This window comes from Taurulus bubalis, assembly GCF_910589615.1.
Source record: "Taurulus bubalis genome assembly, chromosome: 2".
Lineage (NCBI taxonomy): Eukaryota > Metazoa > Chordata > Actinopteri > Perciformes > Cottidae > Taurulus > Taurulus bubalis.
Genome location: NC_136590.1, coordinates 29,310,330 through 29,382,418, shown reverse-complemented (window position 1 = coordinate 29,382,418; position 72,089 = coordinate 29,310,330). Strand labels below are relative to the sequence as shown.

General features: G+C 39.4%; 1 protein-coding gene across 1 annotated transcript; it reads right to left on the bottom strand.

The window, feature by feature from the left end:
- Positions 1-11,710: 11,710 nt before the first annotated feature.
- Positions 11,711-62,237, bottom strand: gabrg2 (gamma-aminobutyric acid type A receptor subunit gamma2; the record flags this gene model as incomplete). The annotated part of the gene is made up of 10 exons (XM_079235894.1): positions 61,899-62,237; positions 52,567-52,706; positions 43,669-43,736; positions 40,505-40,725; positions 38,818-38,900; positions 36,834-36,971; positions 18,807-18,959; positions 16,386-16,591; positions 15,030-15,053; positions 11,711-11,989 (listed from the first exon to the last, which is right to left on the bottom strand). Exons 1-10 carry the CDS (start codon positions 62,015-62,017, stop codon positions 11,711-11,713), a joined length of 1,431 nt encoding a protein of 476 aa, XP_079092020.1. The 5' UTR covers positions 62,018-62,237.
- Between the last annotated feature and the right edge of the window lie 9,852 nt (positions 62,238-72,089).

Genomic DNA, 72,089 nt, shown 5'->3' with positions numbered 1-72,089 from the left:
AAACATCTCTACACCTGCAGCTTTCTCTCGCTGCAGGGCCAGCATGCTAAAAAAGGAATAGAGTCGATGCGCTGTGTCCATGGGGCTCTGAGGGGTGGAAGGAAAAAAGTTTAATGGATTTTTATTTTACTAAATGGCTATTCATCTTTTGAAAGTAAGTAAAGACATACATGACTTCTAATGGGACTGTTGAAGGTCATAATGCCATTTTATTACTTATTTAATGTCTATTGTAGTTCTTAATGTCTTTTTAATGTTGTATAATGAATCATGCCAGTCGTGCTGATTAGCTCTGATGTGCTCAAAAATATGTATTTTATTTATATGAAATACAACTCAACTTGCTGACATCACATGATTTCCCTATAATTATTAAGTCTGGTATTAAGCCAAATGTAATGCAAACTCAAACGTTCACTAATACTGACTAATTTAAAACTTTCTAGATGGAAATTGTAGTGTGCAATTGCCAAAGCCACATTACATTACAATTGCATTGTGTAATTAACAATGTGTAAAACAGCTTTATAACATGAAAGAATGTTTAAGCAGCTTAAATGTTGGCTTTGCTGACAACAACATGACATTTTTGTTGGTGTCTTTAAATTTTTTCCAGAATACCACTCTAGGATTTTGATATTTTGTATTATACATAACTTTAAATGACTGATAGCTGACACATAGTGATTAGGAATCTCTAACTTCAAAAGAAAATTATATAGTTTTAAGCCCAACACCTCAAACGCCCTGAATTGGGATTTAGTTCTGTGAAGCCACACATCTTGTCAGTCTGCTAAGCTAGCGGCACCAACAGTACAGTAGCTGCTATCAATGATATAACACCACTTTGAATGTCACGATTATATTTTGCAATCATTAATCTCACTTAATGTGAGCTAAATTGGTAATTGCACATATGGTAAACAAGTGAAGTTTAATTAAAAAACCTGGGAGAACAACAACACGCAATAGAGAGAGTTCCAGAGGGAGGGGGCATGAATGGACAAGGCCCTGTCCCCCTAGGTCCGATGCTTTGACAGAGTATGGGGGGGTAAGGAGGTTGGCGTCTGCAGATCTGAGGTCGAGGGTGGGAGCGTGTCGGTGCAGGAGGTCAGAGAGGTATGGAGGGGCGAGGTTGTGAAGGGCTTTGTATGTAATGAGGATACTTTTGAATTGGATTATTTGCTGTACAGGGAGCCAGTGGAGGTTTTGGAAGACTGGGCTCATGTGATCTCTGGTGCGGGACTGATCATTATAATAATAACAGATAATAATCACAATATGAATAACATTTAGTAAAACAAATATATATATACCACAATCACATATTTTTCTCAAATGTTTCAGCCTTAGTCACTTGACGTCCAAATAAAACCCACCTTCTATTTGGTTGTTTGGGCATTAATTGTCTTCATGTAAGAAATCCAAAGCAACCTGCACCTGCCACTGTGTTATTATTTCTGTAATATAAATAAACATGTATACTATGAAATCCCAATTGAAGCTAACACCCATCTAGCTTTTCACCTATATGGTATTATCTGACATACACATGCACTTTCCTGCCTCCTGCTCTCCAGCCGTTGATAAGACAACACTTAAGGCATTCTTGAAAGAGCTGAGCCCTTAAATAACCTTAATGTATAATGTATGTGAGATGGTGAAGACTTCTGCCCAAGTAACAACCTAACAACTTCACCTCTACCTCAAATTTCAGATACAATAAATGTTTAATGATTTCTAAAGGGAAATATAGCTCACCCACATCAGTAAATAGCAACAGGATACCAAAAAGAAAAGTAGAGTTAAATGGATAGAGACAGGATACCTAGAACGATAGTCTGCTGGAGGGAAGGCTTTTCGGCATAACTTCCTAAAAAGCTTACATTTGGAGAACATATCTAATGCAAAGTAGTTTCTACATACTGTACATTGCTAGCATTCCAACTTTGCTTAGTTTTTTGTGTGAAAAAGTGCATGGTCTTATGACTGCTGGCAAAAGTCTGATGCGGAGTGGTGAAGGGGATAACTTGTGTGTGAGTTGGATATTCGGATCAGGATTCAGCACAGTGTTTGTTTTCATACCTTTTGGTGCATGCAAGATGCCTCATTAACTAACTAGATCCAGTTGTTTTCTACTACTCTGGATACCAAATAAGACCAGCCTTTACAAATTGGTAGAAAACATGTCTTCCTGTGCCAAACAAGAAAGAAAACAATCAGGTATTAAGAAAATCAGGCTGAACAGTAGATGTGCATGCTCTAGGCTTAATAAAATGCCACTCTGCCATATTCATAGTAAGAAAATTGTTTAACGTTCTTATTGCGAATGTTGACGATCTTGTCCTTGAGCGCATGCCAACAAATTTCATAGGATAGTATGAAATAAAATGTCACAAAAAAAGTCATAGGATATAGCAAAATGTCATGCAATTTAACGGTATAGTTTGTCAAAGGATGTCACAGTATAGTCTGGAGACATTTTGTATAAAAAGTAATATTATTTTTAAAAATATCATAAACAACTTAAAGTAAAGTGTTTTTAAAAATCGCAGAAAAAATAAAAAAGGTAACATCCAAAAACTTTCTTTATTTAAAAAAAGTCAGTCTTTAGTGTAGGAAGTCTTCCGTAGGAAGTATGTTGAAACATCATAAAAAAAGTATAGCATATTAAAAAAATCATACTCTACTATGTAAAAAAAAGTAATACTTTGTACGTATGTCGGAAAAGTGATACAAAAGTAATAGTATAGTACATCGAAAATGTCATAAATAAGTCATAGTATTGCATATTGTGTCAAGCCAGGGGGAAGAGCTGAGCAGACACCACAGGGGCGGATCCCCAAGCTCAGGTTAGGGGTGGTGATAGAGGAGGTGCATCCCAAGTCTCTAAATGGCATCCCCGTTTCCCTCACTTTCGTCCTTTCCTTGTGTCTTAGTCCCTCCCACCAGAGATACATGGAGAGACGCAAGGAAACCAAGCGAGGAGAGAAGACGCGAGGAAATACGTTTTAAGAGACATGAGACATCCTTTCCTCTGAAGCGTCACGTGAAGTGACGTCGGTTTCTGATGACTGCGGCACTGATCACAGCTGGCCGTCAGTTGGCTTTAACAGCTGGAGAGACTTATGACGGAGTTTGTGTTCGTAAACATCATCAGTGTAACGGAGTTGTTTTCTGTTGATGGTGTTAAACTACTACTTAAATTAATAAATACATCAGTGTCAGAGTGGAGATGTTTTCTCTGTAGTCTGTTACCCGTTAAACAAACTGCATTGAGTATTTTTCACATGTGTTCTGTGTCCCTTTTTTTATTCTGATTGTGACATCATTATAAAATAACCCACAATAAGATTATGGTTTCTCTTCTAAAAAAATTTCACAGTATAATTTTGTACCACTGATTCAAAATTCCATTGCAAAAGTATTCACCCGTTTTGTTGTTTTTGCTATTTTGTTGCATTACAACCTGGAATTAGAAAACATTTATTTTTGGGATTTTATGTAATGAACCGACACAAAATTGCCAAAATTTGTGAAATTCACCTCCTTTGCTCTAAAGCCCCAACACAAGATGTTGTCTTGCTAATTACCTTCAAAAGTCAAATAATTAGTTAAATTAAGGCACCTGTGTGTACTCTAAGTGTCACATGATCTGGCACATGATCTAACTGAGTAACATCGTATATATTATTACAAAATGGAAAACATATGGCACCACAACAAAACTGTATGCAGTACTCATGACAGGCAAAGAGAGCATTAATCAGAGAGTCAACAAAGAGACCAAACACAACCCTGATTGGAGTATCTGTCCATGGGACCATGTTAAGCCATACTCTCCAGACCAGGGCTTTATGGAAGAGTAGCCTGAATAAAACCATTGCTTAAAGAAAAGAAAATAAGAAAACGTCTTTATGTTCTCCCACACAATCCAAACATGCTGCTTCGGAGAAGTGAAATATTCTTAAGTTTTGCACAATCACAACAATTTCAAGGTGGGCACCAAGATTAGTGTCACCTATTCGTATGCATCCAAATGTAAAATATGTTTCTGCATTAGAAAATTGTTTTTGCAAGACATTATGATGTTACAGTAAATTTGACCTTCAACCTTTTCGATAACATGTTATCACTTGAGTTTTGTGTGATCACAGTGACTTTTGACCATGACATTCGTATTAGTTCAAGAAATTCCTTCAAGACGTTCCGTAGATATTGCATTCATGAGTATGGAACAGATGGATGGACAACCCTAAAACATCACAGAAGTGGAGTGATTAAAATATGATGCAGTGTATTCATATTCTGGATGAAAGCATAAGGGTGAAGTCCTAAAAAGTGAGCCATGTGCCGACTTCATAATTCATGCAGGACTCCCTGCGATCCCAGCTCTGTACTCGCTGAAGAGCCTGTACCTCAGCTGATGAAAGGGCTGTAGCAGCCCTGTGCTGTGGTACATTGCAGAGGGTTGTGTAATAATCAAAGGGATGCACATGGCTGTCCTTTGCAGCTGCCACACTGCCCAGTGGAGGGAGAGGTGCCAGCACAGGGGTCCATCAGCCAACTGCTGCTCTGGTCCGTGTGCACTTTCCTGGAAGGAAGTGAGTCACTGGACAACACGAGAACAGACTGGGCTATTCCTACAGTACATACAAACAGTCCTGTTAAATTAAAACATTCTTCCGGTAAAATTCATTCCGATAGAAAGTCATGCCAAACAAATGTGCTTAGCTGTTTCCATGAATGATGATGTTTTTAAATTATGCTACACAAGTACACAAAAGCCTGATTATTACATCGTAGGTTCCAACACATAGAACATCTGGTGGCTGTTTGAATGATGGTTACCTCAGCCATAGAAAACAGTTTCAATGTTAAATGCTAATCAACACGAGTGACAAGTGCTAAAGTGTAAATATGGCCAACTGAGGAAGAGGAGGGCAGGACTATAACATGTGTTTTGCTCCAACAAGGGGACCATAATGATCAATATATCATAGACAATTTGCAGACATCTTGAATGAATGAATATATACTTTATTAATCCCCAAGGGGAAATTTAGTGTCGCGTAGCAGCCATTTACACAGAAAATAAGATAAGATAAGATATAAAAACAACAGGGATGAAAGATATATGCAATAATAATACTAATAGAATAAAGATAAAAATAACAACAACAATAAAATAGCTGTATGAAAGAAAGAATAACAGAGTATTAATTTAGGAAGTAAATTAAATTAACTTAAACAGTAGAAGTGCAAGAGTGCAAGTATGTATGTGCATATTAAGGTGTAAATAAAATAAAAATAAAATAAAATAAAAATAACAACAACAACAACAACAAAAAACAATAGGAGAGTGCAAAAATGCAATACATGTATATAATATGATATGTTAAGTGTTAAGTGTAGGTAACTATGAACATGTACAGTGTTTACAGTGTTTAATTCACAGAGGAACTAGCAAGCGGTGACTTGTTATAAAGCCGTATTGCTGTCGGCAGGAATGTTCTCCTGTAGCTGTCCTTGGTGCAGCGGAGCGTGAGGAATCTCTTAGAGAAAGTGCTCCTGTGGCCCTGCAGCAGGTGGTAGAGAGAGTGGTCCAGGTTGTCCAGTATGGACAAAAGTTTCTTCAGCGTCCTCCTCTCCACCACCTGCCCCAGAAACTCCTGCTTGCAGCCGATGATGGAGCCGGCCTTCTTAACTAGCTTGTTAAGTCTATTGGTGTCACCGGCTCCAATGCTGCTCCCCCAGCAGACAATGGCAAAGTACAGGGCGCTGGCCACAACCGACTTGTAGAACATCTCCGGCATCTTGCTGCACACATTGAAGGATCGAAGCTTCCTCAGGAAAAAGAGTTGACTCATCCCCTTCTTGTAGACAGCGTTGACGTTGGCCTTCCAGTTCAGTCGGCTGTCGATGGAAACACCCAGGTACCTGTACTCCTCCACTATGTCCACATCCTCTTCCAGAACACTCAGAGGACTCGGAGCTGTTGTTTTCCTCCTGAAGTCGTCCCTCATCTCTCTGGTCTTGGCCACGTTCAGAAGCAGGTGATTCTCACCGGCCCACTTCACAAAGTCACTCACCACTGCCCTGTACTCCTCCTCCCGTCCATCCCTAATACACCCGACCACCGCAGAGTCATCAGAGTATTTCTGCAGATGGCATGACTCCGTGTTGTACTGGAAGTCAGTGGTGTACAGGGTGAACAGGAAGGGAGACAGAACAGTTCCCTGTGGGGCTCCATCATCACTGACCACCGTCCCAGACAGCACACGGCCCATTCTGACAAACTGTGGTCTGCCTGTGAGGTAGTCAGTGATACAGGAAATGGTGGACGAGTCTACCCCCACCACCTGCAGCTTCTCACTCAGTAGCAGTGGTTGGATGGTGTTAAATGCACTGGAGACGTCAAAGAAAGTGACTCTCAGAGACACCTGTTCCATCCAGGTGCGACTGAACTCGTTGCAGCAGGTAGATCATGGCGTCGTCCACACCCACATGAGGCTGGTAAGCAAATTGCAGAGGGTCCAGCGACGATTTTACCTGCGGTCGGAGATGGGCCAAGACCAGCCTCTCCAGCACCTTCATAATTTCAAACATGTAACTAAAGTGGCATTTTATCAAAAGACAATGACATTGAATAAATGTGTTTATCATAGTCTACTTTAATTACAGCTTGTTCAACAACTCACTGCCTGAAAACGGGTTCCAGTATGTTTGTAACTGGTCAGTTGGTCTGGGTGTAAATTCTCTATTCTGCTATATTTATTAATCTTAATATCCATGCCAGGACATTGCTTGGTACATATTGTATGTTTGACCTGCCTGGATACAATTAAGTAATTGATCTGTAGAGTGCTGACTGTTGAGGATTGTTGGCCTTTTGGAAGCAAGTGAATACTTTAATTTACTATTTATTACGACATTGTTACGACAATTAGCTCTTAAAATGATAGCCTCTTTATTAAAACATATTGGTCTTTTTTCTATGTATCTTCTATTAACATAAACCACTAATTTTCCCACACTGCATTGCTTGACTCTGATCAACCTCAGTCTGTAGCTTGAAACTCCTGAATTACTGGTCAAACCAATTTAGGAAGGTGCACGCAGAGTGCAGATATCTGCCAAGAGCACTGCTGTATTGTGTGATTTAATGAATACAACAATAATTGTCTAACCCTTGACACCAATGTGCTGTAAGGCGTCGTAAAACACACTTTATTCAAACTAAAAAAATAAGCAGCAATGTATGTACGAAACATTGTATAATAAACGCCATATAGTCTAGCCAAAAATGAAACTCATCAAACTGTGATCAAGGTACAGTTTGTGTAACGGTAGTTCCTTTAGCTTTCAGCGATTAGGCAAACACACCGTCCAAAACTATAAAAGTGAGCCGCAGAGAGGTGCGTTTAATAGTTCTGCTAGCTCTGAGACACACACACTGTCCATACCATTAGCTGTTGTACACTTCCAACTGTTATTCCCTATTGTGGGCGCAGAGTAGCAGATGGGGGATCGGAGAGGCACTCAGCTGCACTATCACTAGCGGCCGGTTAAGAGTAGTGAGTGACGAGTCAGCAGGCAGTGAATAGCAGTATAAAAAACACAATATGACAATAGGAGTCACGACAACCACGAGAGGTCCTTGAACATGCAGCCATGACTGGCACCCAAAGTTTAATGTAGTTTGCTGCAGCAGTATGCAAGATCAGCTGTGGACAGACACAGAGGTGCTCACTCACTCACGCACACACATGACCTAATCGGAGATAATGCTAAACTCGTTAATTTTAAGACTGTCTATTAGACTAGACTATTTTCCCCCATTAGTTGCAATGTAAAGTCACAATGCTTCACAACCAGCAGGTTTTCCTGACAAACGACAAATGACTAATGTTTTTAGTCAAATTGTGCCGGAACTATCTTGAGAAGTTGAGCAGTCACCCTCTAAACTTCTTATATTGTTTTATTTAAACACCTGTGCTAGGCCCCAAAAGAAAAAAATTATACAATATTTCTCAAAAATAGAAAATCTCTCCTTGCCTACCACATTAATCATCTCATGACTACAATACTGTCACATATATGTAAAAAACATAGCATACCACTGCAATATTACTACCACAATAACTTATAATAGTACACATACAGTAATACATAATGATGAACCTGTGCCAGTGATAAATGCAACCATTTTATTGTAAAATTCCACAGCTATGTGCCATTCCCTTATGAAAAGGATTTTTTCCAGTACATATATAGTATATAATGCAGACCCTAACAGAATTGATCAGTGCCCCTTTTTTTTTTTTTTTTAACAATAGTCAATATACATAGATGACAAACAACTAACATAATGTATGTATGAGGATCATGTGAAATTGATTTTGTTCTTGGATACCTTTGAGATCCGTAATTCCAGAGTGTATTATTTAGTTTTTATCTGTTTGACAAAAAAACATATCAATAGAAAATATCTACATGTGCGGTTCACATATTATGTCTCATTTGTGGGTCCCAAAGTGTAATACAAGTCCATGTCAAAGCAGGCAAGGGACTGAGATCAGATGAAACAGTGCTTGAATTAGTCCCAATTCTGAAAACATATCCAACATGCACACCACTGAGTATAAACTGAATCCCCCAAATGCTTTTACAGCTCTGCATTTATAGTAGAGTGCACACAAACATAATAAACACATCATAAACAAGTTTTTTACCAACATGGAAATAATAAAATGCAATAGAGTATGTTTGTTTTTTGCGCACTGTTATCCAAACACAAGACATGCTTGGTTATTTACAAACCCAGCATGATGAAGTCAGATTCAGTTGGAATCAGAAATGTCTTTGTGTTAGCCATGATTCGTATTTATTGGTCTAGTCTACATTCAAACAATTGTCCTGATGCTTTTGAATCAGTACCATACAAAGAAACATACCAACAAAAAAAAAAAGTTTGAGGAAATATTGTGTCGTCAACTTTTGCTGCATAGCATTAAGGAAACACACACTTTGAGCATATGTTATTTTTCAGGCAGTAAAAGTGGATTCACAAATGATATTATAATTTGATATTCTCTATTGCATGTGTGTCAGTTTGGCACTTTATAAGATGTAATCACTCTTTTACACTTTAAACTACAGAACACTGATGATGACCATTCTCTACATCACTATTGACACAGCTGCATCCCTAAAGATGTCAGAGTTAGAGGATGTGCACACTGAAGACAGACTACAAAGTGGCAGCGTCGGGACACAACAGGGCCACCATTAAATACAAAAGGGAAAGAACTTAAGGAAATATGAGATAATCTGGTAAATGCATATGATAATATCACTGATGCTTTATTAAAGATGGCAAATACTAAGACCAATGGAAACCTTTGCGGAGGTGGAAAAAGTGGATATAATCAATAGTCACATAGACAAGCAAATGTTCTTCTTCTGGTCGCTTGGGAACTGCATTTTGTGTTCCCCTCCTGAAAATAGTCTTCTACTCAGAAGCTGCAAAAAAAGGTAATGTTGCAACTCACTAATTCAACAGATTTAACAGTTTGACAGGCTTTTGTGAGAGTAGTGAACATCGATACAACATATAAAACACAAGATAAATAAGCTCAAGCTCCATTGACACATACAAAAAAAAAGGATCTTTGATATAAATGACAGCATTCCGTGTTTCTTTTCAGGGGCTATATGAACATAAAATATATATTTTTTTCAAGAAAATAAATAAATAAACACCATTAATGAATAAATAAATAAATACCCCAGTACCCCAAAGTATTTTACATGGTCGGTTCAGCATAATACAATAAGCCTAATATACTGTTTGATGATATACTGTAACAATGCTGAAATTACAAAATATATACCCTTTTTCAAAATCCCAAGGGTTGGACGAGTGTTTTCTTCCTTAATTTATGTACATAAACAATGTGATATACACCCACTCCTTTTGAGTTTACAAATTATACTGAAGCACTGTCTCCTTTTGTTGCATACTGGTGTCTATCAAAATTGTAATCTGTAAGCAGTTTTAGTTCATGTGCGTTACATGTTATCATACACAACATTTACAATTCAGATGCTTTCGCTGTGTGCTCCACTCTCTTCACATTATGCATTCAAGCTAATTGTATGGGGAAAATGGCCAAATAAATACAAAAATAATGAAATTCTTTCTAGCCAGTGAATTAATTTCCTCACTATGTAATCAATTACATTCTCAAAGTGTTTCTCCTAAAAGGAGGTGCTTGATAATAAAGTTTACACATCTAGTCTCAACTTAAGAAGATGCTTTTTTCCCCTTCGTATTACGCTCTTCAGTTTATTTGATATCAATTAATTTTTTTTTGTTTTTTTGTTGTTGCTCAACTTTGAAGAATGACACATCGAATGAATCCAGTCCCACTGCAGGGATTTCAGAATACCCAACAGCTGTCTGTTTTGACATTCATATTAAAGTGTCGAGAAGTTTGAATTTATCTTTGAAACTCACTCACTTACACTGTTGCGGCTTTCACTCTGGTAAGGAGCAAACAATGTTTTTTTTTAAAGAAAACATTACTTGTTTAGGACAGTTTCTCTTGTAGAAGCTTGCGCAACTAAAATACAACTGCAGTGTGTCATTATGTAAATGCACTCTTTTACTAGAAATGGAGGGGAGGACAATAGGTCAGTGTTGTCTATACTTTAAGCTAATAGCTCTGAGGGAAAAATATTATAATATTATATAATATAATATGGCCTGAACTTCTGGGCTGATCCTTTTACCTGTATGAACAGATGATTCCTCAACTGAAACGGATAAACCGGGCACATTTTTACCATTTCATTTTCCAATTTTCCTAGAAAATAGTTTAATTAAATATTAGATGTTAATCAACAGTGCTAATTTTTTTTTTCATAGGCAACAACAGAAGACCATAAAAGATGTTGATTTTTGGCCTTAAATGTGCATGCAATAAATGTAAACCACTATGTAATAGTAAAATATATACAGTGTCTATACAGTTGAGCAATTTCCATAAACAGCATTGTCTCTCAGTCTCTGACCACACATGAAAAATGCAATGTTTAATTGTGCCAATACTTAAGCTAATTAAATGAAAAATAAATTAGCATCACAGTCAAACATAGCTCTATTAAAGTGCTTCAGATTTTTTTTTTATTTTGTAGTGAAAAACAAAAGTGAAAAGGAATGATAAGACTTTTCTTAAGAATTTAAGATTTTTTTTTTTCAGGCGCTTGAAGTGATATGAATTGCCTTTCATATTAATTGTTTTCTATGGAAGGGATGCATTTGTCTTAAAATAAAGCAATTAGTAGAAGTTCCATTGTGAAGAAATGGAGAGGAAATTCCAAATAAAAAGTCCAAAATCATAATCATAAAAATGAGAAAGAAAACAATTTATAAATCCTCCGAATTGCTTCCACAATCAATCATTTCACAACACATCTACAAACCTCCTCATACCAGATAAATGTAATGCTACAACATTTGCAATGTCTTTTAAAGTTCTAAAATAAAATAACTAAAATGTCAAGAGATTCAAACTAAGGGAAATGCTGTAAATCCAATCAGTGGGTATTTCAGTGGGTCCCCTCCTTCACAATGTCCTTTGCTGGCACGGAGCATATGTAGAATGTAATGAGCTATATGATAAGGCTGGAAACACACCCAGGCCTAGAGATAGAGATAGGAGACCCAGTAGACCAGGTTGAAGAGACCAAATGCAGTGGGGAAGAAGATGCGTGCATATGAGTCTATTTTGGCGACACGAATGTGCAACCTGCCGTGTCGCCAGGCTCCGGAGCGGCAGTCTTCGAAACAGCAGAAGAAGCTGGTGCAGTCCTTCCCATCCAGACACTCGTAACCATACTCTTCGTCTCGCTCCTGCATGTGCGTGGCGTTGTTCATCTGAATGGCTGTGGCCGAGCGTGGACGGATGTCTACCGTGGGTGTCTGCTTTTAACAGGACAAAAATGACACAGTTAGCCATCAGAGCCCCAGATTGCGGTAATTGAGCACTCTCTGACATAACAAGGGACCTAATTTGAGCTGCCATTTGCTGTCTCTCGCTTCAATCTCTGTCATTAGTCAGCAAAATGTAATTTGCACCCTCAATTTGCCAATGGACCCTTTCAATGTCAGAAAATACAAATTGAGCCATAACTACCACCTGTAGTTGTAATTAGTGAGGCATATAGTGGTAAAGGGTCAGTCGTCCACCGTGGAACCAATGATGCAAATTACACCTTTGGGCTGGCAGCTGAAGCAGCCATGCTATTTTTAGTACATATTGCTTTACTTAGCAGCTATACTGAATACAGCTGGGGCTGGACAATGCCCCTGCATTTCTAATTATTTTGTATTATGCTATTGCGCAACATTTTAAAAGGTCAATACAAAATTCAGAGCATATCTATTTCCTATGCATGGTTCTCAACAAACATGGCAATGGCTGAGTCAGCGGCTTGCAGCTAATGGTGGTAAGAGCACTAAAAGTGCTAACAACATCAACAGCGCTGACGGAGCCAACACTGTTAACCTGGGGGAGAACCAGAGGTCGGGCGCTACGCTTCCATGACGGCGTTGTATGAGTAGATCGTAGAGTGACGACGTCCAGTGGGGCACGCTCACATGCACTAACATGCACTAAAAGGCACGGGCAGCCACACTGCTGTGTAAACAGAGTACAGAGTAGACCGGAATGCAAGACACACAGAAGAGTACAACTTCTTTCTTTGCTCAGGTAGACATTACTATAACTTTAGATACGAATAGTTGTTTGATGCTATATTAATGTTCTGAATATCGTATAGAGAACCTTTAAAAAAGCAGTGAAGACGCTGTAGTAAAAAGATGACTGTGAGTCACATGTTCCAAGCACTTCTTTGAAATGCTTTGCATGCCCTGTGACTCAACAAAATGTCATAATTTGGACCTGTGTGGATGTTGTAAGCATTTTTTATGAAATGCGTTCATAAGATAGGTAGTAACTGGCTTATGATACATCATTAAATAAGCTTAGCTTAGGGAGGAGCATGTGTTGGCAGATGTGCCGTACACAGCTCAATATTTATTCAGCCCACTCTTTCTGTCACTAAATGGGTTGAAACAAACCTCCTTTTCAAATTGTGCTCACCACTGGAGGGCATATGCCTTTTATTTGTGAAGATTCCTAAAATAGGACATCAGTGAGTCTGTGGCCCTGTCATTCTAAAGGGAGACAATTAGTATTCAAACAGACTGCTTTCATCAGCTTTTATCTTGAAATACCATGCCACCTTTGCACAAATTGGAATTCTGGCTGTTTGGCAGATTCAATGCCCTCCCTTCCCCACCCCTTTGGCAGAGGTTCCTTGACCTTGCTGATAAACTAGGGTGTCAAATTCATCATTTAAAAATGACACAGTGAGTTGAACAAAGTTCAACTTCTAAGAATTTCACATCACCACTTTCCCTAAAAAAAGCTGTCATTTTGTTCTTTATGTATTTTCTTTATAACATTTGTCTATAAATGAGTGTACTCACACTCCAACTAGGTTTTACAGCATGTATTTATTCTCCGTGTTAATCAGTTATTTTTCATAAATTGCAACACAGATCACAAAACAGTAAATACTCTTTCTCCGTGAATGTTTTGGCCGCATTTTAATGTATCTATAATAACCATGCTTGCTAAAAAAAAAAAACTTGGTTATTGCTGTTTTAGTTTAAAAATAAAATGATCTGTTAGCATGCATTATCAAACATGCTTAAAATACTTAAACTTGATTGAACTATTCATTCCCTACAACTTCTCATCTTGCCCAGCACTAGTGCACAAACCTGTGGTCCCTTTGAAAACGATATATAACCACAAACAAAACAACATACGGGTTAGTTTCACCATTTTTGTCCTCATTAATGGACAACATGTTGAGGGTATGAGGCGATTAGCAGAACAGGTTATGACTCAGTTCTCAAAGGGGATTGGTTGCACTGGAGGATGCGCATTGGAAGCTCAAGCAGAAGGAGCTTTAACAGCATCCTGCCACATGACCTGGTCACACTAGGGTGTGCTGTATTGGTGTTAGCAAAACAATTATTAAAAACGACGACAAAGAAACAACACAGTGGCATTGGCAACTTTAACTGGCTGAAAGTAGACAACCTCTCAAAGAAGACAAAAAGAAACAGTCAGCATCATTGCTGGAGGATTCCTTGGTTATCTGACTTTAATTGAATATTTGATGGTAGTGTTAAAATAAAAGTGGATTCTTCAGCAGTACATTTAGACCCATGTGTAGGCTCAAAATTAAATTGATCTAACCGTAAAATTATTCCTCATAATAAAATATTGATGCGAACCAATATGTGGAAAAGGAGATTATCTTGTCTTGACTTGTGTGTAAAAGCTTAAATTTTGATCTTTGCTGTCTCCCACCCAGTCCGGATGCTTTTGAATGGACCTCCATCTCTAATTAGACTCATTAGCAGTGCCGGGGTTGTCTGTTTCAGTCTGTTAAGGCTCTGCTGACCAGGAAGCATCAGGTTGAGAAGGCCAGCAAACACACAGGTAGATTTACTAGCAGGAGAAGGAAAGGAACAGGAAGCTATTGCGCGGCTGCTAGTTCACTGTGGTTACTACAACGACAACAACAACAACAACAAAGAGTGAAACAGGACAGAGGGAGCCAGAATGAGTCCACGCTGGGTCTGGACTATTACATTCCTCTGGACATGGGATGTGTGGGATGCTTATTGAAAAAATAAAGTAAACTCCATGAGTACGTCTGGCTGGCTGCCCTCCGCACTGTGCACTGCAGAGCTCCCCTTTTTAATATTATCTCTGATATCTATTTATGAACTGATGAGGAGCACAGTAAGAATGCAGGTAGGTACAGAGGGAATAAAGAGAGGCATATCTGCTGTAGAACAGACAGAAAAGCAGTGAGGTGCTGGGGGCTCAAAGAGCCAAAATGCAGCAGACGCATGCAGTCAGACACAGGCAATATACCTTTGAGGAAAAGAGCCGGAGGAGCTTTTGTCCAGACAGGAAACAAAGAATATGTGGAATTGAAAGAGAGTAACAAACAAAAACAAAGAACACATGTAAACAGAGAACAAAAAACATCAGTACAAAGAAAAGTAAACACAAGATAATGTGTGAAATTTACAATCACTTTGCTTTCAAAATGGAAAGAGAAGACCTATACTGTCGAGAGACACACATGTTGCGAACAGACAGAGAGGGAGATGCATGGTGGGATACATGTATTTCACAGGATTCTTATGCCAGCATCACTTTATCTAATCTAGAAGAAACTAAATACACTGAGAGGAGGACATACGATGTTGAAAATCCCTCTGCGTTTTAAGAAGAAGATCACAAGGAACCAAGTAGTAAGATCAACTTTTGAAGTTCTTTATTTATATGTCCTTGATTCCCTATTCTTTCCATGCTTTTAACAATTGATGAATATAAATGGATTTCAGTCAAAGACCTCATTTTCTTGCATACTTTCTCCTTCCTGTATCTTGGCAAGTCATGCAGAGAACCTAGAAAAGCCCCTCTGAGATGGCAAACTGGCATGACACCTTCCACTTCATTAGTCATTCATTCGTCCACGAGACAGTTAGAAACCTTCGTTACAGAGGCTGAAACTAGAGCGCCTCCCTTTCCCAAAGTTCCACTTCAACACGCCTGTTCCCCTAAGCACAGTACACTTACTGCAGAGGTTTAAGATTTAATGTATATAATCAAGTCTTATCCCATCCGCCCCAAAAAACTACATGACTAAAAAGGATGGATTTCAGTTAAAAAAAAAAAAATTCCACTAAGAAGAAGCCTTAAAGTTGTTAAATCTTAATTTCTATTCTGTCTGATTAAGGGCTAGTCTTGTTGAGGGAAAATGTTCTCGGCTCCATGAGTGCTCACATACATGGTGAGAAATCGTGGCACCTTCGAACCAAGCTGCAACGACCTCTTAAAGGAATTAAGTCTCACATCACATGACTTCAATTCCCCTGTCATGTGACATGGGTCTAAATTACAACTGTAACAGATATGCAGCGGATTAGGAGAAGGTTTGAGCTGCACGCCTCGCTCATTGAGTAATTTGTGTGGTGACCGCTGGGAAGAGGCTCCCTTGGGAAAGCAGTGTTTAGCTTGTTTTTCTTCCAAGGCTTAATCCCTGTCGTGTAATACTGTGGGGGAGGGACAGTGAGAGTCAGGATAAATTGACCTTTCACCTCAATAACAGAACACTGTAAACAGTGTGAAGATATTCCACAAAGATATAGTATATAAATAAAAAGTATGTTAGTAGCTAAAAACAAAAACAAAATATAACTTAAATTAGTTTTAGCTCACCGGGTTTTTCTTCTTCTTGTCCTTTTTGGCGCTTGGCTTCCTGTTGCTGACAAAGTAGTGCAGCGTGCCGTACTCTATAAGTGCGGCGAAGACGAAGATGAAGCACACTGACACAAACAAGTCCATGGCAGTCACATAGGAAACTTTTGGAAGGGATTTCCTGGCAATAGTACTCAGCGTGGTCATGGTCAGCACAGTGGTGATGCCTGGCAATGAGATCGGAGGGAACACAGAAAATTAGACCTGCTCTCAATCAAAACAAAATAGAAATGTGTCACTTCAATTATACTGTAGTTTTTTGCTGCCACTTAGAGTTCAATGATATGCATAATTGTTACACTCCTTTTTCATCTAAAAATGCTCTACTATTTTGTTATTTGTAAAACAGTATTTCCCAACACCAATTTTTTTTTAATTATTGTTTCTTATTTGTTGCCGTACTCTATAATATTTTTAAAAAGGCAACACAATGCAAGTTATAATATGAATACAATCACTTTGCTGTACTTAATGTGCTCATAAATGTGTCATGAAGTTGAACTTGATCTGGATGATGCTCCTAGTTTCATTCAGACATGTATTCAGGTGCATAAAGAATAGTTAATAAGTTAGTATTGTATTTGTCACTAAAAGGATAATCTCCGCAAAATAGTTTCACAGTTGGAGAGAATCTGGAGTGGAGGTTTTTAATAATTTTGCAGTGCATTGAAAGACTCAATACATATAGCGAAAGGCTGAGTATGATGTAAATCTCCAATTTAGAAACGCACGTGCCAAAGGAGAGAAAAAGAAAAAAGCTTAAAAAAAAAGCTTCCATATGAGGAAGGTGAGATATTTATTTTCTTGTATTTTCTTTGCAAATATAATGCTGGAGGTTTATTTTGTTCAACAATAACAAACTGTGACCTAGTAGCAATGATCTTTCGAAAAATAATTTATACATACGTACATATATATGAATGAGGATTAGTGTTTGTTGTTTAATAGCAAGCTCTTGCAGATAGACGCCCATAAGGACGGAGTGAGCAGCTGTTTTATTGTCCCCTTGATCCACATACTTTACTGTTTTGTGGTTTAGCTGCTATTGGCCATCACAGTGACTGACGTACAACATTCCTTTATCCACCATCTGATAACCCTCTCCCCCTTTTCGCGTTCTGTCGGTCTCTAATGATTACATAGTGTGGATGGAGGCGGGGTGATGACACATGACGAGGAAATGCGTTTATCAGTACACCGATATAACATTATTACCAATAGCAGCAATACGACCACGATATACTAACAAACAACTACTGCCTTGTATAAAGACGTCATTCTAAGTCAAGAATAACATTGCAGTATTGCAAGTAAATTGATTTATTTCTGGATGGTATTGAAGGATTAGGAATGATGTCATCTGCAATAATCCGCCTCTTAACCACCTAGCTTCCTGTACCTTCTGCATCATATTTCAACGGAAATTAAAATATTTGACTCTTGGTACAATTTTAGCAGGGAATTAAAAATGTTATTATTTAGACTGCAAATCACGGCTGGAGCTGCATAAGCAGGAGAAAAACAAAACAACCTATTTTAAGAGAGATTAATGATGGGCAAAGTAATGCTACTAGTGAGGTAGAATGAGGGTTTCTTCCTGCAGGGATTGTTTCACATTGAGTTATGCTCGCTAATCATCCCATCCCATTGACTTGAGGTCAGGATTTAGAGCCTTAAGGGGCCAAAAGGAAAGCTGACTAAGGAATATGTACCCAGCTCTATCATGAGTGAACTTCTAAAAATGTCCAATGGACGCCAAGGGCAAGTTCAAAAGCTGATACATTTTCTTGAAATCCCCACTCTTGCCCTCTTTTTTCATTCCGTCTCTCCTTATTGCATTCAGTTAGGAGACCACCTGCATCATTTTTGTGCTGAGGCTGCATCTCTGCAACTTCCCTGCTGTATTGCATAATTAATGCCTCATTAAGGCATGTATGAAAACATATGTGCCAGGATAGGCTTTTCTAATCAAGATGGACTAGATTCCTAAACAGCTGCCCTGTCTCAGAGGGGAAAAGAGGAGGAGGAAGTATGGTGAAGGAAAGACAAAAGTAAAGGAGAGAAAGGTAGGAAAGAGGAAGCTGAGGCAGATTGCTTTTCCGTTTGAGGTGGTGTGTGGGTGCCTAATGAACCTCACTGGTAGAACTGAAGCATATAAGTGTTTTGGCCAAGTGCAATGATTATAAAAATGAACTAGAGCAAAGGCACTGTCAAGGCTTCATGAGCAGTTACAGAGTAGATGGATATTGGGTCTCAAGGAAAATCAAAGTAACATACTTATTTTTGCTAACTGACTTTTTTCTTTTTTTTAAACTGATTTCAGCATTAATTGGTAAACATCCTGCAGCAGAATTTACTTCAAAGTTGTCTTTTTCTGTTTACCTAATGATGTCCTTGCAGGTACTGCATCCTTGTTGATCCAGAAGGAGACCCAGGAGAGGACAACAATTAGGGTGCAGGGGATGTAGGTCTGAATGGTAAAGTAGCCCATTCTCCTGCTCAGGTCAAAGAAGACGGTCAGCACCACATAGTCTCCTGGAGAGAGAAAAACAACAGAAGAAGAAAGATAGAGTAAGGGTATGTGGACTTTATGACAAACATAAGGGATATAATTGACTTAATTATTTTAGTAAAAAAAAAAAGAGTGATTTGTCTTGAGTATTGATTTCCAGATCCATCCGAGAAGACAAGGACTAATTAACTAATCGAACAGCGCCCTGCACTGATGTTGAAAAATATGATTTAAGTACGTTTTATCTGACCGTGATAGGCTGTCACCACAGAAACACCAGTCATGGATTAAACAAATTGATACGTCTTGGGCTGATCAATATGCAATGTTGTGTAACCAAAATCTTCACAGCATGTATATGCCCAAGGCAAGTGGAGATCTAAAATGAAACAGAGAGTTTCAGAGAGCTAGAGCCAGACTTGTTTGGACACACACACACACACACACACACACACACACACACACACACACACGCACACACACACACACACACACGTCTCCTGCCAGTAGTTAGCTGGACCATGAACACCAGCATCCAGCTGATGATGAGCCATCCCTGGTCCGGCTGGCTCTCTGACCCCAGCAGATGTTAGGTTTTAAGAGGTTGAGGTTAGCTGAGCCCAGATAGCCCTGACTCTGACAATAAGGATCACCTGGCCTGCCTGTTTAAAATGCATGCTAAGGTCGGATGCACACACACACACACACACACACACACACACACACACACACACACACACACACACACACACACACACACACACACACACACACAGGAATTCTAACATTTGCAAATGAGTGAATCGAACCAGACCAAACAGAAAGGAAGGTTTGAACAAATGCATCACACAAACGTTCCAGTCGCATTCCTGCCAGCCTGACTATGCAGCAATGTTTGCCAATAGCTACTGTCCTCTTGAGTGGCCTAAACGTGTACCTGTCTGTCAGTTTCCCCGGGTTTAATGGCAGTTCACTGCTGGCCTCCAGCTCAGTCAGTTGTCTGCTAATTGATTAACATCGGACTGTTGACGGTGTCGGAAACCTCCCCTGGCTTCTCGCTATGGCTTGTAACATGCAGGGCAAAAAAGTGCTCTCTCTGTCATGTATCTACAGTGTGTATGTGTGTGTGTGTGTGTGTGGTTGTTGTTTTTTAAGCACCCACAGCACATGGAATTCTTTCTGCAGCTGGGGATTGAACAGCTGGCTAATAATTTCCCCCATGCGCACAACACACACTGCAGTTTATTGAAAAACAGCCAACATCTGGGTACTTGTGCGTTAATGAGAAGCAGAGAGGGAAAGAGATGAGACTGTCAGAGTGTATTATGTCAGCGACGATGTGCACTCTGTGTGAGAGTAGGTCCACATAAAGTCTGGACAGTGACCAAGTCTGTGAGATTCATCCCAACATGCGCCTTGGTTCACCCGGCCATTGATGGTATCATTAAATAAACCAAGTGCAATAATCTTGGCAGCACAGCCATAACTGTTCATATCACCATGTGTGTTTTCTGCTGATGCATGCAGGTGCACAGTATATTACAGTGCGCCGCCTTGGTTTGTAGGAGTGCGGGAGACACATGAAGGCTGCTCTCAGGGGTCCCACAGCCCACTATTTTGTTTTTATTAACATTACATTAGCAGAGGCCCAAAACCGAGACCCCTGACAGCTGAAAAACTGCCGGTTAATACACTTATTTCAGCTCGGTCAGCAGCATGAAGCCTCCTCCATATTTCTTCGGACTCTTAATGATAATGGGATTGCCACCACAGGGGTGAGGTCGGCTGGCGAAAGCCCCTCCTGCCTTATGCATCTCTCCGCTAGTTTCATTACGGGGCACGGCACTTGCCAGGAAGACACTTTGAGGAGGTGTTATCGACCAATGCCCTCCATTCTGGCAGGCTGATCTATCTGTATCAGCCTGCCTGCCATTATGACTCTGTAATGCATCAGTTTGTTAATGATTTCCTGATTCCACTCAATGCAAAAGGGTTTTCAGTTCCCTCACTGGTTTAAGTGTCTGGCTGTGATTTCACAACATTACCGAATGGGGAGCAAATAGTGCAGTGCTCCAGATAAACAGTCCCAAAACAATTAGTGGAATATGTGGACATGTTTGATGTTGTTTATTTATATCCAATTGCCCGTTGGAGTAGATCTTAGAGCGTCAAATTCGTATCCGATTCTTCAATCTTTTAAATTATCCTTGATAGCATACGTTTGTGTTTGTAAAACAAGTATACAATCCCGGTTGAAAACGGGTGCAGTCTTTGTGTGGGTTGGGTGGCAGCATGTGTTAATGTGCATTGCTAAGATAGTGTTTCCCATTTTCCCTTGGGTGGTGGGCGACCATGGATGACAGGGGAGGACCAGCACTATGTGAAACAAGAGAGCATTTATATATATATATATATATACAGTATATATATATACAGTATATATTAATAATATTGCCAGACACGTTTAGACACTCTAGATCCAATCAACTTGATCCCCCATTATTGCCAACAGCGTTGCATTTTTTTTCTCCCACACGTGTACATTTTGTTCAAGTTGCACTTTAATGAGCTGCATGGCACGTTAGATGGTGGTTCACACTGCACAACACTCAATGCCTGTGTGTGGGATGAAAGGTCCCTGTTTATTTCTCATACGACTGCAGCTGTGATATCAAAGCACCCGAGACTTCGTGCCTGCATTCATCCTGATGTGAGCCCTCAAACTAACCTTAGCTAGAACTCCCCATCTGTCAACGCCAGCAGATGAGGACGCGTTCACACTCCATCGTCACAGGGTCTATAGAAAGCTCTCTTTGTCAAGGGTGTTACCACTGAGGTCAAATGTAACTATTTAGATCAACGATTAATATAAAGAAGCTTTTAAGCATGCTGCTATGATCTCACAGCCTTTCGCTGTGCATCTAACAACACCCACCTCTCCTGTGATCTACAGGCAGCTGCAGTCCTCAGTCTTTCATAATCAACTTCACGTGCGGATTTCTTCAGTCATAAAAACACACTCAGAGTTCAGATCTCTGTCGAGGCCTTTTCTTTGCTTCTTCATTATCAAAAGTTAAAATTCCTCCAATCCTATCATCTTTCTGCCGCAATTGCATCACAATCAAGTCAATTCGCTGCTTTCTGTTTATATTTCATGAATGACAAATGCTGATGACAGCTGTGTGAAAAATCAACTATGCAGACAAACAGCTCACATCTATTGTTTGTATTAGAAAATGGTTTGAAGTATTTTCATTAGGATCATGCATTTCCTCAGCAAAAGTGATTTACTACAAGCTGATGTAATCTACAAAAAAGCAATAAAAACTTGGCGGGGATGATCATTCATCCAAATTGTGTTGCTTTGTTGTTAAAAGCCGCAGAGACAACACACTCAACAGAATTTAGACACACACGCCCCGGAGGAAAAAAAGAAGAAGATCATTCTTTCAGTATAAGTCTTTTACTGAGGTGGAAATACACATGTTTTATTTTTATTAAAATACAGACATTGTTACATTCTGTATTTGACAGGAGAGTATTGAAGGGAATGTTGATCTAAATGTGGCTGTACATTATTGCAGAACAGCCACAGGGGAATTCATGGGAATGAAACACGGTAATTCAGGATCGCTGACCAGGAGGAGAGAGTAGAAGAAGAAAGAAAAAAAACTGTCACATGAGAATTTCTTTCTGCTGGCAGCCAGGCAGTAAATTGGTGTGAATATGGATGGGCAGGGGAGACCTGAGGCACATGCTGGCCATCCAATGAAGGGAGACGAGCTCGACACATTGCAGGGCTGCTGACAGGCTGTCTCACTGAGCTCCTCTCCTGTCAAGGGTCAACCAAATCAGGGGTGACAGCGGATGTTATTGTGCGTGTGCGTGTGTGTGTTGGTGAGAAAGACAGGAGCTTTGCTAATGACCAGGCTAATGCCATGGCTGTTTGCCAGGGTCACCAATACACACATGTGACATTAACTCACCAGTCCCTGTGACTAAAAGCTATATGCCAGTGAATAACTAGTTACTGTGGTTTTGCATTTTGCCTCCTCAGGCTATTGCAGCTATTCCTGCCCTAAAGCGGGTAGCAAGATGATGTCATGGGAAGGAAAAAAAGAAAAAGCACAGCTTTGCCATGGTGAGTGACTGCGGGAACAGAGCAGCATGATTAAACACCAGACAGGAGACTGCGGTGTTTGATTGCCGTGTTGTTAACATTGTGTTGAATGTGACAAAGACCAATGATTATCCCTCTCACCGACACACTAATAGCTTTCATATTATTGAGAGCACGGCTGTTTATAGGATTTATGACTCGTAGTGAGAATCTGCCAAAACGGTTTTCCTTATTATCATTTGACGTGGAAGATGTTAGGAAAGCATGTTAAAAAATGGAGTATATCTGTGCAGGGGAGGGTAGGGCAGCCCAGATTTGATTGTGATTCAGTGGTGCATATTACCATACAAATGTATAATCAATCTATTTGCCACAACGCATTTACCACACAGACCAGTGGACAGTTCGTCCCTCCGCTCCAGCCACGGCTGCCATCTTTCTGGTGCTACATCTTATTTCAGGTCACAAACAAACATCTTGTCCATTTCTCATCCTCGCCTAAACTGTTTTACCTTCTTGGCAGATATGATGCGACAACTGCATTAGCGAGTTTATTTCCATCACGTCATGTGATAAATAAAAAAAAAAACAGGCCAACACATTCAACTTCTCTCTCAGTCTGTTATCCGTGTTCCAGCTTACCTCGTCTAAAAATGGCTTCATCATTTCTTATTCAGTCACACGCTGAGGAGAGATGCTATTCACATTCATTGCATAAGATCCAACTTCTAAAATGCAACTCTCACTCTCTTTTCTCCCCATGTTTAATATATCACTTTTGTTGTTGTTGTTGTCTTACTTTCTGATTTAACTATTTTGGCCGGGTGACCAGACTTAGCCTCACTGAACAGTCACGACACTGATGGCTAGACCTTCTTGTGCAGATGAGCTGCAGTTCAAACTAAATATTAAGCAAGGGGAGAATAATGTGATGATGTATGTGATGCAGTGAAAGAAAACCAGAGATGAGCACACAAGACCAAAAAGCTGTACCGAGGCCTCTCGGCATGGGGATCCGTTCAGCTATGATGGACAACAAAGATGGCCGAACCGATGACTTTACATATTCAGACAAGCACTCGAGATGGATGGACAATATTTGCCATTGCTCTCAGTCATTTCTTTTTCAGTGGTTTAACACACGAGTGGTTCTCGTGTGTTAAACTCATTTTACATTTGAACCTTTCTTGTTCTACTCTACACACCTGCTGCAGGAGGCTGAACAGAAAAAAAGCTCACTGATTTAAAAAATGACTCGCTATTACAGTATATCTTCCAAGAAAATGTTGTAGTCCTAATGGCACAATGTATTGATCTTTACAATACCAACAATGTGATTGAATTCCAACTTCGACGGATGAGATCAGACAAACGCTGTCTAAGCTAAGACAATCAGTCCCCACTTCATTGGCAATGGCTTCGTGCTATTACAGCTTAGAGTTCTAGACCCCCTGGTTTCAAGCTTTGAAATCGAGTTAATCATATTCAACACACTGAATGAATTGCCCAAAACTACAGCACTGATTTATGCCTCTGCATACTTACACTAAGTAGCATTTTCTTTTAAGTACCTTAATAATCCCAACGCTTTACCAAAACACCACTCCCAGAAAAACAATTGTAAACTTAAATAATTTGATATTTTCAGTGCAATAAGGCTCATATGCAAATGTTCACTTTGTGCTCCTGAATAGTTTCATTGACATTTCTAAATCCAAGCTGAGATGACATGTCACATTTGCCAGACGTACTGGAAACAGGTCTCTGATATAATATAGTATCTGTGACATGTATTAGCATAAAATGCACAGATATAATATAATAATGAATAATAGGTTATATATTTTTTTTCAGTGTCATTATGATTTATGGGAAACTCATTCTGCTGTTATTGCAATTCTGAGATTTATGCTCATATGCCATGTACTAGCCAGCCAGACACAAGATGTTCCATAACTATCTCCTTATTTATTATAGCTAATTACTTTGAATACTTAGATGCAGAATATTACGCAAGGCCAATAAGCTGAGTGAGGCGATCATTGAGGACCGAAGTTTACAACAGTTAATTGAGTGATGGGGTTTTGGCCCAGGAACAATTGCTCCGCAGAGTGGCATTAATTTGAAGGCTTTTTGGCCTCTAATCCAGCTCTGTCTGTGTCAACAGGGTACAGAGAAGAGACTGTTACTGTTATTTTTGTGTGTGCATGCAGATGCGAGCAATACACATATAAACTCCATTTAGGCTGTAGTAAAAGCTGGTGCGATGTAGGATTTTAAAAAGTACCTCATTCTACACATCTCTCAAAAACATTTACCTTCTTATTCCACTTTACAGTCACACTGTTAACAGAAATACTGTGTACTTTCTAAGAGCTACACACTAGCTACTATGTACTCCTGCTGTTCAGGTACTTGTGTATTGTTGTTGCCCTTGAGTATGAGTTATACATCTAGGCTTGTATTATATGTTCAAGTGGTGGAGTTGAACTGAGTACGTACATCAAATACTATATTAAGGACAATTCTAAGGGACTTCACTCTGCACTGCACATTTCACAAGAACATGTTGCATTTTTTACTTATCTAGATTTATTTGAAAGCTACAGTTTCTTGTTACTTTTATTTTACATTACACTTATATGATCAGTTAATAAAATATAATGTATCATTATAAATCATATTTCCAAAAGTATGTAAATTAGTTAAATCCGCTCTGGCTCCATCTTCAACAACAATACAATATTGTTCATACAATAAGCTACAAATAAAACTAAAACAACAACGTACAATATATAATAATACTAATATAACTATAGAAAATCTTCCGTACCTTTCATTATATTGCTTTAATAACATGTTTAAGACAGACTTGTTATTGAAAGCATTCAATATTGTGGTGCACAGTTTAGGGTACGAACAATTATTTCCATCATCAATTAATTTGTCCCTTCATTTTCTCAATTCATTGTTTTGTGCATAACATTTCAGAAAGATGTGAAAAATGACTACCACAATGTTGCAGAGCTCGCTGACACATTTGCATTGCTTGTCTCGTCTGAAAAAAGTTTGAATCTTAGCCTAAAATCAAACAACCTATTATACAAATGGGGTACTACAGATGGAATACTGGAAGTCGTTGTATAACATTATTATCCAAAGTAGTAGCATGAGAAGCAGTGTGAATATATGCAGCAGTTATAGCAGTAGCAGCCAATGTGGTTGCAGTAGCAGCAGGAGAACATTTGTCCAAGCATCCAATAGAACATTTAATCATGAATTACAGTACATGTGTGACTATCTCCCCTCCTGCACCTTCAGGCTTACAGAGTCTCTCCCTCTCCTCTTGTCAGAATCAAAGTCCAACCCCATCAACCCCTTCAGTGCTTCACACTGCGAGCAAGTTTAAAAATGACAGCTGCACCAGCAGAAGTCAAGGATGACACCAACAGCTTTGACCTGTTTTGGTATTGGCTGAACATCCACTCCTTTTCTCTTTGTCTCTTCTCATCTTGGATCTCTCTCCGCCCCATGACCTCCATTTTTGCCAACGGCATTTCAACCGAAAAACAGCAACCAACACAACCTCACTTATTTACGTCCACTTGACGTCCCCGTCCACCCCTCTCTCTCCCTCTCTCTCTCTCTCTCTTTCTCTCTCTCTCTCTTTCTTGCAATTTAGATGACTCATTCTGCAGTCAAAGTATTTCAGCGTCCTAGTTTATCACTTTTAACATGTTGCAACTACCGTTGTGCTGTGGAAGACTTTGGTGTCCTTTAAGTGGATGAAAAAGTATACATAATGAAGACAGTTATATTCACATATTGGTGGAGGGGGTTACAGTACAAAAGAAGTAAGTTGCATGAGTAGAGGACTGAGTTGCCTTTGACACTGAATATTATTCTATTTCCCGACCTTCAATCACCGTCTTTAATCCATATTCCTGTGAGCTTTACGTTATGTCCTAAAAAAAGAACAGACATCTATTAAGAGTACAGAGCACTGGCAATCTAACATACCACAAAGACAAAAACGTAATCTATTTCACTAAATCTGTGCTCCTCTGCTGTGCACCACAGGCCTTCTTTTAAATGCAGGGGGTGGTCGATGGAGAGGAAAACCAAAGCTTTACTTTCCCAAGGCAATCTCTTCTCTTATGGCATATCACTATTCTCTGTTTCCAGGTTTTAATTACGAGCTTATTAGCCTGCCAAATGAGAGCGAGAGAGAGAGCTAGAGAGAGAGAGAGGAGGGGGAAATTGTAAAAAATAGGACACAGGAATACACAGGCAGCTAAATAAAACCCATCTCTTTTGCAAGAGTGAGCAGAGAAGGGAGAAGGAAGATGGTGGGGGTATAGAGCAGAAACTTGTAAATGTGAATACTGTTAGTGTATGGGGCGGGTTAGGAGGATGTGCGTGTGGAAGATAGGAGAAGGAATGGGGAGGAGTTTAAATTGGTATTTAACTTCACAAAAGGAGGATTCTGGCTGAGTCAGAGCGTTTTACCTCCCACTCACGAGAGAGAGAGAGAGAGAGAGAGAGAGAGAGAGAGAGAGCAACAGAGATGCACTGTGGCTAATGGATTGTTTCAGCGCTTCTTAACCTTTTTCCTTGAGCAAAAATGGAGTGACGTGCAACGTTTTATTTGTTTTATTTGTTTTCATATCCAGCATAAAGTCAAAGTATTCTGCACGACCTGCGTCGTCTTTTCATTTTTACGACTGATTTAATAATTTCTCAAAAGTTGTACAGCCCATAGGTGAATTTAATGCTTAAATTGTATCATTCACAATGGAGGATTAGAAACAAATACTTGACATAAACATCAAGGTAGAGTCATATTTTTTTACATTTCCCTGCTTTGTATTCATTTGCATATTCCTCAATCTCATATTGCATCTCCTTTTTCCTAGAATGAAGCGTTACTCATCAAGACAATGTATGACCTGGAAACTGGAATACTTTTGCACAATATGCTGGAGCTTTCACATGTGTTTTATTGGATCAGGGATGTAATGTCTCTGAAACAATACAAAAATAAATCCAAAAAGATTTTATTGCTTTTTGTCTTCCTCCATCATCTCTTGATTAAACCAGGCAGGTGGTGACAAGCATCCTTGCCTCGGTGGCATCATTTCAAGAAATTGTATAACATTTTCCCTTTAATTTGCTTAGAATTCCTGCTATTGAACTCATACTCATACTCAACTCACATGTCCGTTGCCACACCACCGTCGAGGGATTTCGCAAACCTCCTGACACCAAGACAATATTGTCACATGTTTGTTTCACCTCTCTTTTAAGTTGATTTATTTGGCATTGCAATAGCAACGCATAATAACATTGATGAAACCCATTTTATCATTACATACTCCTGCCGACAACACTGACATGTTATCCGCGGATCCAACGTCAATGGTTTTCTTCTTCTGGGGACCATTTATAAAATATATGGACCCACAAAATGTGACATCAAAAAGGAAGTGGAGGACACGGTGTCGCAGCAGAACTGGAACTATTCTAGTTGTGTGTAAGAGTGCGTTTATGTAGCTGAGGAATCAATTAAGGTCTAAGTCCCCATTCGCAGCAGAGAACCTAAAGATGCACTCTGCCATGCTATAAGGGAAATCCTTTGGCGAGTCAGAGAGTGAGTGTGCATACATGAGTGTGTTTATATAAATAAACACACACACACACACACCGTGTGCATGGGTGTCCCTGTGTTTGTTTGGCCGACTGTCTTCCTCTCGCTGGGCCACTTCCGTTCAACCACAATGCCTCCAGATTCGCCCCATCAACGAATCATCTGCAAACTGTGGAGCTCCGTAATCTGGAGAGGGCCACTGATGTATCCCTGGGCGTTCTCCACTCAAACTGAATCACACAGGCGGCCGCACACAGACAACAGGGCAGCACGGCATGGCTTTTGGAAGGTCACTCTAAGAATAGCTTTCAATACGTACAAAAAATAAAAGACTTGTATCCAGTGGAGAGCGCACACTGAAATGTGCATGCAGCCAAATGGACACAGCATTAATTCATGGACACAGGCGCGGACCAAAGCACTCTGAATACTGTCAAACACCCAGATATGTACTGCTGGCTGATGCACATAGCGTACATCTGTGCTCAGCTAAAACAACAACAAATTAAGCACACGTCATGTTTAAACCATCCCACAATTCACTGCAGAGAAAAGTAAGGCTAGTAACAGAACAATAAAGAGAATGGCATTGATTCCCGTTATGCTCAAAAGGAAAAGCTTCTTGGCAATCTAAGCAGTGATTTTTCTAAGCTCATTGGTTCCTCTAATGTGCCGGGAAGATGGTAAACAACCTCAGAGAGGTAGTATTTGATAGTTATTGTAAAAGCACCACACAGGCTACATTAATCAGACATGAGACAAAATGACTAATCACCCATTTCTTGATAAAAACAAATCAGTCATTCATTTTGGTTTGCCCCTCACAATGCATGTCCTTTGACCTCCTCGCTATTAATGTAACCGCACTGCTTTTGTTGGATCCATTGGTGTTCAAGGTGTGATAAAAATATAAACATTAGCTTTGTTAAGCTCTGATTGTGTGTTAGTAAACTCAAGTCACTACATTTATTGTACAGTATATTACCGACCAGCAGTGAACTGCTTATAGTGATCACGGTTACAGTGAAAAACCAATTATATGGCTCAAAAAGCTTGGGCATAGTCTTTCCTAAACAAATGGGGTTTACCAATACAGCTCGATAGACGCCCATGGGGGTCTGCACCTCTTGTTCTCTCGTGTTCAAGTAGTTGTATGAACCCCAAATGAGTTCTAATACTTGTGTTATACTTGAGAAAATGCCTTCTCGAGTGGTCCCCGGGTTTTTCAAACTGTATGGTTCAGGGAATCGGAATCTGCAACGTAAATCACAATACAACAAAGCATTGGTATGTTAGGAAGGAGTTTCAGTCAAAAAACTGTGTTGTTCGGTTAAAAAATGGAAAAATGACTTATTTTATGGCAACACATTGGCCAATTTGGGCATGCTGGGAACTGAAATGTTCATCAGCTTCTGCACTTGCTGTATGACGTGGTTTTAGAAATGTGGGCCGACCAGAAAGGAAGGATTCAGAAGAGTTCGCCGGCAAAAGAAAAAAAAAGACTCCAGCCGTTTGGTGACTTTAAAGGTACTAATTGGGGGGTTATAATAAGGTTGATTGCTTTGTTAGACTCCCACAGGCCTGTAGGGTTACGGAAATGTGTGTTTTATTGAAATCCGACTTTGATGCTTATAAGGATAATCCCAGTAAGATTTTTAGATTTAGAGTCTACTGTAATTCTTTTTTTTTACTCAACTTCAATGACACCTTCCCATCTGCTTCTGGTTGGCTAACTGAGGCGGAGTGTCACTTCCCAAATCATGGTGGGACAAAGAAAATAATTTCCTCGCATAAAGAAATGTAGTTTCCTCAAAGCCTGCCAAAAACAAGCCCCTGAGATGCAGCAAGGAAACTTGGTGTTCCTCAGTGTAGTCTACTGAAACAATGAGAAACAGTTATGGCTGCTCTTGATGGGGACAGAAAAGAATTGCACAAGGGCAAAGCCCCTGAGGATGAAGCTGCCCTCATCAAGTGGTTTGATAATGCCCGGTCAGGTAATGTCTTCTTGAGCAGGCCCTTGGTGAGTAACAATACAGGAACTTAAAAAGCATTCAATAACATTTGGTAAATAGCAACAATGGCTGTTTCATTACTTTATATTCATGAGTACAAGTTTATATACAAGTTGGCTACCCCTGCTCTAGGGTTTCCCGCTAACAACACTCCTTCAGACAAAATGAGAAAATGCAGTAGTCGACACAGCGGCATTAGTCAATTTAACAACAACCACAAAGATGAGTGTTTGTCCTAAAAAAAAACAACAACAATTGTTGCACCGTTCACACTAAGACGAAGATGGAAAATGAGCAAACAAAGCTATATGAAGGTAATTTAAGAAATGTATTTGATAGACAATTCCAGAAGACAAGATACAAGTTTATATAATGTTGCTAGTGTAGTTACTGAGACATAAGCCCCAAAAGTATAACCTCAGATGCAGTAAATCCACACATTTTGAGCCGCACATCTCGACACACTTGACCTCTGTAAACTGGCAAAGTGGATTCTGTTTTTCAATTTTCCTTTGCAGGACCAATAAAATGCCACAACTACCACCCCTTTCCATTTTATTCCTGACACCCCTCTATGATTTGTCCGCTGCTGCTCTTCGCCGGCGTTCTCTTTTTTTTCTCTTCTCTCTGTCCTTGTCTGCACTATGATGTTCATCCCTGAACTCCAGCCTGGCAGATGGGTGAGAACACAGCTCCCAGCACCAAGCTTAACCCGGCCACTGAGGGGTTAACGTACCAGCTACGTTAGCTCTGCATCCAGTGCTTTGGCTGTCTTACCTTCAAAATTGTCTGTATCTCTTTTTCTTCTATTCTGTCCACTGGCATCCTTTCAAGGGTCCTTGCTTGTCACAAGCAGGAGTGAATGTTTTTTCTTTTCTTTTCTTTTCTTCATGCAATTGTGTACGGGCATCCAAATGTGTGCGTTGTGTGTGTGTGAGTGTCTGTGTTTGTAAATGCAGGTATGAGCTTCCAGGTAATACAGGTGGCGCTGATGTGAAGTGACATGTTGAGAGACCAGGCCTTTGGACACTGGCTGAGGAACAAAATAAAAACAGACAGAGCCTTTACAAACAGCTACAACACAACTGGATGAGAGCAGCAAATGGCATGTCACCGCCCCAGCCCATTTTAATTGCAATATCACTCAATCGTTCTTTAATCATGCATCACATTTTATTAAAAAAAAAAGAAGAAAAAAAGATACTCAGAGTACGAGCATAGATTCCTTAATGCGGGAGTAGTCTTTTTGTCCAAGTGGAGCCTGGGAGAGACTGGCTTGTCTCACGGAATGAGAAGGAATCTCTTCCTCTGACTATTTGCTGCAGTCTTCATTGCCGGGATGTGGCCAATTCACACTGCCTGCTTGTCTGCTTAGCTTACCATTATGTGTCCCTCTGTTGCCTCACCTGACCCATTTCAATTCAGTTTCACTGATGATGATTCAGCAGAGTGCTTCGAGTGGAATACTGTGCAAAAGAAGATTATTTTTAAAGAATATCCGTAACTAACTATATCCTTCTGGACAAAGAACCCTTAGCTGAGAGGGATTCAGTGTCTTGCTAGTGGACAACGCAGTATTGTACACACCATCAGATGCTGAATGAGTGCCTAAGCCCAGGGCTGTCTGGTTGAAGGACAGTCTCCCCGACTCCCGACTCTATAGACTCTAGGGCAGGGGTCACCAACCTTTTTGAAACCAAGAGCTACTTCAAGGGTACAACATAATACGAAGGGCTACTTGTTTGATACAAACTTCCTGAATAACAAAGTTGCACAGATCACCTTTTAATAATAATAGTAATAATACATGTAAAGTGACTGTCTGATCACAAATCAATATTAATTATTCCTCACAAAAATTATTAACAATTTCCCCAACAATAATGGTAGGAAACGGATATATCTAAACATGAAACATTTATTTCTGTTAATCTGTTTCAACATTTGAAAGGTATCACATTTGAGGTATCACATCTCTGATAATTTTGTAAATATATTTGACAGTTTTATATGAAGCACATATGAATCATTTTGTTCAAAATCACACTAGTTATATTTCTTTTTACAAATGATCACGTCTAACATTTTTTGGGAAATCAATAACTTTCATATCTAACTACTATCTTTGAAACATTTAACAAATCATGCACTCTGTCTGTACAAATGATCAGTTATGTAAGATTTAAATAAAACAAATCAACTCTTGTGAATCATATTACATTAATACTAATCAACTCTGTAGCATTTTAAACAAATCATAACATCTATTATACTTTTTGAACAAATTAGTCTGTAGACTAGTCACTGACACTATTTTCTAACGGTACCTTTTTCTCCACGAAGAACCTCTTCACTCCGTTGCAGATGTCAATTCCCCTCGTTGTTGTCTTCAGGGGGAGAAGTGTCAGAACTTCTTCTTTTGTGGTGAAATCATCAAACACCATCCTGATAAACATCATCAGCTGAGCTTTACTGGTGCTGTCCACGGACTCGTCACACTGGATTGCTAAACCATCTGCACTCAGGCAGATCCCCGTCCAGTTGCTCCGTCAGGTTTTCGGATAGAGCCGACACTCTTCTAGCCATCGTACTTGCCCCCAGTTGGACATCGGAGAGAGTGGCGATGGCATCGGGACCATTCTTCTCGTCTTTAAAAACAGTGTTTGCAATGATCATCATTGCTTCTTCCAAGAACTCCCCGTCAGAAAAGGCTTTCTTGCTCTTTATAAAAAAATGTGCAGCTCTAAACGAAGCTTCAGTTGCTTTTTTTGATTTTACCACCGGCCTCTTGAAAAAAGACTGTTGTTTTCCCAAAGCTGCCTTTAAGTCACAGGCTTTTTCGGTCCGTAATGCGCTGCCCGGTGGGTAGTTAGCTTTGAAGCTCTTGTGATACGTACCGAAGTGTCTCTCAACATTGTGCCGCTTCGCCGTCGCAACAGTTGCCCCGCAAATGAGAGACACACATTTTCTTTCACTGTTGTAAAAAAGAACTCTTCCTCCCAATCATCGTGAAAATTATAAGATTTCTTTCGCTTTTCTGCCATGTTTTCTTTTGTTTCAAGGGTAAAAAACGCATCTAGCTGACCATCGTAGCTCCGCCCTCTTCCTTCTCTGACTAAGATGGTGGTTTGACATGTGCACAATATTGAACTTTGACTTCAGAAATGGTCAGAGTTCATATATACAGAAAATATATTTGTTTTTAAAATGTTATATTAAATATTGTCATTTTAAAATCTACATTTACTAATGGAAGCGTTATTTTGACGAAGCTCAATAAAAAATGGACAAAAGTAGCTTCTGATGATACAGCATATTATGGAATATTTCTAGATTTCCAGCATACCTTTCGAGGGTGCTACCCACTGCTGGGTGATTATGAGGCCCTAACTGACTGCTTTTTGAGACAGATGTTGTGTTCATGAATCTTGAAGCAGGTCAGATACCCAAACTGACTGCAAAATGAGACAAGAGGTCTCTCAGCCACAGCCAAGGTTCTCTGCTCTGACAAGAGACCAGATGGCTGTTTGTGGAAATAACAAACCAGATAAGAGAGGGAGAGTCAGAGGACGCTGCAAATTCTCCACTACAGCTCAGCCTCCTACACAGATTGCCTTTTCATGTTGTCACTTCAAAATGTTGTGATTGAAACAGAAGGAAAATGTAAGAGCATGTTGTTTATTATTTTTTATATATATATTTTTCAAATCAACTTACACCAGGGTTTTTACAACGCACATGCACTGTGTAAAGGGTATGCTCTAGCATTATGTGTCAGTGACACTTTGTTGAACTGTGGCGAATTACAGAACGATTGGGTGAGTTCAGTTATTCCCATGGCTACTGCGTGTGCGAGGGCATACAAGCATATTTCTGTGTATCTCTGATGGAGCTTGGTTTGTCAGCCCTCGGGAGGCAAATTTAAAGGAATTTCTTTAGTTGTCCGCCTAAATTAAGTATCGGTTGAACAATAATCATTTATGAAATACGTTGGGTGTTTTTCCATTTGAAACACTGACATAAGGCTTCCTCTCTGGAGCAAACGCAAAGAGAAGTGAGGAGGAAATTTGGGGCTGAGGCCCAAACATACTCAATAATGGGTGGACTTTTATTGTGGAGAATTTATTGGAAAATGTGTTTATCAACACATCTTTCTGCAGCCTTGTTGGTGGCTATTGTTCAATAAAACAATTAAACTGATACTGCAGGGAGAAAATTAAAAATTTTACTGGGAAAAAATGTATGGGAAATAAAATGTGTTTATCCACTGTTGTACAGCCATTTTATTAGACAGGGAATAATAACAGGGAATTAAAGTCGCATTGAAAAGACAAGTGTGACCAGGGCCTGCAATTCCACATGTCTGATACAACTATTTTTGTTGACACACTTCAAATAATGAACTACATTGTAGGCCTCTAAAATCTGTTATCGGCAATGCATTATCTTCCTATATCTTTAGAGTGTGTATGTTTCAAAATTGTACTGAGATCAAACTCAAAACTGTTGTTTTTTCACTGATTTTCTACTTTTTCTACTTCTGTGTAGCTAAAGTATGTGTTTCTCACAAGGCAGACTGGGCTTTTATTATGACAGGTAAGCAGTATACTAAATGACTAGCTGATGAGCTGCAAATGAAATGCAAGAATAACAACCTTACTGTCACATGTCTGAAACAAAGACTTTACTTTCTGTAGCCTTCCAGCCTGTAGCACATTCTAAACAGATGGAGTACGGCCAAAACACATCCATTCCTCCTGATCAATTCTCGCTGAATAGAAAGACGATGATAAATTGATCATCTCATAAAAAGGAGATTAAATTGGAGATAAAGAAAGAAAAGCTGTTTCCCTATTATCACCATTGTTTTATTATCATCTCTAAATTTGCAAGTTTACATGAATAAATGCAGAAATGGATTTATTTATTTCCAAGATATTAAACAGTAGGATTCATGAGGGGATGTATTACTTGTACATATATATAATAGACCCGTATTTCCATCACCAGTTCCTCTGGATAATGCAGCTCATCTAATGAACATGAACTCACCTCTGGCCAAAGTTAATCTCTGCAGGGAGGATTTCTTTGAGTCACACCACAGACAAGCCTAATCAATTCCTTGAAGAGCATTACATACATTATTTACCGATACCTCATGAATATAAACAAGCATGCGTGCAAACATAGTGGCCATCTTCAAAAACATCAACACTGCCAGAGAAAAGCAACTGTTTTTCCTCAAGAAAGTCTTCATATTATTGCATTCATTCTGAATTAATTACATTTTTGGTGAAATTAATTGCGTTAGCTAGATAAATTGAATTGAAATGAATAGTTAAAACATTTATAAATATTTTGGAGTAGCGGCCACAAACTGTACTGTCGGTCACATTGCCCTCTGGCTCAGAAATCATTAAATATACACTCTTAATGACAGAAGTGGTAACAAAACTAAGAATATTTTACAGTCCCTAAGGTACAGTATGTAATCAAAAGCCACTGAGAAGATAGACAAGACATGTACAAACGTTACCTTGCACGTTGTATGAAAAGTGCACAGAGGGTATGTATTGTAAGAAAAATACATCCCACTACGCCAGCAGCATCTGTCTGCCCATCCCACAGGGTAGTAATATATGTAGTAGTTTGCCATTATGGATTTTACTTGAAAAAAGTGTGAACTAAAAGTGGATAAATGGCCATGTTGTAACCTCTAGCAACAGACGCAAACCAGATCAGTCTTTGGAACAACAGTGATTGTTTACAGATCAGACTTGGAAGAGGAAGGGCAATTTTGAGAGAGTCAGAGACTTTATTTCACAAAGCGTTTAGAGTCACCGGCATGCATGACTGAGCCTGATAATAATAATGGCTTTCATATTTTCATGAATGAAATTCGACCATATCATCACATTACGGTGACGCTGCCTGCACGCTCCTGCCTCCATCAGATTAAATAAATAATGCCCAACATGAACGTTGTGTCATGCAGCACCCATGGATCAATACATCATTTCTGTCACACAAGCAATGTGTCACTGGCAAATAATGTGTATATTCAGTCAGTCTTTACTGAATGAGTATGATTTTTGTCATACACATTTTATGTTCTTACCTGAGACAGTCCTGACGATCTCAGAGGTGTTTCTCAGGCCCACAAAGGAGAACTGGTAGAGCCTCCAGGAGCGAATGTCCCCAACCTCAACTGAGTTTCTTTTCCACTTGTAAACAATCTCCTCCCTGGGGTAGCCATCTGAACAGGAAAGAACACAGTTCAATGGAGCTGTGTCAGAAGCTTGGTGCCGAAATGACACAATGTAATCCGAAGACTAACATTCCTTCCTTAAGACTTGACTCCTTTGATGAGCTCTCTCTGCATTATAAAACAATGTGTTTGAAAACTGTTCAAAATAAAACAAAAGCACAGAGCACAGTCTGTTCTATTTTAGAGTGTTCCATCCTGACAAAGTCAGTATTCTTGGAGGGGGAAGTGTTTCATGAAAGAATCCTCATATAACAGACTCCTGACAAAATATGCAGTCCATCTGTGGAGTGAAAAATGGAAAGCTGGAACACTCAGCTGACTTAAAAGCAAAAATCACAAAATTGATGCGCGTCTGTCTGTGACTTGGATTACAGTAAATTGTATTACATCAAGAGGGTGCTCTCTGATTGTGAGAATTACAATAACAATCCTACTAATGCTAATTCACTTGGACAATGTAGATTCATTAACATAATCAAATGTTCTTTCTTAGTATTGAATGCATGGCTGGTATCCAAATTTGGATTAAAAACACATTGTTACGCTTATATAAACTAATAGTACATTCAATTTGGAACTGCAGCTCCTTATCATGTGACGGTTGTCGTCAGTCTAGATATGAGCGGTGTGCAGCCGCCAACGGAGTGGCTTGAATAATGCACATGAAGCTTCCCCAGTTCGAACTTTAAATGGCTTCATTACTAAAGTGCTCTCAGGCATCCAGTAATGCTAAACCACAGAGGAGATGGGGATGGAAGAATCTGCCCATTTGCCACATTACAGACAGGCGGACGGACAGTCTGCTCCTTCACTGGCAATGCATCCAGGACCATTATTGATTCAGTGTCCTTTTGGTAAGCTAGAATCATAATGCTCCTGGAGCTCAATACTGTGAATTCACTTTCAGCAAAATTAAATGATATGGAGCATCCTCTGTATCTGTATCCTCTGTATATGTCATCTGCCATCCAAAACCGCTGCAAAAGAGTTTCAGGCACTGGGAAATCTACAATGCTGCGTGGCACGTGTTGAGAAAATATGCCCGCGTGATACGTTGCTGAACACTGCTCAGTGCTCCGCCTGCTGCCTCTGAGATTGAGCTCATGTACTGTACATCAAGCGATTTTCAAAGTTCTGAAAACATCCATGGCTTTCATCAAATTTAAATGAATGCTTCTGTTCCATTTTTAGGCCTGCTACCCCTCTGCTTTCTCTTTCTTGTTGCTCTGGAGCTATTTAGGAAGCATTCTCTCTGGGGAATATCCCATGGTGCATCTCTCTGTAGATCCATAGCAGCCTCATTAGCATAATTTACCCCCCATCCGCTGCTCACTTGGGGAGGGGGGGCTGACTCATTTGGACTTTTTGAAATGTTTTTTAGAACAGTATTGACAAAGTGAAGGGAAATCAATCAGTACTTAGCCCTTGGTCAAGTTGGCAATACATCATAAATTATTCAATCCCCTTGATGAATGCCAGTATATACTATGACTGATTGAATTGAACAATGAGTTCAACAAATGTTTTTCTTCAAACATAATATAGTGTAACACATAACTACATCAGTTATATTACAGACCTCTTTGAAGAGAAAGAACGCAATTTAGCTGGCAAAGACATGCTGTAGATAGTTTACATGCATACATTAATCTGTGAACCGTAAATACACATGGCGAGGCCTAAAATAAATGATTTGCCTGTTGCATAATAATTCCTTAAATTATGTCTTTGTTCGGCTCATATGTTGCTCGTACACGGGCACAGCGTGCGTGTGTTTGAGATGAAACAGAGGAAGAGGTAAAACAGTAGGGGATCAGCATATGGCCAAACTTACAGCTTGAGAACTCCAGGGGACATGAGTGCTCATCCATTGGGAAGTTGTTCAGTTTAAGCTGGCACTCGGCATCGATGGTTAATCTGCAGAAATACAATATTTGGATCCACTGACTCAGAAATGTAAATGTAAAAAAATGAAATATGTATATATACACGTGCATTTTTATAATTACACAAACAAATAGTTTAAATTTAACAGGGTGTTGGGAACATCTGAACTACACCCCTATCCACATATTAACAACAACTATTCACAGCAACACACATGTCTCTTCTTTTTCACACTTGAGGGTGTTTGAAGGCAAAGTCATTAAACTTCCCCTTAATGAGAGAATGACCTTAAATGACTTTACCCATCCATGCACCCACTATTGCCATGTATCATTGTCCTCCCAATCACAGCGGTCATCCTAATTAACCAGTGGTTAAATTCAGAGTTCCTTAACAAATTAATGAAGTGGAGGGGTAGTGTTCGTTCTGCATAGCAGAACATCCATCACAGCTTTATTAAGTCCAGAAAGGTTCACTTTCTCTCTTATTATCACTGATGATATATTGTGGTGTCAGTATAAAGGTCCGCTCTATTTATGATGGCATGCAAAACATGATAATAACCACAATTTATATTTCCCCTTGGATCTATCCTCCTGTTTTACACGTTTCACATGTTCGCTTGTTAGCTTCATGTGTTTTACACTCATAACTAGTATGCAGCCAGTCTGTTATTACTAATATATTAGTCCAGTCAATCGCTCTGCAGGCAAGATCGCACCGTTAAATAATAAAGAAATTCCTATATTTAGCAATATATTTATATTTTCTTTAGAAACTTCCCACAGATTTCTGAAACTCAAACCATAATATGGCAATGTAAAATGTTCAAACCATATACTGTGTAGAAGTGTCAAAAGACTTTTGTTTAGGGTGAAGCAGCAGTTACAGTTTTCCTTTGTCACAAATAACTTCCTGCCTATTCAGTCAGATAGATTTCACTTACGCTGATAAAGAAGTAATGCTGAAATTTAAAATTGCCCAAGGCCTGTTCAGGATAATCACTACAATGAATCAGTGTTGTGTAGAGAGTCTATCAATTGTTGGGTACTTCAGTATATTTTCTAAAGTACACATGTTTCTTATTGTGGATTCCAGGAAGAGCTAGAAGCACCTTGGTGGCAACAAATTGATAATAATCCAGATAAAAAATGAAATGCTGCACAGTTATCGTTAGTTCTTAGTTAAGATAAGCGCTATAAAAGTTTGAGTTATTATTATTATTATTATCAAGCTTTAGTGCTCAAATTGTTGAATCGAGATTAATTACATTTTTTTTCACTTTTATCTATCGTTTTCTGCTTTATTCAACTGAGAGCACTATAACTAATTGTTATTGTAAATAGATTTTGAACTCCCCATTATCTTAGCTATCTTTACAACATAGGAGAAAAATGTCTAACACTAAATCTAAAATTAGAAGCATTTTTTTTAAAATCTCTTGGTTCAGACTAAATATAATTAATTGGATAATGATAATAGACAATTTAAGCTTTCAATGGGATTAAATGGCGTTAACTTGTAAATTAAATAATTCTGCCACACAATCAATCCAACTGCTGGTCTGATAAATGAGCAATACCCAAATCAGTTATATTACTAATATGCTATCTCAGACATCCCTGACATTTTACCTGAGAGTGTAGAGTATCCGACCATCGTTCCAGATACGAAGCATGCGATTGGGTGTGGTGATCCAGTGGGCGTCGGCCTTCTTCGAGTTGCGGAAAAAAGTGTCTGGGATCCAGATCTTCCCAACCATGTTGCTGTTGAGACGTAGGACCTTCATTGTGCTGTTGAATTTTAACCTCCTGTCGTACCACGTCTGAGCAAAAAAGATGTCGATAGTGTATTCCTGAAGACAGACAAAACAAGGTTTTTACCTGAATTGTTATGTTAAAGTTTCAGTTTAAAGGCTGAATATGCTTTATATAAAACACCCAAGATAAAACTCTCCGTTTGTCAAGTAACCCTTGCAAACACTATTGTTTACAACCAGTGATGTCACCAATATCTGGCTCTTAACTGCAATGTGCAATGATATCAAATTGTGTATTGCAAAAGGACTGGTTCTTCTGTCTGAGGGGAACTTTTCTATAGCAGTGGAAACTTACTGCTGGGACACATTTGCAGGCACTTTTCTCTTCAAACATGAGGGTTTCTATTCAGACCAAGAATACCTTTTGTCCATCCTAAAGAGTTCTGTTGAAAAAGACCATCTTGAAGCCCTCAACCTGAAAATTAAATGTTCAACGGAGCAATTCATAATTCCCCTTGTTTGGCTCAAGTGTTATCTAACCTCATAACCTGCTTGGCAGCACTTTGTCCTGAGCCTGACAACACCTTATGTCTCCTATTCAGCCCTTGTGAGAGCCGTGTTAGAATGTAGGTATGAGAGATGAAAAGCGGCATGGGCAGAGTTGAAGAGCTGAGGTGAGATGTGGTCTAATGTGAGAGGGAAGGGAGACACAGTGAGTGAGAGGGATCTATCGGCCTTTCATATTCATTTTGTTATTCAGAATGGTTGGCCCTGAGGTTCAAAGTGAAGTACAGCATGAGAGAAACAAAAAAATCAGGGGATTTGTGTGCAAGAGGGCATAGAGGCATTGACTTCCGGACAAAGCTTAGCCCAATAATAAAGTGTAAATCCATGCCAAAGAGTCCAAAATGAGATTTTAAAAACAGCATTTTCACCAGGCTACATTCCCATCCTTTCAACAAAGGACAGGCAGAGAGTTCAAATCCAATGATGAGAGAAAGATTAAATGCCTTAGGATCTGTGCCCTGCTTAATGTGATGAACATCATTTTTTTTTCTAACCTACATTTTATACTCTGAGATATTTCACAGAATCACACTTCTTTCAACACAAACAGCTGCATTCATCCAAGAACACCTAAGAACTGTTCATAGCTAGTGGCTGCAAAGCGTACATTTATGATTCTGTTTCTTCTTCAAATCTCTTCCTCTCCTTCTAGCTGTTGGTCTGTCCTATCACTTCCCCCTCTCTAACATGAGTTACAAATTGGCCACATTTCAAAAGACTCCTCCTGCATAATTAAAAATAAAAAAATGTGTTAATGCTTGTATACTCTTTAGAAAAATCTACCGACCACATTTGTCATGTCAGTGTGAAACGCTCTGGCCAAACCAGGGTAATTACACATGAATGTGAAGCGATCAGTCATCGTTTCATGTCAGTGAGATGCCCTCGTCACACCCTTATGTGAGCGCAAACACACGTTTTCTAACTGATCCCATCAATGCTTCTCTTTCAACTTCACTGTGACTGCAGTTATTGAGAGTGGGTGTTTTAGCTAAGACTAAGTGAAACGGAACGCCACCACCATGGAGAGCAGACTGCTCTGCAGAATAACAATAGAAGTGGGTTCTCAGCAGGGACGTGCTACAGAAAACAATGACACATAAAACAACGCCTATGTGGGATTTTCAAGAGACTCTGATTTGCTAATCCTTCTTTCTATCCAACGAAATATTTTTCCCTCTCCACCATCAGATGAACTCTTCTCTTAGTCGTCACTGCAGAATGGCAGCTATATGTATTCCATTAATATTCCCCAGTTTTCATTTGTTACTGTGCATTGTTACAACATTAGCAATGCCAATCAATGAAAAAACGTGGAGTAGAATCTTTCTATCTGAAACTGAGAGCTGAAATTCAGTTCAAACATGTCACATTGTTATTTATATTAATAGGACCACACTGGTACGTATCGGTTTTGGAAGCTGGTACTGAAAAAAAAAAGCAGTGCTCCCACTCATATTGGCTGAGGCTGTTGTGCATAAACAAAAGCTACACAGACTTGACTGTGTGGACATAAAAAGCTTCTTGCATCTTGAAGTAATAAAGTGGTGAAAGAAATAACATGATTTTATTCACTTTATTATATTGTTACTTTAGCCGTTGTACTCAGCTGAACAATGAGATAAACTGTAATAGGACCAATACTGGTGTTTCTAAAATGGTTAGCAATATAAGAATTAATAAATGGTTTCCTTTACATACTTTACATGTTTTGTATGCAACCTTTTAATTAAATAATGGTTTCTCAAACACAAACAGCATTGTAGTTGGTGAACACAATTACATTTAGCACAACAAAAACACAACTCAAATGTGTCACTTTCACCATTGAAACAGATCACATGTTCAAAAGCAAAACATGTCTTTAAACCAGATCCAAGGAAAATAACAACCTGGTATATTGATTTGAATACACACAGAGCTCAGGTGACACCTCAGATTGTCGCTGATGCAATGGCAACCACAAAGTGCGAACATCTTAGGTTTTGCCAACAAACAGAGCCATTTGCAAATATGCTGCTTTTGAAATCTGGCCCATGTGTTCAGCAACACAATTGTTCAACTGTTTATCAGCCTTTCTAAATTTGAAATAAGAGGTGTTTAATGCAGCATAGATGCAGGAAATGGATCGCATGCATCCCCTCTGGTGCAAAGGCCAGTGCTGTAGTTAAGTAACTGATTGACACCGGCATTGTGTTGCAACACCACAAGGGCAGTGGGGCAGAATAGTGATTATGTGGACCAACCAATCCACCATGACAGCAAGCATCTGCTCTGCTGAAGTGTGCTTGAGCAAGACAGCGAAACCCTGCCAGCTCCAGAGATATAACCTCTGGATCATTATGCACTCAGCTCCCTGAGGATGGAGGAATTTTTTTTTCATAAATATCCTCCATTAGTTATACATGCCGTTTCAGCCTGGTTATTGATAAAAACATTGCCATACTAACACTATAGTCCAGTATTACTCACCATATTGATGGCATTTACTGGGCCGATGCTGTTGACAAACATGTCTGTCTGGATCACTGTTGGTTTCACTGAAAAGATGAAAAAAAGCACAAGAATGTCAGTTTTATAGATGAGCAATTATTTATCATACACAATACGTTTCAGGACGTTTTCTGATCAGTTATGTCTACATCTTCAGCATCAATGAAGAAAACATGGAAATAACCTCTTTGTTGTGAATGTGTGAACACAAAGCTGCTGGACAGCATCACTGCTCAGTTAGCGTTCAGTGGTATTCCATGTTAGGTTTTATCTGACACCTGATTGACAGGTGCGTATGATGTGCATATGATGAAATCAGGAGAAAGTTTTGAATGATTGCACACGGTCTACACTAAGTTCAGGGAAAATGCAATCAAATGCAAGATCATGGATCTTTATCAGGCATCACATTCACAATATGAAACCACATCTTTATACTGAAGCCACATGCTAAAATCCATCAAATACAATAGAAAAATGAAAATTAGAAATTCAAAAGGTGCATTGCAATAGAACCAATAGAGATGAAAAAACACTATATCTTACTTTCCTTATATAATATGAGAAAAACATATCAAAATATTTTTTCAAGCCAATATGTCAATACATTTCTAGTGAAGACAAATGTAGAAAACAATCTTCTTTCAGATTTGTATTCTTTATCTATTATTGTTGTCACGGTTTGGGGTGTTTGTTTTGGTGTTTGATTTCCTAAACTAAGACAATGTGGATTTCATATTTTTGTAATTGCTGGCTTAATTCATTTTAGGTTTGTGTGAATGATAGTCAGTTCACTCCAGAATATACATTAAATTACATAAATGAAATGATCCCACTTTACTTTTATGACACTGTATTACATTATCGTGATTTAACTAGGTGTAAGATGTGTCAGATGGCGCTAATGAAATGGAAAATCTTGTTCCTTTGTCTGCAAGGACACTACATCAGAGCCTACAGGGACAATTTCTTCAAACAGGCCTTCTGCCAATGTCAGAAAACCCCATGCATTATCGGTATTTACTGACAAGCTCTTGTCCTATTTCCCACAATACCTTTGTGCCCTCTGCAGCATCCCATCCATCCCTTTCCTACACTCCTATGCTTCAGGCCTGTGAGCTCTTCTCTGCAACCAATCCGTTACTGTCTTTTCTCAAAGACCTGCTGAGGCCGGGTGCTCCCACAGTGACGCACATTTCTGTTGGAAGTGCCTCGTAAATATCCTGACTTGACAAGATTTGAGGAAGGATTATAATGCTGAGCCCAATGGAGATGAAAAAACAAGCAGCGGTTAAAAAAAAAAGAGGAAACTATTTAATATTGACATACAAACACTCAACTCTCAACTAGACTTTGAAGACTGGGTGCTGAATCCTTAATGGAGATGATAAAGAGGGGAAGACTAGGATAGCACCCCAATTTGACTTTTTCTAATATTGCCACACGGATGTATGGGGCAAGAATCCCTTATCCAGCGTGTATTGTTTGGAAATTGCCAGAATACACGCTGAATAAGGGTTGTCTTGCCGGAAGTGTCCATGTGGCAATATATAAAAAAGGAAGATTGGAGTGCTGTCCTATAGTCTTTCCTTTGTTAAACTATTGAACGTTGCACTCTTCATGTATAAATGAATTATCTTTGCGTGAGCACTCGCACGTGTACATCTGTCCACCGCCATGCATTACACCTTGGTGTCTGCTGCCTACACTTGGTGAGATGGGCAGACGTCAGAAGCAGTTTGGCTCAGGAAAGTGGAAAGCTTGGTGTCAAACAGACGGCCGGGCTCTGTCAGACCTTCCAAGTCAGCCTGGATCACTGCACTTGCGTGCACTTCTCTACAATGCATATCTTTATGGATGACTGGACGTTATGTCTGAGAACAGAGTCCGGGTTAAGATATGGGCGCAGGAGTGAGTGTGAGCGATAGCTACACACAGTAGAGGGGGTTACACAGGCACACATGCATGTTCATTGCACCCCCGCACCTTTGCACACATATCTTCAAACAAAATCACACACACACAGTTGTTGACTACCACTGACTATGAATACTAGTGCTTATTACTCTTTTAGCATGATTAGAATTTGTGTGAAAAATGTGATGCAGAACATATGTAACCCTAGACTGGATTATTGGTAAAATCCATATAAATACACATACATAAAATACATAAAATAGTAATGAATACAAAACAAGGTGTATTCTTGTATACAGCCAACTGGAAAGTGGATGTCTTTCATAAAAGCACAAATAGATCCCAAGGGAACATTATTCCAAGATGCCAGTAAACATACAGAGGCTGAGCTGAGTTTTCTAACTTGCTGTCTGAGACATCATAATACATGCAACACAGCCACCACAGGCATCTGTCACGACCGGGTGTGGTGGGGCAGACACTCAGAAGCAGAAGAGACGACAGGATTCACGGTTAGGGAAAATCAAAAAGGTATTTTACTAAACAAAGTCACACACAAATATAAGACTGGTACGGGTAACAAACACTAGAAAACTAACAACTGCAGCTTGAAGGCGATGTACATACATGGAAGACAAAGAAGACAATCCTGCAACTGATGAGGTTGACAGCTGACAGTTTTGTCCAGAGAGCTTTTAGCGAACATTCCAATTAAAATGCACTTAAAATATTGATAAAAATGATTGTATGTTTTAATGGTGTTAAACTACTACTTATATTAATAAAGACTAGGGTTGCAAAATTCCGGGAATATTCAAAGTTGGAAACTTTCCACGGGAATTAATGGGAATAAACGGGAATATACAGGAATTAACGGGAATTAATAGGAATAAACTGGACATTTTTGGGTAATTTAACTGTATTTACCTTGTCATAAGCAGACATGCATGCACACATTTATAATACAACTTTTAAAAATTACATTTTTGACTTTTTTGACATTTTGTGAGTAGAACTTTATTCTTTCATCAAACAAGAAAAACATGAACGTTGAATAAAAAAGGTGTATTTCCTATGATCACCGCCCCCCAACCCACATTTTTTTGTTGCGAGCTATAATTGAAATCTCTATCTGTCTGCTATACCGCTCTTGGCCTCTACGCAACTCGGCGCTCGCAACACTGATGACAAAGACGTTCAAAAACAACAGAACGTTTTATGTTTACGTTTATGTTTCTGGCAGACAATGTTCCCAACCAGCTGCATTCAGGGTCCAGCTGAGCTAGGCGTACATAGTCTTTTTCTCAACTACATTTAAGTTCCCTGTTATATGCTTTTGCAAAAAAACGTAGGCACATTTTTATTTTTCAAAATTCCCGTGGAAAATTTCCGCCCCTTTGCAACTCTAATAAAGACAAAGTTATCATGAGTGTCAGAGTGGAGATGTTTTCTCTGTCATCTGCTACCTGTTTAACAAACTGCATTTTATACTGTGATGTGTCCTGCTTATACGGGCAGGATTGATTTCTACCAGCGGAATGCGTCTTATTTATGTATAATTTACGTCGATTTGTTTTGAAATTCTGATTGTGACATCATTATAAAATAACCCACAATATAAAAATAGTTTCTCTTCATTACGTGTTGTAAAAAAGTGTTTCCCCTCTCCAGCTCTCTGATTTTAATTACATACATAATAAAAGTTATTGAGGGAAACAACAGATCAAATCTTTGAAGACAGTTGTTGGAGGTCCTTTTGTTGTTCAGACCTACAATGAACATATTTTAACCAGATGATAAGAAAACAGATCTAATATATAACTTGAGTTTAATCTGTGATTTCTTTACTCTGGTATGAAACTCCAGCGATCAGTCCGCTCAGCTGCAGCGTCCAATCAAATAACAGATGAACAGTGAGGGGGCGTGTCCAGCGTTAAAACACTTCCTGGAAGCTCGCTCTCGGTGCTCCTCGATCATGACTCCTCGATCATGACTCCTCCGATTTCCCTCCTTGCTCCTCGCTCCTCGATCCTCCGAGCAGAATAAGAGCTTTGGGATGGCCGTCAAGATGGCGGCGCAGAACCACTTCCGGTTCAATCAACGATCGAGGCGCAAGGAAACGACAATTTAAAGACTTGGGATGTACCCAGGGTGTTACAGCATCCCAGTGAATGGCTGAACAAATTAGCTCATAGAATAACCAAATACAGCTCGAGCATGAGCAATTATATTGACCAATTAATTAAACTCATTGTACACCCTCATGTTTTCTCCATTGCACTCTATATATGTGAATTAAATCAAACAATATATTTAGTTTTAGAAGGCAATGACTTTCCATTAAAGCTATGGATGTATTATGATTTAAGAACTAAGGATTTTCTCCATTTCTCTATCTCTCTCAATGTCCTATTTGCTTCATTTTTCATATGTACAGTAGACTCCAGGGGCATTAAAATTAAATGAGCATCACAATTGACTTCAAAGGCAGAATGTGGCACATTTAGAAATGAATCTAAATCTACAGCATTTCAGCAATGTAAGGAGTGGAGGAGAATCTTCACTTTGCCTTGGTATGGTTGGTTGATTGGTTGGTGGATCAGATGACAGTATAGCCAGCTAATTATAACCCCTCTGTAGCTGTGTAACTTGGCAGCAGCTGGAATACCACCAGTGAGCAAGATCATAGTGCGTTTGAAGATGATAGTTAAGTCGGTGGCAGCCAGTCGCCCAGCTACCCAGTGGCTCTCTGGGCTGATGCCGCACCTCAAAGCAGATCTGAGCTGCTCTTCAATTTAAAGCACAAGCTCACGTCTAAAGTCTTAAGAATAAAGAGGCTACCCTTCATGAAATGTGTCAAATTATATGCAGCATTGTACACATTGTATATGAAACCATGAAAGCAGACTGACTGTATACATCATGTTAATCAGCTTGAACAATTCATTAGTCATGCTTTAAAGCTGCATCAGGTCAATTCTTGGCAGTGGTACTCCAGCTTAGTCGTTGCCTTTTTCCACCAAAGATAATTGGCCATGTTTGTGGTGGAGATGCCAGTGAGGGATTGTTCTGTTTTTGTCGCAGTAGAGAAGCCTAACGGTGCTCCCTCAAGGAAGGGTTTGAAACCTGGGTGGGATAGCAATAACCTCTCAGTAGCAAGTGTGAGGAAGCAACTGATGAGGTAGCACATATGTTCCCTCCATAGGTCATCAGTGGAGGTAGTAGTGACAAATACCACCGCACATTTTAAATTGGGGGAAAACAGGAAAACATTTTTGCAGCACCGCAGCATCTGAGGGGTTACATCACTGCTATGTAACAGCAACTTCCTGCTAGGAAATTTAATCAAATCTATTCTTACCATTTGCCGCTTTAATACAGCACTAACCTGTTCCCTTACAGTACATGGCGAAGCAATTCACGGCTTGCATATAAAGTGGTATGTCTGTATTATTCTGTAAGAGTATGTGACAGGTTCTGACTTAAATCAATTTCCCGGGAATGCTGACCCATGAATCATCAAGTATTCAAGGGTACTGAATATCTCCCTATTCTGCTCTTGCAGATGTACGCGACAGGCTTTAGGATATACGTGCACTTGTGCAGACAATGGAGCCCTGCCCAGCTGTCTTTCAAAGTGAAGGGAGTAAGCTACTTGTCTCTTTCTCACATCGACAAGACGAGGCTTGCTACCACGAACATAATGCATGTATGTACATTGCCACAAGTAGACATTATTTATAGTCAGCCCGGATGCCCGTCAACACACAAGGACACCGTGTACTACCCAGTATCGAGTAACAATGAACTCTATGCTGTGCATATTAAATCCTTCATGTTCAATTTCTACACCCAGTGAATAGACCATCCAGTGCAATTAAAAAGTAATTATTTCCTATTATTTTTTCCAATTTGCAACAGAGGTAATCAAAGGGTATCAGTTGGCATTACTAACATTATTACTAGCTACCACCAGAGGTGAGGCAAGTCACAAGTCAAGTCAAAGTCCTAAACATTGTGTTTTGAGTTGATTTAAATGTAATGCAGAGTAAAACCGAGTAACAGTAGAGTAGACTTTAAGAAATAATAAATGCTTTTCAAAGCCTGTATTAACTACTTTCAAATAAACATTTAAGAGCCATCTGAGTAGGTGTGCCTTGGCATTTTATTCCTGTGAATAGGGTTGGTGTTTGATAGCATTTTATCAAGTCTAAATCCAGTTGCGGATCCAGAGAACAGCCAAGTTTCCTTTTGTTTTATCCACGCAGCATTATTGTTATTTTAAACTGGCAGGAGCAGCAGACAGCACAGACTAAAAGTGAGAGGCCTGCTAAACATAACTTTGTTTGTTCAATTTGACTGGCTGCTGCCAGATTATTTTCAAAAGTGTATCCGTTGTCAGGAAAAAAAAGTACTTTGTAGAACATGACTTTTAATCTGTGGGCTTTGGTTAGGAAAGCCCAGGTCATCAGGGTAGAGGCCAAGCAAAATGATGAGTCATTGGCATTAAGTTATTTTTTTTGTTTTGTTTTTATTGTAAAGTATGAAGTAAACATATTCCCCTTATTATGTGAGAAGCCCATGGATCTTAATGACTTCTTGACGGAAATCTCTGAACTCTTGGGCATATGAAATCATTTGAAAGCCCCCTGATAAATGACCATGCTATCAACCTAACCACAAGCCGGTCTTTAAAAAAAAAAAGGTGCCCAAATTCCAGTCCAGCTAACCCCCAATTAAAAATAAAATGTATTTTTTCTTTTTGCCTTTAGTGCTATTTAGTAATGTATTGGTGTGAGTTGCTGACTGTTAAATATATCGACCCTAGAAAGGTCTGCCTTCTCTTGGATACAATGGAACTAGATGGCGCTTGGTTTTGGGGTGCTCAAAGCATTGACTGAACACCAATGTCTCCTTCTAGATATCATGACCCAGTTACTGAAGATAAGCCACAGACCTTTAGCCATTTCATGTTGGAACTATCTTCTTTATACCGTACCAAACTTGTCAACCATAGGTAGCACTGTACAGAAGAAAGTGTACATCTATCCTCGATAGTGCTAGCACATCTAGCACCACTGAGCTAGCTGACGTTACAGCTCAGAAAACAATAGCCAATGTCTCCAACACTTGGGGAAAAAAAGTATTATGGAGTTTGTGGTGAACTGTCCATTTTAAGATGCAATTCTACCTAATTATTATCCGCCAGGAAAGTCATCAATCGGTTGTGTGTCTGTGTTCATCTGTCCTTGGCAAACTACTTTGTGGTTCACTTGGTCTTTTGTTTGGTGCATGTTAACCACTGACAGCTAACGGAGCTAACGATACACAGACTGCTGTACATCACCATTCCTACACGGGCAGACAGCCTGATGCGTTTGATGTAGATTGTTTAACATGTCTTGTACGACAATTTCGACCCAAATGCCTGAATTCATCCCCTTACGTTTTCGTGTTTGATTGAAGTTTTGTTTACGATGTGTTTTTTTTTATGTTAGCCATTGTGGGTTGGATTTATTCAATCAAACAATACAGCAGTAGGGATGGGTATCGTTTTCTTTTCTTCTTTTCGATACCGGTGCTAAAACGCTACTTTTAAAACGATACCGGTGCCTAAACGATGCCTGAACCGATACTTTTTTATTGCCATGGCAATTTTTTTTTTCAAATTGAACAATATATTAACTGTTTAGAGTATACTATACATATACATAAATAAATACAAAACACTTGACTTCAAACTACAGCTTCAAACTTTTTAACTTCAAACTATAAACAATATATACAAAAAAAACAGACAAAAAGCATCAGGTGGCCTGATAGGGAACGTGTGCAACAGAACTCCACTCTGAAACTGTTGGATTCTACAAACTCTGCTGCTTTACTGGACTACATGTCATCATTAATATCAACTGGGAGAGCTTTTCTGAACCAGACAGAGCTGCTCTTGAATTCGGCAAACACCAAGGAATCGAGGAAGAAACACGTCTCCTAATAATCTCACTTTGTGTCACGGCTTGGAGCGTTTCTCAGCCGGTGTTCTTGCCGGTCAGCTGCGGTTTCTCTGCTCTGACGTTGACTTCCATCAGCGAAACAGACGTTTCTAGCAGCAAGTGTAGAGTTTAAAGTTCGGGAGTCTTTTCCCTCTCTAGAAACTCTGCAGCTTTCTCGTCCAGATTCCAGCATTTAAAACAGACGTTTCCTCAACAAGGTTTGGTGGAGAAAACGAAGCGTTTCTCTCTCGGAGTTCAGCTCTTCTTCTTTACATACAGTTGTTTTGTTGCATTTGCTGCACGTTGCGTTATTCAAATCTTTTTTTGCAAAATAAAGCCACACTTTTGACCGTTTATCTTTCGGCATTTTTTCTGTTAAAAGGTTGATGGCTAGTTGTAGCTATACAACCCGCTGCCAGGACGGACTCATCAGAGTAGTGTAAACAAAGTATTTAAATCAGCTCAGGCACCAAGAGGAAGCACCGAAATCTGCGTTGCGTTTCGGTCAGGTAGGTACCGGTCGTATAGGCCATAGTGGCACCGGTTTTCAGTACTCAACCATATACAGCAGTGCTCTTTGCAGACAAACTGGGCCGAGAGCCGCAGTATACCAAGTGCACGTTTCTAGTCGCTCCTTGATTCTACAAAAAAGGAGAAAGTCTTCCCTAATTTATTAACTAATTTTATGTATTTCTTAGCGACAATTTTGAGAAAGAGGAGTGTATTTTGGGTTTGGGTTCACACCGCTGCACAATCATGGATTATAGGCGACAAGTGAGAACAAGAAAAGTTTGTAAGTAATCACAGGCGCTACATCTTTTTTCTACAGTTAATGTACAAAGTGCTTGGGTATGGGCCTGTCTGTCAGATAATGAGTGTCCGACATAATCGTGTCCGATTGCAACTTTTGGCCATTTCTTTGCGATTCTGCATCTCAACAAATCGTCTGTGAAAAATCAGTACCAACCTCCAATGTCAGGTCTCAGTTTGTTGTCATATCCATCTAGTAGGCTGTTTAGGATGTGTGTGACGTCACTCTCGAACACTTTGGGAGTCAGCACCCACGTCTTGTTAGCCACCTCATCGTCCTCATCGTTCTGGAAGGAGCTGCAAGAAGGAGAGAGAAAATAAATGCATGCAATTAATAATGTATTTTAAAATAAGAGCAAGCAGTGTTGTTTGTACTGTGCTCTGCGTTCTTTCTAAATACATACTAGTAGCTTAGAGGCAAGGTAAGAAGGGATATTTTCAGGTTTATCTTAATCACGTTATAGCTAATAGAGAAACACTGAAATATCCTTCCCTTTCAAATTTGTTTATGGGATTTCTTGGGAAACAAAGTAGGTTCACCACTGAAAAAATCATTTCGTAGGATTGATATATTAATTATCTACGGTACACAACAGCATGCATTGTTCACACTATAAGGTTATCATTAATCAATGATGTTGGCTTGGTCAACTGCCTGATTTTTTTTCCGCTCGGAGATGTCTGTGTTCTTGCAGCAATGCCATCTTGTGCACACATTCTAATTTGAAAAAAGTCCTTGAAACATGGTTCTTTGATTCAGATTTGTTCATCTACAGCCTGGACAATTTAGTATATGTGTGAAGAACCAACCAGTATTTCAAGAACAATTATTTCATGCATTTAGACCACATCAGATAAGACAAGATAAGCTCTTGGATTTTCAGATCATTTGCATTCCCTCCATCTCCATTTTTTTATTTTTTTATTTCATAATCCTATGGTTCTGAGTTTTGTTCCTGACATAAAACACTTACACATTCAGAAAATACTTAAGCAATCGTAGCCTGAAAATGGCACAATGCTCGTACATACGTGCTAATCTAAAAGGATATATAATATTATCTATATATGATCAATTATCTATATAGTTTATGGCAAATTATGCTTTCTCAGAGGGGACACATGACTAGATCAGGGGTGGCCAACCAGTCAGAGACTAAGAGCCACATTTTTTACTGTGTTACTGCAAAGAGCCACATAGCCACATCATACCCCCCCCCCCCGAGCCAAAAATTTAAATGTCTCTGTTACTACGACATAAATCCATTTAATTTAGGGTTAAGAAACCAACATTACTCTATCAAAGATCAAACTTAAAACAGATCAAAATAACAAAGTCAAAGATTAAACACACGTTATTATATTAACTTTGTTCAAAGCTTTTTTGTCACAGTTGAGAAGGACATAACTCTAAGAACATGCATGTGGTCTGGGGCAGTGGTTTAACTGATCTGGCTGCAGGACCCACCATCACCCTGAATGACAAGCCGCGACCAAAGCGAGGAACATTTTCAACTTCTCAATTTGATTTAATGAAAATATGGCACCTAGGTTTGAACCTGAGATAGTATCACAGTATGCCAAACAGAAATATTCCCTTTCACACTCAATTAAAAACCCAAAAGTGCTTCTTAAGGATACAAGGTAATACAACACACATAATAATGTTATAACTTCAGCCTTTTTGAACATAACAAAAAAAAGGTTGGGAATGAAGCAAACTATCACAAATAGTCCGATGTGTAAACTCACGCAAGTAAAGTGTGTTGTGAACGCAGCATTGAGGAGTGTGTGAATATTCAATTCAATTCAGTTTATTTTATATAGCCCAAAATCACAAATTAAAATGTGCAATCTGTACAAATAACATCCTGTCCCGGGACCTCACATCAGATCAGGAAAAACTCCCCAAATAAAGATAGTAAAAACCATTTCACAGGGAAAACAGGAAGAACCCTTCAGGAGAGCAACAGAGGAGGATCCCTCTCCCCGGATGGACAGAAGCAATAGATGTCATGTGACCAGAATGAACAACGTAACAGAGTTACAACACATGACATCAATATGACTGAAATTGAATAAATTGCACTCTGCCGCATTAAAAAATCCCTTCAAAATAACGGGTCCGCGAATGACTGAAAACGGGTCGCAAATGACTGAAAACGGGTCCGCGAATGACTGAAAACGGGTCCGCAAATGACTGAAAACGGGTCCGCGATTTCATGGCTTTCAAGCCGTCGCGCCTTGATTTCGACACCGGTGGTCTAAAGTATTTGCAAAATCAAAAAAAAGATAAAAAAAAAAAAAAAAAAAACTTCGATATGAACGCAAGAAACGCATGAAACCAGGTAAAGACCCGCATGCGGCTCGGGAGCCGCGGGTTGGCCAGGCCTGGACTAGATGATCTAAAGGAGATAATTCATTAACTGAGTTTTACACTGTTTGGTTTATTTTCCATGGAACATACATCAGGGCATATCAGTGTGCACCACCACGCCAGCTGAGAGACACTATCATTTATGTGACACATCGCTTTCATCATTAAATTGGTTCTCCCGGAAGACACTTTTTCCCATGGAGAGATCTTGCAAATGTTTAATTTAGGTAATGTGGTTAGATAGTCAGCAACTTTGTCTGCATCAGTCATGGAAACTAACCGCAGTTAAGACAGCAGATGTTAGCATTAATGTCAAGTAAATTGGCTGCAACATTAAATGCCCACCTGGACAGATTCATCACAAGGATTCATGGATTTCTTCCTCCTCAAGACTGAAACAAGTTCAGTAATGGCCCCTCTTTCAAAGTGAGATGTTTTGACTTGTGTAGGCTTCCATCCAACTTTCCCCCAACACTTGTGTGACAAAGGACTATTGAGATGAACTGATTGACAAAGAGCTGTGTGCTGTTTACACATAAAAAAGGTGGTAATCTCTTAAAGCAAAGGCACCTTAAGGTGTAATTGTCTGTATAGCTTGACATGCACTCAATTTACTAGGTTTCACTACTGCAAAAAGTAAAAACCATAATCTACCCATTGCTTCTCAAAATTGCCTTCATTTCATAAACGTTACAAAAAAATGTAAAGGAAGTGCATATTACAGTTAGGCCCAGAGTTTGAACGACAACCTCCACAATTATCTTAAAAAAAACAGCAAAATGATTGATCAAATTTGATCAAAGAAATTACCATTGACTCCCAAGCTTTTTATTCTTGGTGTATATCCTATCATACCACTTCTACAAAGCAAAGAGCTCAGATTCATAGATATGTGTATATTACAAGCTAAACGTATAATTGCCCTTAACTGGAGAAGTGTTGATGGCCCAAGAATTGGTATGTGGGTTAAAGAAATGGCCTCAAACATGTCAATGGAAAAGATGGCGTATATTGTTAGACGTAAACAAAATGTTTTTGATAATATCTGGGGACCTTTTTGGTATTTCTTAAGGCATAATACAAATGTTGGTGACTTGCTTCAGCAAGAACAGGCTCAGGGGGAGTAGGACAGCTGTCTGATTATGTACATTGACTAGTAGGAAAAACAACAACAAAAAAACACCCATTATTCAGTTTGTAAAGTATATTTTTATGTTTATGTTTCTTTTTATTATCTGTTTTTAATTTAACTATTATTTAGTTACTTTATTATTATGGGAGGGGGAAAAGGGGGAAAATGTCTGCTGTGTATTGGTTTGTTGATATTCAATTTGATGTGACTTGCAGACTAAAAATCAATAAATACATTGTTTAAAAAAAACAAAAAAAACAGCAAATGCTCTCCTTCAATTTCCAACTTGGTGAAAGAATTCTAATACGGGAAAGTTGGGTAGCTTGACGGCAGAAGTGTTTACCGAAGTGTAAATAGGTTTTTAGGGCCCCACAAGCTTATGTGAGAGCTGGAGAACACAAGCCAATTTTCCTAAGTTTACTTCCTCACCTCAGACATTTCAAACTGAAACGATAATGATGTCTCAAGAGCCCCTTACCACAAATACCACCACGGCTGGGCTGTAAATGTTGTTCCTGCTCTCCCAGACACAAGTAGGATCTCGGTAAATTATATGTCTGAAAAGGTTTGGTCTCCGATGGGATTTTCAAACAACCTCACGGTTTATATCTCCTACTATTTGTGTGATCCTCCCTGTATGCATATGCATTAATGAGATGCCTACTACACTAATTACATGGAGGTTGTGCCTCAGATGACAGAACACACTGATAACTAAAACGCATATGAGAGAGCATAGAGTTTGAAGAATCAGCCAACAGCAAGGAAGAGATTGAACAGCTTTCAGCAAAGTGTAAGAGCAATGAGAGGAAAAAGAGACTTCTGAATGAAATAATAAAGAACCATTAATGATGAAAATGAAAAAAAGACAGTTTCAATGGTAAAGCACAAGGATAGAGGCTCTGATAGCTTTCTCGTGTTCTTAGACTGGGTGCAGGGAATACTGTTTTGACCAGCATTCTTCCTTAGACTGCATTAAGTGCTATCCATCTACACCACCATACCAGTGGCTAAAACATGAAATTTTCATATTTTTTCTCAGGTGTAATCTTTTAGATGTGGGTAACTGGATATCATAAAATATATATGCAGGGAGCATCTGTCCCTGGCACTGACAGATGAGATGTATAGACAGCTCGATAAACAGGGCAGAGAAGGGTGTAAGAACTTGAAAGCTTTTTTGGGGGCTTTTAAGGTTGCTGTATTCCTCTCGCAGAGTAACTTTGTGCATATGGAAACACTCCAAAGACAAACAGATCAAAGGAAGAGCCATGTGTTCTCCACTTCAGGCAGATCTGAGGTTTTGCCTACTAATGCGATACCTGAGGATCCACAGAGAGGTCTGCTGTAGCGCATGTTAGGTGTGCGTGCCGTTAATGCGTTTTTTTTTTCATGCATGTGCATGTTCGCAGCTGCGTATGTAATGATGGAGAGGACTGGAGTCACATGTTGTGTTCACACCAACTCTGTTTGAGGGCAGTCTGATATTTTAATACATTCTACCCCTTCACATGTGGAGCCATCATCAATAAACACTCTCAACAGCTCGATGTGGAGCTGTCAAAACACCTCTCATTTAAAATCACGTCTCAGGTTTCCATGTAAAAGCAGCAGTGAAGCGCCCGAGCATCTGCAGTTTTGTACATTCATGAGCTGGTCTAAGTAGGGTAATGACAGCAATACCAGCTAGAGAAACAACTCTGTGTCGACCATTAGCACACACATGCGGTTCCCTTGAGCTATCATCTTTGCATGTTTTATACTGTACCTAATAAAGGAACCAAATCTAATGAACCCTTGTGCTAATTATCAACCAGCATGAAATTGGTGCTGCACCTATGGCAACAACACAATAAAACACTTGTGCACGTCAGACGTTGCTACAGCACAACCCTCCTCCCACAAGCTCTGCCATTAATAAAACAATACAACACGTTGAGCTGGCCACTTTTTTTTTTCATAATTCACTTTAAAAATGATGTATGTGCTTCTGATTAATAGATCATGCTGTTAATTTGCAAAAGAATAGCATCTGCTTTTTTGGTACTCACATCAAGAATAAAAAAAAAAAACCTGGACCGTCAATCTGCTTGCTTACTTACTTATAACTGACCTCAGGTAGTGAGAATAAGTGTAATTACAGGCTAAACTCAGAATCCCATAAATAAGTGAATGTTGGCATGCAAGGTTGACTTGTTTCTTTCAGCAATCAAGTAAGGCAGATTAGGCCAATTTGTTGGCAAGGTGGTGTATCAAGTTAGAAGGGCCAATCTGTATTACCATAGATAATATAAATGTGAGGTTTGGAAAAGAAAAGATGTCAACAGCAGCAACATTAAATATGAATAAATAATGAAGATCCTGTCTAATGTTGAAATATGAAAAATATATAATGAAATACATGGCAATCATAAAGGAAGTGATGGCAGGGTCCAACTCTGGGTGGGGTGACCTTTCGGTTTGCTTCATATGAGTGAGGATACAGTGAGCCAAATTCTCATACAACATCGACTGGTTAGTAATAAACTCTTCCATGTATACAAATTAGGCCATATACATGACCGTGTAGGGAAACCAAACCTCAGTGTTCTAGTTTGAACACACTCTCTCTCTCTCTCTCTCTCTCTCTCTCTCTCTCTCTCTCTCTCTCTCTCTCTCTCTCTCTCTCTACTCTAGTATCCTTATTCACCTTCTGTGTACCTGGGTCCTTAAAATAGAAACGCACAAACCCTTTCGGAGTAAAAGTAGTAGATCTATATTTATCCACAGGATCTCTTAGAATAAAAGGTAGAACTAGAGAAAGCCATAGTGAAAATGGGTGAATACTTTAAATCGGACACTCAGAAATAACAAAAGGCACGTTGTGTCCCAATATCCATGACTCTTCTTCAGGTTCCATGTGGATCTGTTTACTGGGCTGAGTAAAAGTGAGTAATAACCACTGTTATTAATTCACCAAACTCTATCCCGGGAATCTGAAACCACTCTGACCTTAATGCTCCGAGGCGATTAATACGACTAAATTGTAAACAAGAGGCAGCTATGAGAATAGTCATCTTCCACTGTCCTTTCAAATGGATGGGTAGAAACGGTAAAAGGTACATCAACTAGTCATTATGTTTGTCAACATTATACATCTCAACCCTTTCCAAGTGGTGACAAGAAGCAGATAGTGTGTGAGTGCTTGATCGAGCATAATACAAAGGATGGAAGAGCATTTACTAATAACCAAGTATAACTGGGTTTTGCATAACTGGAATGCTACAAGTGGCAGACTCAGGGTTTAATTCATTAAATTGGCACAAAATGTCTCATGAAATTGGTCACAATGTATAATACACTCAAAAGAATACTTAAAATCTATAGTTATTTTCATCAGTTGAGATTTCCGTGGGCCATCTTCATTTATTTTGTATTATGTCCATAGCATTTTCTTGCTAGCAAACTCATTTTACCATGTAGACCCGGAAATCTCATGTAAAAAAAAAAGAAAACGGAATATTTCATTTTATTTACTTTGTCATTATTTGTTTTATACAATTATGCCAACTATAGATAACTGTGTGGGTGTTTATGTTGCTCGTTAGGTATCTGTTGTTGTTTCTCTTGAGCCAAAACTACATTACATGGAGGTGCTTTTGTTACCTTATTGGATCCCCGCCTTGCTTGCATTGACACAACATGAGCTTTACAACATTTACATCTTAGGTGATGAGGGATAGAGTTAAATTCACAACACAACATGTTCACATCAAAGATATATTGTGAAGTGATGTTATAAAACCCTGACAGATTTAGAGAAGCTATGCCATATTGAGGATTATTCTTCACTTGAAATGGGAAAAAGATATGTTGTTAACGATCAGTATTACTCTGGTGGACCTACTAAGCTTTATATTGTTCCTATATGACAGATTATAAGAACTGTATTATTATTTTTGACAGGCATGAGAGGAAGATGTATACATTATTATTGTGTATATCAAATGTGATGCATTGACAGTTAATGTGACTTCAATGACACTAATAAAAACGAGCATGTCTTATTGGAATTTTGAACGACAACCCTGAAATCTGATTTACTGTAATGTCACATGTGTTTATCCGTGTCCATCTAACCAATATAGGCTTGTATTGATCCATGGAGAATATACATGTATTCAAATAAGTTTGGGTACAGTTATGGTTAGAAAACAGATACAAACAGAAAATACAAAATGTATACAAAAGCAAATTGCAGTGGGTCCAAAATTTTGATCATATGATGAATATCCACTGAAACCTAAATTGCGTTCACCAAACAGTAAACATCACTTGGCATAATGGAAAACAAAACCCTGAGCAGAGCACTTCCTCACTGTGACATCACTTCCTCCTGCGATGGCCATGCTATCAGGTTTTACTAAATCTCCCAGCAGACCCTATGTCTACATCTGGAGCCTAGTTATTGACTGAAGGAACAATACATTTGTTGATACATATCTACTTCTACATGAGGGAGGACTTTGCATTAGGGGTTCACGTATGGCGATGCAATCAGACATCACTGCACATAGTCATTTTCAATGAGTCACAATGAGGCCTTGAGAGACACCTTATGCAAGAGGTCTCATACAATAATCACAAATAGCGTTGCATGCAATTTACCGAGCAATTAGCTGTCTTTACAATGCAGTGGACTTGTATATGGACTATTTGAAAGATAATATATCTTGCTGTGATGGGGGGCGGGAACTAGCTTTAGACACATTTGTTATATCTGTACAGGTGTTCACATATATAGAGTTATCATTTTGCCTTGGTGTGATTATCTAAGAAGCATCAACATGTCACATGCCAGTTCAATTATGTATCGATCACTGATAAAATGTATAACCTGCAGATATATCTCAATTGTTGGAGTCATGCAATTGGGCCTGGTGTAGTGTTTACTCAAGCCTGTCGTGAACATTAACTTGTGCACACAATTAGAAATGCACAGGCCCGATAACAAAGCCTGGGCACCAGGGCCAGGGGCCCTGAGGTTTGCGATCAACATGACGCCGATTGAACGTCGTCCGATTTATCTGCCTCCTTTTCTCAGCCTCGAGCAGCACAAGAAGACGAAAGCATGTGTGTGTGTGTGTGTGTGTGTGTGTGTGTGTGTGTGTGTCTGTGTGTGTGTGTGTGTGTGTGTGTGTCTGTGCGTGCGTGCGTGCGTGTGTTCAAGATAAGGATGACTCCATATGTGTTATCCTTGTCCTTATTGTGCCTTTCTGTGTGTTCTCTGTGTGATTGTCTGCCATTTTGAAATGTTTTTTATTTGTATTTCAAATACGTGAGATGAATCATACCCTCATCTACACTCCATTCCAAACGACTGTTTGCATAAAGATGTTCGAGTTCTGCCACATCCAACACCTGCGTTTAAAACGAGGCTCTCTGGCTCTTAGAATAGACCTGATCCTTCAAAGACAGCTTAGCAGGGACTATATGTAGCCTTAGCTCCCAGCAAATTAGCCTGCCACTATGCTATTTCTAACGCTGGACAGATTGTGAGAGCTACTGGCCTCTTCCAAGACACGTTTAACTGCAGAATGCACGGTATTAAATCATCTGATTTCCACATCCGATTATTTAAGTCAGACTGTAGCTGTTCGTCGCTTTCGTTTTCTGTAAAAAGAAGACACAAATTCTCCCAGTAATGCGATGCATGCGTCGCTATAGGTATCTAAAAAAATGTATATCACACTCCCATGTCGAACCACGATTAAACATGTGATCTATGCGCAACATGCCTCGGTTGTATTCCTCATCAAATTAGATTCCCCTCAGCTACCTAATCGCCCAGGATCGACCACCAAAAGCAGGGTTGTGTCGGCATTAGATGGGATGCAACGCAAACAAAATTACGTGTTGTTAAAATAAGACACACGGAACCCAACAAAGCCGACACAGAATCGCGGATTCGAGAGCAAACATAACGACGTCGACGGCTTACCTTGTAGGAAGATTAACGGCAATAAACACCCAGAGAAACAGCTTCAGGGGGAGGGAAGGCTTCGCCATTGCTGTCGGGCATTTGGAGGCAAAATTCGGCGGAGCCATCATCAGCACCATCTTCGTTTCCTCTTTATTGCAGATGGACGTGTCCGTCTATTTACTGTGTTTCCTCTCTACGATACATTACGCACGTTAGCGGCAGCGGGTCTACAAATCTAGACCCGAGGCGGACGCGCGGTGAAGTGAAAATCAGCCAAAACAATAATCGATGCAAGTAGAAAGCTTGATTTCGCGTCGCTTGTTTCTTTTTTTTTTCTTCTTTTTTTTTTCGTGTCTTTTGGCGAATCTTCAGTCTAGCAGGGCCCTTAAACAAACGGCCACAGACGGCGAACCCCCCTGTAATATGCTATTCTAACATCGAGCAGCCGAAAAAAAAACAGAGGAGCCTCAGTCTGAATGCAGATTAACACTGGGGTCAGAGAGGAACTGATGCACGTTGCTGCAGCACGGATCAACACATGCGTGGTTTCACCAAGCGGAAGCAGGGCTGCACTGACTAGGGTAAAAAAACACTTAGCTTGGTGCTACAGGGGAAAACAATGGTAGTTTTATGTATTACTGCTAGCACACAATTGGTGCATACCATGTAAAGACTCCACATATACAGTATACACACACACATATATATTTATTATTATTATGCTGCATATATGTGACACAATTTGTTAGGTAACATCCTGGGGCCCTTGGTGTGTGTGTGTGTGTGTGTGTGTGTGTGTGTGTGTGTGTGTGTGTGTGTGTGTGTGTGTGTGTGTGTGTATGTGTTTCCCTTTATGCCATACACATCTATTTAAAATCCTAAATGAGCCGCAGCCCTGAGTCCAGTCACGCTTTCAGCACCTTGGATAGCTCTATTAGTTTCCATCTGTATAACAACCCACCATTCAGCACCAAGGACAGCTTCCGTCAGTTTGCTGCTGCTCAAATCAAAGGACACTAAAAAGGAGCTGATTTTACTTTGAGTTTACTGTGATGTTTATTTTTTACTTTAATTGATTGGTTAAGTAGCTTTTGCCATAGTACGTCTATGCATTTCTTTAATGATATATGTGCTTTTCCAAGTCTTTTGATATAAAAAAAAATAAAATCTAGAAAAAGCATTTTTGAGGTTTTCATAGTCCTTTGTAGGGTGCTCTCACCCATTTTAATATCCTTATATAAGTATGCTAATGCTCCTGCTTTGGTGGGGTGTAAATTCTTTCCAAGGACTCCTTGAGGGGATGTTTGAGAAAAAAAAACATGTCTTTATAATCTGAAACACCAAATGATAGCCAATCCCACACTGTCTCATAAATAACTTTGATAGTACTGTTTGCAATCCTCTCTCTCTCTCTCACTCTCTCTCTCTCTCTCTCTCTCTCTCTCTCTCTATATATATATATATATATATATATATATATATATATATATATATATATATATATATATATATATATATATATCCACACATTTCTAGGGTGAGAACAAATAAAAACAGGATAAATAAATGACACATAAAAATGCAAAGATTACATTTGGTGCTTGTTAGGACTGTGTGTGTGATGCAAATGACAAGAGCAAAGCAGATCATGTGTCTTTAGCAGCATTGTTCTGTCTTCTGTTTCGACTGAACCAAGGACACGTCGACCACGTTTCCATTTTCAAGTTTGCTTTCCTCGGAGCTACGCGTCTCCTTTATTGTTATTTTCACTGAAAGATTAGAAGAACAACAACGACATAGGTCACACACAACTTTCCAGAATGATTGTAAACTGTGAAAAATGAGCACCAAGGAAAGCGGCAGGCGCAGTAGAAACAAGCAGTTACAAGCAGAGTCATCGTCTCGTCATGGTGTATTTGCCCAAATTCCCCTCTGAACATTTATTCCATGGGCATACAGGCGTTATACATGCTGCATTCTCACTTTGTTATGGTCTCACGAGGTGACAGCCATGGAAAAACGTTTTTTCATACGCTTGAGCCCCAATGAACTCATTCACTCAGAATGACAACCGGCCATTATCTGGGTTCCGTTTTAAACATTAGTTATTCAAATTCGACTGTGGCAATCAAAGTTGATTGTCGCCGCCTCAGTGTGACACACATGGAAGATGAGCTGTGTCTGATTTGAAATAACCATCATGTGTTTATTTGTGGCAAGTGAGGCTCCGCGTAGGTTAATCATCTTTAGAAAATTGACAGATGCTTCATCCGACATGCAGCACTCCTCAAAAGAGAGTGAACCAGCAGCCACTCCCATAAACAGGATAAATGAAGAGAGGACGTCTTGTCATATTTAATATATTCCTATAACCAGTGTGTAGTGTGCATTAGCTGGCCAAAGTGTACCTCAAAAGATCTCTTACTGCAGGTTTCACAAGCCAAACAAGGAAATCAAGATAGTATTATGGGTCATGTTTTGACATTTTCAATAAATATGACAATAATACTTGAAACACACTTGTTTAATTTAATCTTGTTGGTTTGTCTGTTTTATGATTTGTGTGCACTTCCAGTATGAGCTGTTGCCCTCGCATGCAATTTATTTTCAATTTGACATCCCTGTATAGCAGTGGCACCCACGCCTGCTGTTTAGTTTAACAACTGATCGCGGCGCACCGTAAAGCACTACCAAAAGGTGCATTACCGCCACCTACTGCCGCAGTACCATTGACCAATCACAGCACATGTAATGGTTACACTGAATGACCAGCTAGAAGGCCTCGTCATATAGTTTAACCGGCTCTCGATTCCATAAAGAAGGTGAAATGTGATTGTGAGCAGACCCTTAACAATCAGCAGCCCATGCGTTCTGTTGCTCTGTGCAAAACAATTAAACTATAAAATAGATATATCTTTCAATTATAAAAAAAATAAATTGAAATTGAAATCTAAACTTTGTGATTCTGTTTAGGCCAGTAGAAGAATGCTAATATACCGAGGGGCTAGTAAATTGTTACGATTAATTAATGTGGATGTTCGTGGTAGACCTTCACAGAGTGAGTTATAATTAGATTGGAAGGATCTGTGCGGAGGTAAAGGCTTTTCTATTGATATTACAGCATGTTCCTATATGTTTAATTTGAATCTATATGGCTTATACCCAACATTTATTTTGATGATACAAGGCAGCCAGTTAATATCCTCCGCAGAATCTACCTCACTAATTTACCCTTACACACACACACACACACACACACACACACACACACACACACACACACACACACACACACACACACACACACACACACACACTAACAGAGAGAGAAAGAGGGAGAGAGAATGAGAGATGTCAGGTTAGATCCACTTGGTCCAATAGTCACAGCAGAAATTTGAACCAAATTGGAGCATCCCCATGGATGTAGTTACCTTTACTGGCATTTACCCATATTTTTGTATTAGGCCCTTGGCTTAAATGTGGAATTAGTGTTATACAGACACATACATACACCAACCTGATCCAACTATCTGTAGTAAGTTAAACTGGCTTTAGTGTCATTGTGAAGTGCATGCAATATACAATGGAGCATAATATATATATATATATATATATATATATATATATATATATATATATATATATATATATATATATATATATATATATATGCATGGATGGATGGATGGATGGATGGATGGATGGATATATAAAACCAGCCTGTTATAAAGCACCCATGGTTTTCATCTCGGTAATCAAAATGATTGGGTACATTGTGTGCAGTGACAGTATTGGCATGTGAAGGCTTAGTTTTGTGACATGTCTGCGTCAAAAAAGAAAATAAATAATGAGTTCATCTCTCATGGCTCCTATTCTTTCTGCAGACAGGGTGCATGTGTGAGTCTGGCTATGATGATATGTTGTGTCATCTTTAGATAAGAGCTGGGGGAGGTATAGTCTTCTATAATGGCACCATTGAACACACAGATGCCCAGTTCCACTATCATTCCAGTTCTACAACCCACACATATGCTGTCACAGCCCCACTTGGTTAGCATCAAGCTGTGGGAGCAGAATGATCCACTGTAAGCACTATTGGATATGAGAATATTGGTCTGGCATTCAGACTACTGTGATGTAACATCCAAATAAAAAATAAATAAAAACAGTAGAAGAAAAGCACAACGACTTTTGAAGCTTTTGAAAGATTCTGCTGCAGCGGTGACAAGAAATAAAATAGAAAGCACTGAAGCTGAGGTCAGTTGGTCTGTTTATTAAACACAGCAAATGTGCAAACACATCCCTCCTCACTGAGAGCTTTCGGACATGAACATGAGAAAGCACTCTCTGTGGTCTGATGTTACAACATTTTTTAAATCACATCTGAAATGCTACCAGACTGAATTCCACCTTGCTCATCTTCAGTCCAATTAACACTCTAGCCTTTTATATCCCATGCCTGTTGTATGGCGCGACTTTCTTTAAAAATCTAATTTCACCCCATTTAGAAATTCCTTCTTCATCCAACAACATGCCATGCTGAGTCATTTGATGCTCTCTGCTGATTTAATGAGGGCCTCCATTAAGAGTAACAGCTCTGCATCTCTTGATTTGATGCAGTTTGTTTTTACCTTCAAGCTTACTTTATTATTCATGTCAACTAGAAACACAATATGATTACAGGAATAACCGAGTGGAGTTTACCACCTTGACCCATAATGCTAACTGCATATGAGAGGAACATGTGTTTCATTCACTTTTCCTGTTGGCTGTTCCCAATACACAACTCTGTGGTCACAAACATGGCTTGCTATGCTACTACTAGCCCCCCTCCCCAATACCATTTTTAAGGGCATTTGTTTTCAAATGCTCATGCTTCATTTCAGAGCCTGGAGGTTCGTAGTTGAATAACAACCACGTCATCACCATGGGGGACAATACCGCTAGAATATGCTTGATATGTGATGCCAACAGCCCACTCGCTGTGGAAAGGCAGCTGCAGAGGGTGTGAACTGTTTCAGACTTGTGGGCTCTTACATCTGTCCACCTGAAGGGGGCCAAAACCACCAAATCAATCACCTCTCTGTCAGAATGGCATGACTAAACAAGCGTTTACCCTCACACTGTTTGCATTTAACCTGGTAAACTATGTGGACTGTGTGATGAATGATTGATATTTATAAGACCAAGGGTAATATGCAGTTGGGCAGGATGCCGTAGTAAAAAGCAATGAATTATAGATTGTAGACAATACATTTTCCACAGGAACCTGCCAATGAAATGCAATCTAACTGACAGTCAAACTAATGTAGGCCGATCTATATTTTGAGGGTTTTGAAGCCGTTTTAACAGAAATAGTAATGTTTACAATGGTCTAACACCATGACAGCTTTTTAAAGTTTGTCTCAGGTAACATAAAAATAAATATTTTAGACCATTAAGTCAACATATTTACAGCTGAACAATGCCTCCAACACTGCGCAAATTAATAAATAAATCTAGAACAGTGTTTTCCCAATCAAGGCTACCCCATTTGAATAGGAAAAATGGCCTTGACATCACAATGGGAGTAGAATAATGAAAGTGAGAGTTCATCGGCCAAGTGATGAAATATATATCAAATCTTTGGTTCCATTTGAGTTTTCAATTTTGTTTTCACAGTTGAAAGAAAGTTCAAAAAGCCAAAGTATCTGGCTCTATCTACATTGTTTTGATTCAGTAAACCATCCATTGTATATGGATTGAACTAACCATAAGGATTTGCTCTAAGCCTGTAACAATCAAGCTCAGTTGTCTGATTTCCATGAGGCATGCACACATGCCCCTGCACTGTGGCTTGGAGGTGCCTGCCAGCATCTAACCTCTCCACTGTGATGAGGGGTGGGAATTTAGCTGGCTGATTTCACGGCCTCTTTATATTGTATTTGGTCTGCTTGACGTTAAGCAGGTATAATCTCCACTCCCAAAGGTAGATCACAGGGAGTTTCTGCTTTCAGCTCTGGTATTATTTCTGAGGCTTTTGTGTTCTCTTCAGGGTCACGGCTTTATCAAGCACAAACCACAATTGAGCCCGAAGTCACTGATGCAGATACTACAGATTACATATGATGGAGAAAATGCCAAAATAGGAGAGTGGTGCAAGTTACACTGCCAAGTAAGTTAAAGCAGAGAGATAGTGCAATACGCTTTTTTTGTGACTAGTTCTGCATTGAACCCTCCGAAATTTGTCTCCTTTTTTTTTAAAGCCTCTTTGTGAGGAAAAGTAACTGAAGCGTCAGAAAACTGCATCACAGAAATGCTTCCACACATGCCAAAATATGTATCTGCTTTGGGATGTACATACATATGATACATTATTCTAGCATAAGTAGATCTCCCTATCATTACACAACAGTTGCCATCCCCTGGCAGAATGCTAATGCCATGGAAATTCCAGCAATGCTTTTAGTGCTTTGGGGAATAACTTTTCAGTGAAATATAAATGCTTTTCAGCACCACCTTCTTTACCAAAATAAAATTGCAAGTGTTGCTGGTATTTTCACCTTCATGATGGACTCTCCATTTCCAATTGCCTTTTTTGTAGCCAGAGCCCCACTTTGTCATCAGAAGAACACTAATGGTCTGCCATCCACCATTCATCATAGATGTTTTCCCTAAAAACTTGTTGTTGGCCTGTTTTTACATTGATCACAGCTAATAAAAAAGCTCTAATGTAACTTGATGCGTGTGCCAAAAAGACGACAGGCCGCCAGCAGCCGTTGTCACTAATTGGACAGTCCCTCCGAAACACTTCACCATCACATCGATCCTCAGCTTAAAACTCTTGTCTCTGTTTATCGAATGGCATCCAAAGCACCGCACTAAAAAAGTAGCCATTTAGTGCATTTACTCTGCCTGCCACTATACATTCAACATCCCTTTGGTTGGAGAGCATGTCACCGGAGTCTTTAAGAAAGCAGCAGGGCAACTGATTCTGAAGGCAATACAGATTTATATCATATATACATATATATAATTAAAAAAATGTCGATATCAAAACGGACTCCAGATGGTGGCGAAAGGCTGTGCCTCTGCAGATGAGAGGGCATATGATGACTTGAGTGGACTATAACTGTGGGAACAATGTGGATAATATGGATGATATAATGCCTTCAATACAAGAATACAATTTCAACCAGTAGATATGAAATGTCTGAACCTTCAAGCAATCTGGGAATGTATTGGCTATCAGCTAAATAGGAGCTGATAGTCTACGGTCAGATTATTTCATAGTTGAGCTGGTTTTAAACTTCATTCAGTTGATGAGTTCAGAAATTTCATCTCGGACAATTTGTTTGACCTCTTTGCTCTCCACATGGACTGATAACCTGCATGCAACCAAAGCCTCCTAAAACATGATTGGTCAATACTACTTTGACGACATGCAGACTTTAAATGGAAACCAGAACGCTTTTGATGCCAAAATATTTTCTGTTCTGTTTGCCGACAGTCTGGATTAATTTGCAGAATCTGTTTGTAGAGATTACCTACAAAGTGACTGCCTAACCAACCCTGTCTCCTAAAAATTACGTTCCCCCAGAACTAATACGCATTCCCAATTACGTTTGATCAGAAACGTATCTCCTCCCTGATTATGTTTGTGTTTGACGTATTACACATACGTTGATTATACACGTATACTTTGATTATACACGTATTTTTGTTTTATTGTTTTTATGTTTGTGTTTGACGTATTACAAATACGTTTATAATCGTGTGTTTGTGTAATTGTTTTGTTGCTTTATTTAAGCATATTTTAATGTTTTAACTCTGCGGAGAAAAAAGAAAAGAGGGGCGGGGTGAGGCCAGTGACAGCCGGCCAGTGACAGTCGGCCGGGCCGGGCGCCGGCCGCACCGGGAGCCCGAGAGGCAGCCGCACCGGGAGGCGAAGACCGTTTGCCCGCCGTTGTTAGGCCGGGAATGGGCCGGTGTTCAGACTGCTTGTGTTCAGAACATTTATGACCACATCCAAACATCTTAACTGTACTAGTTTTACAGAAATGTTGTAATATGTCAAACACAACGTACTGTTACAGTTAAGATGTTTGGATGTGGTCAGAAATGTTCTGAACACATTCACATCAGTTAGTATTTTGAAAACCGGATGTTGGGTCCCGTGACTCCTTCCGTCCATTTGAATATTTTTCACGGAAGATTCTGTACTTGATGTGACCACAGAGATCCGAGTGTCTGCTGATGATCGCAGTGGTTTACTGCACTAGATGGAGTTTATCACACGCTTTGGGTTGCATTCACAAACAACCCGACTCAGAGAAGACCGGAGCCGGCGCGAAGGAGGCTGTTACCGACGGCCTAACGGCGGCGGGCAAGAGTCTGAAGCAGTGGCGTCCCTAGGCTAAAACAGCCGGGGCTTTAGCCCCGGATGTGTTTTAATTAGCCCCGAATATTAATTTAAAAAAATAAAAAATCTTTTTTTTAATTTTATTTTTATTTTGGTGATGCCATTAAATTAAACTATTGTTTCTCACATGGACAACTTATTTATAACTCTAACATGCTACATATGTGCGTGTGTTCTGGTTTGTATGTTTTCTCCCCTTAAAATTACAATCCAATAGCCTATCATCATACTTAACCTTAGGGCACTAGGACCTTGGGGAGGCTGCTGCGCTGGCTTTCTCACTCTGTAATGTCTCTCATCAACCACAGCAGGATTACACCAAGGAGTTTATCTCATTGGAAACTATACCAAGGAGTTTATCTCATAGTAAACTATACCAAGGAGTTTATCTCATAGTAAACTATACCAAGGAGTTTATCTTAACGTAAACTATACCAAGGAGTTTAGCTCAACGTAAACTATAACAAGGAGTACCATCATACAATATTTATCATTCGATAATTAAGATGTACTTGAAATGTTTTTATTTTTGTTATAATTTTTTTTTACTATTGAATGGTATATTTGACACTGAACTAGTTCATCTTTATCTCAGTGATAGTGTCCAAATTAGCATAAAATATCATTGGTTTGTAAAAACTACACAGACAACAAAATAGATCAAAATCTTATTCTCTTCTGCTCAAAATAAAACCAGTAAACAACTCAAAAGTTGACACTGTCAGGTCCATTCTCCATCCATTGGATTTGGGAGTGACGTGGATATGAAAGCTAGTTTATCCGTCTTTCCTTTACAAGCAGGAAAAGTATTTCTCTCTCGTTATTTGAGAAAAGTTCATATTTGTGTTCACTATGACCCTGACATTCTGTCTCTTCTATTATCATATACTGAATGAATGCAAGCTAAACTGCAAAGCAAAATCACACTTTTTCTGATTGAACCAATCTATGAACTGTCTGAAACAATGGATAAATTAAATACAATGAAAAAAAATTGCCGCGTGAAGCACGCGCACACATGCCAGTTCTCTAGGGGCTAAGCCCCCCCTTTCCTTGAATCCTAGAAACGCCCCTGGTCTGAAGACCGAGCCCCGGTGCAAGCAGTCTGAACACCGGCCCATTCCCGGCCTAACAACGGCGGGCAAACGTTCTTCGCCTCCCGGTGCGGCCGACTCTCGGGCTCCCAGATACGTTTCTGATCAAACGTAATTGGGAATGCGTATTAGTTCTGGGGGAACGTAATTTTTAGGAGACAGGGTTGGCTTAACATTTACTATGAAATGCTATGCATTATACAGTATTAGCTGTATGAGACAAAAAGGGAAGTGTAACTATGGCTTTCACTGCAAACATAATTTTCACAGGGTAGAGCAACACATCCTAATGACATTCGAAAAGGACCAGAGAAGAAATAAATGACTCTACTTCACTACAATAGTTTTATTTTTTTGAAAATGAGGACTACTTCACCTAATCAGTGCAGTACATCTCCACGCACCTCAATAGCTTTTAATGCCTTTGATTCAAATTCATTGTGTAGGAGAAGTCTGTATCCAAAGCTCTTTACTCTTTTCTGCGTCTCCGTCAGAATACTTACATAACATCTTGTTCAACCCAAGGCCATAGCACTCTGTCCCATTGTGCATAGCAGGCTATTACTTACTCACAACAACAGTTGTTAATTCACTCAGCCCTGGTGGAGAGGGCCTCCTATTCTGTCTCTGACTAAGAGGGTCCACAACAGCCAGGGTTGACATATCCATAGAGTCACATGACAAATACAAAAAATGGGTATTGTTTCAAAATAT